Raw genomic sequence first — 72,089 nt, 5'->3', positions numbered from 1 at the left:
ATCTTCGACATACCATCAATTTTAAAATCATGACAATGTCGACCTACAACATGGTCTGCCATTTTTGTCCTTACAAAATGTTCGATGAGATGCACCCTTTGTGTAAAGAGAATTAGTCAGCATTTTTTTCTTACATTTACTGCTCTCTTTAGATGTAAAGTTGATTCTTTCGTTTCAAAATTATTTCTCCAACTAAATTTACTGTAAAAACATAGGTTCAAACTTTAAGTTTATACAGGGTGTCCCACAAAACAGGACATTAGTGAATAGTTTAAAATGTCTTCATCCATAAGTTGCTAAGTTGTTTGATACCAATTAAAGAATAATCCAAATAGCATAGGGCAGTCATAATATAGTAAAATTGATTTCAAAGTAAAATATGTTAGAGTAAAAGATATTTTTAACGAAATAAACGGAAATAATAATATCTTATACAGCATATGGAAGAATACATTCAACCCTATTCGTAGGACACCATATAAAAGAGTTTTAAAGTTGCAGTAGTCATTAAAGTCTCATCCTTTTCGGGCAACCTTGTACAAGAAGTACACATTTTCTGAAACCTTTCATAAAACTCAATTTTTTTAACACGAATATATATATTTGAATAAATAATATTTCAGGCCAATCACTGATACTAACACTAGATACATAACAATTTGTTTTATAATTTTGAAAATAATCCATAAATCAATTAAAATACAAGTTAGATATATGTTACACAGTGCAGGTACATTGATGGGTTGGAGAAATCCAATTGAATTTTGCGAAATTTCACCAGGCGGCCATTTTTAATTGGTTTGGTATGGAAATTTCTAAACCAGTTTTCTTATTTTTTTTTCTAATTAAAGGCTAATTTTCAAATCTTGGTCGACGTAGTGTTTAAGGGATAAGGACAATCAGTTACTAAGAGTTTTTTAATCTTTAAATGGACTGTAAAGGAAAAATGAAAGGGGTATAGGATGAAACCTGAGAATCTCAGGAGTTGAATGATACATATAAGACATAAGACATAAGACTACCAATCTAAAGACCATATCCTACAAAACCCGAGAATCTCAGGTTTGTGCCTGTTATAATTTTTTTATTTGCATTTTTAATAGATATAATTGATAATATTATCACATAATACATATAGTTCGTACAGTCCATATTACGTCACCAGAACTTCAGCCAATGACAGTGCAGTATTGTTGTCACGTGATACAGAGGGAAAACACGTTACCACGTTACACTGCACAACAGACAATACTGACAATATGAAATATTATTATCAATTATATGTATTAAAAATGCAAACTAGAAATTAAAAACTATACCAGGAGCAAACCTGAGATTCTCAGGCTCCTGTGGTATATAATCGTTTTCAGATTGGTTGTTTATTTTCTGAATGTGATGTTTAAACCTACTACTTTTATACAAAATTGCATATATATATATATGAATTTTTGTATCAATTTCTCGAGACAGGAACATCAGATAGATGTCTTATATGTATCGTTCCACGTTGATATTTTCAGGTTTCATCCTATACCCCCCTTTCATTTTTCCTTTACAGACCCTTTGAATTGGGTAAAATAGACGTTTAACAATATGACTGTAGTTTACAAAAACCAGTATTACAAATACAATATAAAGTTTTCTACCGAATCTCTAATTTTAAGAAATCTTCTTAAACATTTCTTTTAACCCCTTTGGATCATAGAAATAAACCATCCTAAAATAACCAAACACCTGACATTTCCTGTATGTAAAAAGATTTCTCTAATTTTGAGAACGGTTTAATTTTACTTCAGCAAAAGTGATGGATTGAATGTTTTACCAGTCCTGTATACAGTTGAGATCAATGCCCTAAGTTGGATAATTTCCGCGGATTTGTTTGAACACTGATAGAAGACGAATTTCACAAGCAAGGTTGGTCGCGCCAATGTTTAATGACCGACTGCTGTTGATGAATGACCCCAAGGTTGGCTTTGGAGGCTGACCGCTCAATATGCGCTGGCTGAAAATTTACGGAAATTGTTACAGGATGAAGGATCGGGCAGGTTTCCTCCTTGTACAGGTTCATGTACGGATGGATTACGGAGATATCAACGCTCATTGGTACATAATACGAACCATTTGAATTTAAAGCAAAGATTGGAATGCTTTGGGAAGGAAGGGCTTTTGCAGGTTCAGCAGTAAATGTTGACATATGACTAGTTGAGGAAGGATGAGCAAGGAGCTCCGGGTCTGGTTTAACCTGAACATGATAGGATCTTTGCTCAGGGTGGGAGCTTGAGTAGGATTTAGCCTTGGTTTCTGCGAAAGCTCGATCTTCTTGTCTCTTTTGCAACCGCTCCCTGCACTCCCTCTCGGCTTGGTTGAAGTTATGAAGCAACGTTGATTTATGTTTATATGACTGCCTGTAACCTCCATTTTGTGACTCAGATTCCCTTCCCTTCCTTGACAGATCATTGGGCTGTTCCCAGTCCATAGAATCCTAGAAAGAAAAAGAAATTATATTTTACTACATAATATAACAACATAAAAATAAACTTTCTGTTAAAGATCTGAGTTTTTGTCACAAAACTCTAATTTTTCTAATCCCTATGTATTTGCAACCTGAATGTGTATCCATTTGATATTTTAAACTTAGATTATTTGATCCAACAAACTCATTGTTTGAAATATCTAAGGTCTACAATATTGGAATGCTCAGATATAGGGATTAAAAATCTGAATTTGTGGCAAAAGCTCAATTCCTTTGTTTAATAATTGGTTTTTCTTCTTACCATGGTCATTTTGGGGCATTCTGTATCAATGATTCCACTTCCAGTGCGTAGTCTGGTATCCATTTGCTCCGGTAGGGACTTATACTCCGGCTCAATGCCACAAATTCCTCTCTGACTCCTGATCTCCTCTTCTACAGTTCTTCTGCGCTCTTCTAATCCTTGTCCTGATATTAAACTCCTTTCCTCACTTCTTTGATGAAAGAAGTTTCTTTGATTATCCTTCTTCATAATACTATTCTCAGATTCGCTCATCCTTCTAGCTTTCATCTCTTCGCCGCCATTTTTATTTTGATACCCACGTGCCGCGTCGCCATGTTCGTTTTGGTAGCCCCGGCCGCCATGTTCGTTTTTATACAGCTGATTTATTTTCTCCTCGCTGGAATTCATGCTGAGGTTTACAACCTCATCGGGTTTGTTAGAACTATATCCAGACTCTTCAGAGTTCTCAGAATTTTCTAGATCTTCATCTTTTTGAACCTCTAAAATTAATAATTCATTAACTCAAGTCCTGTTTCGTAGTTGAGAAAATTATATGCTTGAGAGATATTAAGATCATTAAAATATTTTACCTCTCGCATTAGATGAGGGGAGATTTGTTCCGCTCCAGGTTTGGTTGGAGCTATTGTGGAGTTCAGATGTGCTCGCTCGTCCCAGATTTTCGTAGTGTTTCTGGAGATGTGTGAGCATTCGGACACAGAATCCGTCCTCGGAGTACAACCCTTCCTTCTCCACGAGGAAGTGCATTATCTCCGTCAAACACTCTTGATATCCAACCCTAGAACAAAGAATGTTATTAAAAAATCTACGAAAATCTGATAAAAATTAAAGTACTAAATAATGTAGTATCCCCGGATGGAAGAAAAAACACGCACATTGATCATCAGGCAAAGCTCTGCAAATTTCTATCTCAAAACTAGTGTATATTTGAAAATGAATACTACATTTCAAATATTTAAAAAGAAAACGTGCTAGATTTAATATCGCTAGAAGTCAGAACTTTTTTTGGAGTATTGATCTCGATATCTTATTGCGAGCACTTTATAATAATTTGGGAATAAATGCTTTAACCCTTTATCAAAGTTATCCCTGCAGAATATGAACACCACAGGATATTGAAGAAGAAATATATTGCATAAGATAAAGATCAAAGCTTGATCACGTGATTCACGTGATTAGTTTCTGACTTCAGTTAAGTTCCTAGTTGAAAGTTCAAAAAGAAATCTGAATTAACGAAAAACGTGCAATACCGTACTAAATATTGCATTCCTCTCGCATATTTTTTAACGAAACCAACGAAATCTCGTTGGAGGGCTTCGACATGGAACCGGACCCTGCCCCCTTGCCCCTCCGCTCTTAAAGAAAACATCACGTTTGAACTTACCTAAAAGATTCGAGGCTGGAAGATTTGTTTACAACTCCGGTCTCCGGCTCTGTTGCCACTGTCGAATTTTCTAAAAAAATAAGTTAATTTTATCATATTAAAAGGAATTATAAACAAAAACATTCATGTAAAGGTAAATTCATAATTTGAATGCTAATTTCTATGATCCTATCCGCAAACAGGCAGCGTAAATTTGAATAATTATTTGTAAAAGAAATATTGAAAATGTGGAAAATATTGTCTAAGTTGAAAAGTGTCTAATTCTAGCAAAATATCTTAATTTTTCTGCATCGCAAGAAACATTTATAGAAAAATCATAGGGAATAGAATCATCTTCCAAATTTGAACCGGACATGCCGCAATTGTCACTCCTTTAATTTCGTTTTCTGGAGAACACTTTCTACCTTGATTCGGGCAAATATGGTTTTGAAGATGCTTCATGTGTTTGATCGCCAGCTCAATGATTTCCGTCTTCTCGATCCTTCCCCGCCCCTTCTTAGAGTATGTGGAGGGGATCAATCGACTCAAATCAGCTGAAAAAAAACTGTTTTATTCTTGTTCATCAGTTTTATTTTCATTCATGACTGTTAAAATTATCTATGACATGGCATTATATTATTATTATTATTATCATTATAATTAATATCATTATCATTAATATCATTATCATTAATATCATTATCATTAATATCATTATCATAAATATCATTATTATTAATATCATTATCATTAATATCATTATCATTAATATCATTATCATTAATATTATCATTATCACTATTATCATTATCATTAATATCATTATCATTAATATCATTATAATTAATATCATTATCATTATCATTATCATTAATATATCATTATCATTAATATATCATTATCATTAATATTATCATTATCATTATCATTATCATTATCATTATCATTATCATTATCATTATCATTATCATTATCGATCATTATCATTATTATTGTTATCACCTAAGCAACTATTCATGCGATCTCTTCTCCTTTTTTCTATTATTTTGTGTGAAAGCGGATCCTAAAATATAAAATTTATGAAAACATTTAAATATATGATGTTGCTGTGATATTATTTTTGCAGTACGGGGTGCAGGAAATTTTGAATAAACCTGCTTTACTAATAAACAAACAAAGTTGAAAAAAAGAATTTGTCTCAATTAATCAGTTTTCAAATTGCACTAAAAATCTTTTTTTTTTAAAGAATTGACCAAACGTGCTCAAATATGCACAATTTCACATCTATGGGTTTCAAACGTGTAAAAATGGATTTATTTGGATAAGTTGCCTACGCTCTATATTCACGTGCACTAGAACGTGTTCTGACAGTATTCTCTCTCTCTCTCTCTCTCTCTGTCTGTCTCTCTCTCTCAACTGTCCGTTTTATTTAAGTTTCAACTTCATGAAAAATTTACTTCAACGAATTTAACGGGGAAAATGAAGCCTAATATATGAAATTTAATTAATAATTTTAAGGTTTTTATTTTTTTTTGAACTAATTGTGACAAAAGAAGGCAATATTTATTTTAATAGAACCTATATCTCTTTCACACTCCATAAAGCTTTTTTTACTTTTTTTAACATTACAAATAAATCTATAATTTTTATCTCTAAAAGTTGTTAGTTCATCGTCGAAAAATCCACCAGTAATTCATATTAAATATAGTGTAAACAATAAATATGTAACTTTCCTTATCCTTTCCTTTCCTTTTCCTTTTATTTCTATTTTTATATTTTTTTAGAATTGGGGGGAAATATTCCCACAACCTCTACTTTTAGAAGTTTTTAAATATTTTCTCCTGGAACACTTTATTTTGTGTGTTTTTGTTACATTTCATTAATAAATAATTTTTTTACTTTTACTTTTAAGGAACTCGGAAGAAAAAAATAGTTAAAAACTTTTGACTAGATCAAATAGTTTAATAGATTCAAATCAGTTAAACCTTTTCTATCTCCGCGGAAAGATTGGATTAAATCAGGAGTCACTAAAAAATCGGGGGATAAGGGGCACCATATTTTTGTACCACGAACTTGCTTTTGTTTTTAATAGAAAACAGACTTTCTAAATATTAGGATTCTTCAGTCTATAAAATCTGTTCAGCAATTTTATCAAATAATGTGCTTGCTGAGTAATTATTATTTTTCATTGTGAAATTACTCCTTAACTAATAAATATTTTCATAGAACGAAAACATGTGAGAACAAATTTTATAGCTGACATCAATGCACACGAGATCATTTATCAATTCTGCACACGCACATGATATAAAGGTTGCTGAAAAAGAATGCTCTAATGAACAACAGCTGAAGAAAGCCATCATTGCAGCATGGAGAGATTGACAATGATAAGGCTCTATGTAGACATTTGTGGCATCTCTGCCCCACCGACTACAAGGTGATATAGACAAAGAAGGCCGTCAAATCCAGAAGGAAGACTACTAAAAGTTTCCAAATACTCAAATATATATGTAACCACTAAAATATATCCAATAAAACTGTTTGAATCATAATGCAAAAAACCATTAGAGAAGAATTTGTATTATGTGTGGTTTTTTTAGGTTCACCCTTTAGAAAGACCTCTTGTGCAGAAACATGTTGTGCAGTTATACCAATGAATGAAGGTTAGTTACAAAAATGAGAATGAAATTTTTGCACATTTTCAACAAAAGTAGAAATTTATATTTGTCATTATAAAATAGGGATGATGATAAAAATTTTCTTGATCTAATAAAACTCATTATTTATGTTTAAAAAAATGTTTTTTTTTTCTAATAAACCTCATTTTGTAGTGTTCATAAAATTGTTTTAGTTTACTGATGTTTTTGTTGTTGTTAAAGTAATCGAAAGGAATTGAGTTTTTGCCACAAACTCTAATTTTTTAACACCTAATCTTTGCAATCTGATGTTGTAGACATTAGATATTTCAAACTATGAATTCGGTCGGATCAAATAATTGAGTGATTGAAATACGACAGATTTACACTTTCAGAGTCTAAAACTAAAGAATGCGCGAATTTTAAGTTCGAGGTTAAAAGTTCTGTAAAATAATGACTAACTACTTAAATATTAAACTTTCTTAATTTTAAATTTGAATTTCCCGGGAAAAATCTGAACCAATCAGAGAAAAGGATTTACGGAGAATATTACGTAACCATCGCTAATCAGCTGTTATTACGTAACCGAAAACAAAACATATTTCGAGTTACAACCGTTTTTTGGGTTTACATGCAAAAATTAATTTATCTAAAACGTGAATTTTCTTTAACAAGGTTTTCACTTTTAAATCGTAAAGTTGAAAGCCACTTTCTCAGCTGAATGATGATTGAATAATAGACAAATAGGGAAAATGCAGGATTTCAAGATTTTAACCCTGTGTTTAAATTTTAACTCGTCGATTTCGGTGAGGTTAAATATTTAACCACAGGGTTAAATATTTAACCTCACGGTCAAAGTTCAGGTTTAAATTAAGTCAGAAGTGGCATTTAACCATGAACTTAAAATTTAAGTCAAAACTTGGTTCCTTTAAAGAATTAAAGAACGTTTTTTTGAAGATAAAAGTTTATGATTTTTACAATTAAAATTCTTCATATAAACATGTGTTCACGTGAAAAATCAGTTCTATTTACTGCGTCAACGTGAACATATTTTATATATTATTCTGGATTTAGATGAAAATGTTGGGAACGTATTTTTAATTTTCCTCAAAATTTACTATAGATCTTCAATAATATTTTCTGTTAAAAACAAAAAAGATTTGTTTGGCTTCGGTATCATGAAAAGGTTTAAGTACGCCATTTTGAGTGTACTCGGAGAAATGTAATTACCCATGATATCACGACCCCCCCCCCTGTACGGTAACCTAAACGTTCAAGTTTTATTTTTTCACTTTCAAACTGATTTTCGATCCTTAAATTATAGTAAATTTTCCCATTAAAGAATATTATTTTTAAGTGTTTACCTCGTGATTGGTTCTTTTTCTTTTTAGATCCGGTTTCTCAGTTTCCTGATCGCTACAGCTGGGGAAGGATCTCATTGTGGTTTCCATTCGAGCCTAAATATCAGGGGTTAGAACGTATTTTAGAATATCTAGGTATGAGATGGATATTTGAGATAGGACGGGTTCAAGGAGTTATCCGGATATCAGGAAATGATTAGATACCAAGAAGCAAGGACGGAAATAAGGGTTAAGTACGGATATCAGGGATATAGCGGATAGCGGATTGGTACAAAAAAGTAAGACGGCAATCATGAGAGGAGAGGGCTAGAAGAGTCAGGACGGATATCATGGATAAACTGGGAGTTTGGAGGACAGGGATTTAGGACGTATGTAGGACGGATATCATATGTAGAGCGGATATCAGATATAGGGCGGATATCTGATGTAGGGCGGATATAAGATATTGGGCGGATATCTGATGTAGGACCAATATCAAATATAGGGCGGGTATCTGATGTAGGACGGATATCAGATATAGGGGGGATATCTGGGTTAAGGCCGGGATATTCAAGAATAAAAGTACAATAATTAAAAAATGTGTAAATAATATGCTTTTATAAATGCAAAAATAATAGTATTACTTTATCAATTCTCAAGATCCAGATCTGCCGAATCCGATCCGGATCTGAATTTATAAAAAGCTTATCTTTTATTTTCCTGGATCCGGATCTGGAACCGGATCCAGGAAAATGTTAAAATGCTTACAAAATAATGAGCCAACACAAATGTTTGTGTTAAAAATAATTGAAATTTCTCAATGTAATTTGATTGTTAAATCTTGATCCGGATCCCATGTTGAATATAGATCTATATGTTGAATATAGATCTATATGTTGAATATAGATCCTGTGAATTAATTTCACCTAATTCATAAAAAAAATACTTTTCTAACCTGACGTTGATTTTGTTTTTGTAGAAAGCACGCCAGGTCGTCAGGGATATTACTCCTTCTATTATTGTTGGATATTTGGTCGGAGATGTTCATTCGTCGACCCTGGCGAGAAATACATTTTTTAAATGATTTTAAAGTTTTAAAGATATTTTCTTTAAATCATGAAAAAATGATAAGTTTTAGTTTTGGTTTATATCTTTAAATCATGAAAAAATGAAAAGTTTTAGTTTTGGTTCATATCTTTAAATTATGAAAAAATGAAAAATTCTGGTTTTGGTTCATATCTTTAAATCATTAAAAAAATGAAAAGTTTTAGTTTTGGTTCATATCTTTAAATTATGAAAAAATGAAAAATTCTGGTATGAAAAATGTAAAATTCTGGTTTTGGTTTCATATCTTTAAATTATGAAAAAATGAAAAATAAATTTAAAAAAGGTTTAGGTTGATATCTATATATTAAACATTTTTTTAAATCTTTAAAGTATGGAAAAATATTCACCTGGTCTGAAGAGTTTACAGATAATCTTGGCGCGGAGTTTGAGCCTGAATTATCCTGTAGGTCAGGTGGGCCGGCGCAACCCATGGCGTACATGTGCGCCACACTATTGGCTGACAGGTATGGGGACCTTTCCGCTCGTGGCAAGCTGGGTTGATCGCAAGGGTCTGACTAAAAATTCGCAAAAATAAGATAATTGGCTTATTTTAGTAATCCATTATTAAAAAAAAAACATGTTATGTTCATATAGTGATGGTTTTAATGAATTACTAAGAATTATGGAAAAATAAAAAAAAACTATTTTAATCAAAATAACATTTTTTACTCACCATTGTTCAGTTCCTCTTATCTGTAACAGAAGTTGTTCCTTTTATGAACTTGAAGATTTCTAAAGTGTCAACAATTAAAAATAACTAAAAAATAGTACAAATATAGATGCAAGTTACATTTCAACCAAAATCTATTGACTTCGAAAGACGATAATTAATAAAAATGTCGTCTTTCGGTCAAGATTTAAATAATCCACATCATTAAAGCTCTTTAGTGCAAAGAATATTTTTTTTATTATTAAAGGGACAGTAAAGGAAAAATTAAAAGGGGTATAGGCTGAAAGCTAATCACTTTAGCTCTTGATCGACCAATGCAAGTTATATCTGATGTTCCTGTCTCGAGAAATTAATACAAAAATAATGTCAAATTTATACGAAAATTCATATATAGACAATTTTGTATAGAAATAGAGGTTTAAACAGATCATATTCAGCAAATAAGCAACCAATCTGAAAACAAAGATATCCTGGAGAAACCTAATTGTTTTCTCCACTTATTATTTATAATTCTTATTTCATTTTTAAAAGATATAATTGATAATATTAATTATATGTCCGTATTACGTCACAAGAACTCCCACCAATGGGAGTGCAGTATACTGGTCACGTGATGCAGACAGAGACACTTGACCACTATACTGCATTAACCTCCATTAATTTTTCCTTTAGAGTCCCTTTAAATACAGTTAGATGGGATGCAATTTCTTTAAATCGAGATAAAGGTCAAATCCAAGAAATTGTTATATTTCAGGATTCAGAGGAAGAGTTAACCCAGAATGATTTTCATTGATACCAACATAATTAGTCATTTTGATGTTGAACTACTTCATGGAAATGAAATATAAAGAGTTTTGCCATTGTTTTATGGTCAGAGAGGTCATGAAATTATCAACGATTTTGCTCCCTTACTGAAATATCTTAACAAACTCTTAGAGATTTTTCATCAAAAAAAATAATTTTAATTGCTTAAACCATGAATTTCAGAAGTTGTATTTTAGTATTAATAAATATAGGGTTACCACAGAATATATGAGACATAAGAGATAACAAGTAAAGATTTTATTTCTTTTTTTTATTCAAATATCATATTGGATCATAAAGCTATAAATAGGGATTTTAAGAAATTAACAGAAAATTGAAAAAGATTGAATCCATTAAATCAATAAAATTAATTCTCAGCGCATTTTCTAACACATTCCACTAAGATCCATGTTTTTGTATAAATATATATGTCAAAAAACGTTTAGTTTGCCTTAATTTCTAAAACTATTTGGGTAACAATTAAATAAAAAATTCTTCATGTTTTTAGCAATTCTTCAATTAGATTTTTAACATTACATTTTATGTATTTCTTACATAAAAACAGCCATAATAAAGCACTAGGCAGTGACACATATGAATTTAATCTATCACTATTCACTGTACATAGAATGTACATAAGATACTGATTCACGGTGATATAGTCACGATTGCATGCAATAATTTGTACGTACACAATTCAGGTCAAAGACTACGTTTTATGTACTCACTGTAACGCGGTACATGTACAGAAGGAAGTAAGACACAGTACATTTATTTCACAAATATAAAGATCGTCTTTCTTGTTTTTTTTAAAGATTAAAACTTTAGATATAATTAAATGCAAAAATGATCTTTTATTTTTGTGACTTAGGGGGTATTTAATTTTTACTCCCCATACATTAACAACTTACTTTAGAACGTAGACTAGGGTACTTAACAAAAACTTACTTTAAGAAGTACAGGAAAAGCTGTGACTTTACTTTAAGAGCTCGAAACTCTGTTTTACAGTGCACTTACTTTAGGTTGTACAGGTTTTGTACAAAAAAACACTTACTTTAAGAAGTACAGGGCCTACTGTACTATTAAAAACTTACTGCTGAAAGTACAGGATGCAAGAGTACAAGAAGCGAACAATTTGAACTGCTGAAATCGGAAGTCAATAAAGTTTAAGATAAATAAAGAAATCGAAAAATACTTTGTTTTACGGTAAAACAACTTCTAATATCATGAGTTCTTTGATTATTTTCATAAAAACAATGTTTAATTGCTAGGCTTGGAAAAAAATGTAAATAAGTACACTTTCATGAATCAATTAATTTAGTTGTTTTTAATAGTTACTTGACGGGGGATGGAGATCGAGGGAGAAAACCTGAAAAATTGAATTTGACACTAATTAAACAAATTAACAGAGCTAAGGACAGCCCTGTAATCTGATTGTGTACTAAATGTAGTCGGTACACCACGATTAAGTAGGAAATCCGGCTAAAGCCACTTTACAGTACACACTCTACAGTACACACAATGTTTATCAACAATACTGATGTCAGTATCGAAACGATTATCACCGTGATCGGAGTTACTCACGTCTCTACTCTGTATGGAGTATTGAGCTGAACTAATATTATAGACTGAGATCCGAGTAGAAGTATTGTTCTCTACTAGAGAGGACTAGGAGGAGGAGTGTAGTCCCGTGTATCTAGAGAAAAAGCCTCGTGAGCCCCGTGTCTCCAGCAGTACACGTGACCAGATATATACTTGTGCACAATGAAGGAACGTGAGTTGGACGGAATACAGCAGACTGCAGGAGGCACATTTTACAGCACACGCTGAGTTATGTAACACAACCCCGCGATATCTGTAAAGTTGCCACATTTTAGAAATAGTATGAAACGTAAATATGCATTAATGAATTCGTTGTGTTTTCAGAGTTTCTTTCCAATATAAATTGTCCGACTCAAATTTGAAATGTTAAAAAAAAAGAATCTTATATTGTCATAAGATTATAATAATGATGAATATAATTACAATAATAATCAGTTTTTCCAATTACAATATCCTTGAAGCTAAATTTCATAATGAAAGGAATAATATAGATAAACTGTTTTGAGGGGTTCCCGCTGCTAGTAAAAATAATATACTTTTATAATTTTGATATCATTAATAATATCAATTAAATTATAATAATTGCAATAATACTTATTGATCATAAGAACATTGATAATAATAATGATAATAATAATAACAATGATAATTAATAAGATTTGATGTAGGTTTGAACGTTATAAAACTAATATGTTTATTTGTATAATTTTGTTTGTAGAAAAAATAAATGATAATGATAATTTAGATTTACCTAAGAAGACTTAAGGAAAATACAACATTTTTGGGATAACATTTTATTGAGATTCAATACTTACAAATATATATATATACACAATGTGAAAAGGTATCAATTGATTTTTCCACTCACTCCTTGAAACCCGTGGAGGAGGAGGGGGGGGGGGGGATCTAAATAATTCACCCCTAAAGCTGCTTGACTTGATTTATGATGATAATTAAACAATCTTAAATATTACACATTTGCTTATCCAGCTTGATGCCTTGTGTAATAGAATAAGAAGTCACGTGTTTATAAAACTTGCCTAAGGAAAAGGACATTCAATTCCTGACGCTCAAAAGTGTGTACGTTGCTTGCAACATTGTAACACTAAAAGAATATCTAAGTTGCTGAAAATGTGGTTTTGCCAAAACAGTTTTGATATTACGTCTAGATTGAAAAGTTCAGACAATAGACTCTAAGGAATTAAATCGTTGTCAAAAACAAGAAAATAGCTCAATTTCTTTTTCTAAACTTTAAAACCAGGATTGTTTTATTTTCCTTGATTTTTCTTTTAAATAGTAAAATATATTCTTATTTTTGTTCAATGATCAATCCAATTTGATTTTACATTTATCCATTGATCAATCCAATGTGATCTTATATATGTCCATTGATCAGTCCAATGTGATTTTACATTTATTCATTGATCAGTCCAATGTGATTTTACATTTATCCATTGATCAGTCCAATGTGATATTATATTTGCCCATTGATCAGTCCAATGTGATATTATATTTGCCCATTGATCAGTCCAATGTGATCTTATATTTGTCCATTGATCAGTTCAATGTGATTTTACATTTATCCATTGATCAGTCCAATGTGATTTTACATTTATCCATTGATCAGTCCAATGTGATATTATATTTCCCCATTGATCAGTCCAATGTGATCTTATATTTGTCCATTGATCAGTCCAATGGGATCTTATATTTGTCCATTGATCAGTCCAATGTGATCTTATATTTGTCCATTGATCAATCCAATCTGATCTTATATTTGTCCATTGATCAATCCAATGTGAGCTTATATTTGTCCATTAGTCATTCCAATGTGATCTTATATTTGTCCAATGATCAATCCAATGTGATTTTACATTTATCCATTGATCAGTCCAATGTGATCTTATATATGTCCATTGATCAGTCCAATGTGATCTTATATTTGTCCATTGATCAATCCAATGTGATCTTATATTTGTCCTTTAGTCAGTCCAATCTGATCTTATATTTGTCCATTGATCAATCCAATGTGAGCTTATATTTGTCCATTATTCCAATGTGATCTTATTGATCATTCCAATATGATGTCATACTTATCCATTGATCATTCTTATGTGATCTTATTTTTGTCCATTGAATCAGTCGAATAGGATTTAATTTTTGTCCCTTGATCATTCTAATTTGATCTTAAATTCGTCCATTGGTTATTCCGATGTAATCTCATCTTTATACGTTGATCATTCCAATGTTCTCTTTTATATGTCCATTAATCAGTCCAATATAATCTTATATTTATCCATTGATCAATCAAGTGTAAACTCATAATTGTTCATTGATCAGTCAGTAAAATGTAATCTTATATTTGTCCATTGATCAGTCAGTCAGATGTAATCTTATATTTGTTCATTGATCAGTCAGTCAGATGTGTCCATTGATCAGTCAGTAAAATGTAATCTTATATTTGTCCATTGATCTGTCAGTCAGATGTAGTCTTATATTTGTTCATTGATCAGTCAGTCAGATGTAGTCTCATATTTGTCCATTGATCAGTCAGTAAAATGTAATCTTATATTTGTCCATTGATCTGTCAGTCAGATGTAGTCTCATATTTGTCCATTGATTAGTCATTCAAATGTAATCTAATATTTGTCCATTGATCAGTCCTTCAAATGTAGTCTAATATTTGTCCATTGATTAATCCAATGTACTCTTATATTTGTCCATTGCTCAGTCCAATGTGATCTCTAAATGTCCTTTGATCAATCCAATGTTACAGAATTAGAAAGGTTTGATAGATTTTCATCGTTATTGTTTTATGACTAGTAAATTGTTAAGATTTCACAACTATTTTTTTTCAACTTCAAAGCATGTAATAATATAAAGAATAACGATTCTAGGTATTAATGTCAGAATTATTGTTGAAATCAAGATCAAAATATAAGATTCTGGAAACTCAAGATAAAATATGAGAGTGAGTTATAAGCTGAAGGGTTTTGTTCTGAGTTGTTAAATTGGTCAGTCTCTGTTTAGTGTATACTGAAGAGTTTTGTTCTGAGTTGTTAAATTGGTCAGTGTCTTTATAGTGTATACTGAATAATCCAGAGATAATTTCAAGGACACGAGGATTGGGAGTTTTAAACTATAGAAATTCGAAGCGTTTTTCGGAGTTCCTTCCCCTATATCTAATTTAGTATGTATGTCTGTCGGAGAGATCGGACAGGTAAGAAAAAACATTTCAGTTTTGAATATATACATATATTTCGACATGTTTCATGCCATTCTTAATTCTTATAGATGTATTGACGTATATTAAGAAAAATAAATGTCGCCATTTTAAAAAAACATCCTGATCATCAAATTAAATGTATTTACAATTTACAATAGTTGGAAAACCCAATATTTATTTGGGTTTGAAAAGTTACAAAGATTAAAATGCAGAATCTTTAAAGTAGTGGAACCACATTAAAAATGCGTACAATTTGGTATGATAATTATTAGAATAATTTTTTTTGATAATTTGATAATTTAATCCTAGATTACTTGTTCTAACAGAATTCATGGTTTGAAACATCTGAGGTCTACGACATTGGGTTGCAAAGATATGGGTTAGAAAATCAGAGTTCCTTTAGTTTTAAGCACCCTTGTTTTCAGCTGTTCCCAGTTCTATTATCATGGGCTAAAATAACGTGTCCAGAATATTGTGAGTGTATAATTCATGAATTTACAACTAGAAATATAGTCGCAGTAACAGTAACATGGAGAAAGGTTGCAAAGAACTTATTTATCAGAAATTCAGAGCCGGAAATTTAAATATCGTTGAACGTAACTTCTCAGTTTGCTTTTTGTGACTTTGTGAAGAGTTTGATTAAAGAAATGAAAAATAAGAGACTCTAAAACTAGACTAAATATTTCCGAAACTAGGTTTCATAACAATACCCTGTCTTAAGTTGCGGGCTCAGGAGTCATTGAATTTTGTATAAACATAAAAATGTTTGATTAGCTTGAAACACGTGTAAAACTAAACCGGAGGAAAGGAGGAAAAGGGGCGAAGTCAGTATTTACAACGTAGAGAGTTTGTAAGAATTAGTTGAAAAATATATTAAAATATCATGAAAAAAGCAAATTAAAATCAGATTAAACATTAAATTTGGATAAAGTCACATTATTGGAACACATTTTTTACAATTCTTTCTTAAATTCTGATTTTATTTACATCAATCTATACTGAAGGAAATCCAGAATCTGGAAACATTTTTTTGTTAGTTAAAGGGACTGTAAACCTAATTTCAAGTGATGGATTCACCAGGGTACTCTTAAAGCTTTGTCCGACCATTAATTAGATATCCACGTTTGTGATTTTGAAAATTGATTTTTTCATTTTTGACCCCGCAGCTTCTAGCTATAGTTTCGACCCCGCTGTTTCTCTACCTATAGTTTTCACCCCGCAGCTTCTCTAGCTATAGTTTCGACCCCGCTGTTTCTCTACCTATAGTTTTGACCCCGCAGATTCTCTAGCTATAGTTTTGACCCCGCAACTTCTCTAGCTATAGTTTTGACCCCGCAGCTTCTCTAGCTATAGTTTTGACCCCGCAGCTTCTCTAGCTATAGTTTTGACCCCGCAGCTTCTCTAGCTATAGTTTAGACCCCGCAGCTTCTCTAGCTATAGTTTTGACCCCGCAGCTTCTCTTGCTATAGATTTGACCCCACAGCTTCTCTAGCTATAGTTTAGACCCCGCAACTTCTCTAGCTATAGTTTTGACCCTGCAGCTTCTCTTGCTATAGTTTAGACCCCGCTGTTTCTCTTGCTATAGTTTTGACCCCGCAGCTTCTCTTGCTATAGTTTAGACACCGCAGCTTCTCTAACTATAGTTTTGACCCCGCAGCTTCTCTTGCTATAGTTTAGACCCCGCAGCTTCTCTAGCTATAGTTTAGACCCCGCAGCTTCGCTAGCTATAGTTTAGACCCCGCAGCTTCTCTAGCTATAGTTTTGACCCCGCAGCTTCTTAAAAAAATGTTTCTTAAGGATTACAGAAGGGCTTTGTGAAAACAACTTTAAGCTATCTAAGCTCTCTTGCTGATGTAGTGTTACATATATTTTTACTAAATGTTTTGTTATAATTGTTATACTGCAGTAAAATATATGATTTGATTTGATTCGGTTACATTATTCAATTCATTTTTGTTCTTCTAAATAACTCTTCAATAAGAGGAGTTATAGTTGTAAACGTGTAAGACTTCAATTTTACATTCAATTTTTTTTGTCCTACGGGAAAATATATATATATACTACACTCTAAATTAAAAAGTCGTTATTAAGCGATAAAAAGTCGCCTAATCGGGTGAAAAAGTTGGATGGCACCCGATTAGGCGACGAAAAATCGTTTAACATAAATCGCTTATTTTAAAACAAAATCGTTTTGTTTCAACAAAAAAATCGCTTATATTACAGAAGAAGATGGTGACTGCCAAATAAGCGACACAAAATCGTTTATTTTCAACAAAAAATCGCTTATTTTTAGCACAAAAAACGCTTATTTTTAACGAAATCGCTTATTTAAAAAAATCGTTTTAATTCAACCAAAAGATCTTTTATATTAAAAAAAAACTTGTTTATTTTCAACAAAAAATCGTTTTTATTTAACCAAAAATCTCTTATATTAAAAAAATTGCTTATTTTCAACAAAAAATCATTTTAATTTAAACAAAAAACTCTTTTCAACCCAAAATTGTTTAAATTTAACAAAAAAAATAAGTTGTTTAAACAAAATGTTGATTTTTTCCCGTGTACACTCTACAGTACATAAAGAATTGTACAGTATGTGGTTTAATTTCTCAAACTTTTTAGTTTAAAAGTTATTGAAAAATTTGAAAGTTATATAATATAGTCAACACAAAAATCGTTTACAGTACAGGGTGTCCCAAAAAACATGGGAATTCAGTGACGAATTGGATATCATCCTTGTTATGAATTAGCATTGTAATGCCTAATTTCAAAAGCCATAATATTATTATGTCTGCTAGAGTTTATTTCATTAAAAGGGTAAAAGACTGTAAAGATGTGTCTATAATGTCTCCGCTAGATGAACAGTGAAGACGGACAAGTTTACTCTGTTTGTATACTGCAATTTTCTTGTTTTACGAAGTACAACGGTATGCAGTCAAAACATAAACAAACAAAATGTGAACATAGCAGACTAAACTCTTACAGACTACAGCTTTCTCAGTACGTATCACTTTACTAAATCTAAGAATTATTTAAAAAGACGATATCGAATTCGTCACTGAATTCCCATGTTTATTGGGACACCCTGTACATTAAGAATTGTGTAGTATGTTGTTTAATTTCTCAAACTTTTTAGTTTAAAAGTTATTGAAAAATTTGAAAGTTATAGAATATTTTCAATCTTTTTAGTTTAGTTAATACATATTGCATTAGTTAGCTCAACCTTATTATTGATACAGATATCTTTAATACACTCTTTAAATTCGTTCTTACCCTGAATCCCTATATCTTTGCAAGCTAAGGATGAAACCTTTGACATCTCAGACTTAGATTTATTGATCTAACAGAATTCATTGTGTGAAATATCTTAAGTCTACGACATGGGATTGCAAAAATATAGGGTTTAGAAAATCAGAGTTTGTGATAGAACCTCGGTTCCATTTTTAAGTGTCCTTATAACTTGTCAGAATAAAAAGGAAAAACAAATCCTGGGGCTTTTATTACAAATGTTATCATCAGTGCTTAGGTTCCGGATCCGTTGGATCCGCAAGATTTTGTCTTCCTGGATCTGGATCCAGATCTGCAAAAATGTGTGGATCCACGGATCCGGATCCAAGGGGTAAAATATCAACCAAAAACTGCAAAAAAACTTATTTACTCCTTAAACCCAAATCTGAATTATTGAAAAAAGAGATTATAAAAATTTCCTGATTTCTGAATGGGTCATCAAGTTTTAGCATAAAAATAAGCGAACAAATAAGGCAAAAACTTAGAAATTCTGCTTTAGAAAAAAAATTCATTAAGTCTTAAAGAAATGACTGGGATCCTGATCCATTTTTTTCTAGTGCGGATCCAGGATCCAGATCCGGATCACCATGAAAATTAAATGGATCCTAAACACTGCCTGAAATCCCACTAAAAAAAATATGCTATGATAACCAGTGCTTTGGATTCAATTAATTTTAATGCGGATCTGGATCCTGGATCTGCACTGAAAAAAAAATGGATCCAGGTCATTTCTTTAAGATTTACTGAATTTTTTTAGCAAAAAATAATTTTAAAATTTTTTGTCTTATTTTTTTCGCTTATTTTTATCATAAAACTAGCCTGTCCTAGCCGCAGTGTTCGGCCCAGAAATTGTCTTAACATAACCTAAATCAAATCAAATCAATCCTAACCTAACTTAACCCTAAAATAATAAAAAATAAATAATAATAATTTTGCTGAAATCATGTACAAAATATCACATAGCGGCAACAATGCTTTTGTTTCCGGATCTTCGCAATTAGAAATGAACAGGTTAACTAACTAAATGTAAAATGAGAGACGGTAATGAGCAAGAATGCTAACCATCAGCTGATTCATAAACTGGTTTGAGTTTTTGACTACCTGCCTAAAAATATACGATTTTAAATCGCTTCTTAGGCGACTTTCATTCGTCTAAAATTAAGTTATTTCTAATTCAAAAATAACGATTTTAAATCGTTTAAAATGCAACTAAAAATCGTTTAATTAACGATTTTTTGTCCTTAATTTCGAATTTGAGTTTATAGACGATTTAAAGATGCAAATTAGGCAACTTTTAGTCGTCTATTATAAAGTTTTATTTATTTCACAAATAACGATTTAAAATCGTTTAAAATGCAACTACAAAATCGTTTATTAAGCAACTTTTTGTCCTTAATTTCACTATTTTGAGATTTAATTAAGAGTGTAATTCCACAACCAAAACAATTAACCTTTATATAGGATCTATAGTGTATTTTTCAGTATTATCTATGACGTAAACAGTCTTTATTTGTTTTCCATCAAGTAGTTTTTTTGTGGAAAAAGAATGTTTGAAAAATACTGTTTGTTCTATGATAAACAAGAAATAAAAGATATTTAGTAATTGTCTATAAACGAACCAGAGGTAAATTTAAAATAGCGCGTAAGACTGATTGTGATAACCACTGTGACAACTTTTGAATTCTAGGATAAAGTGCATGATTCTTCAGTTTTAGTTATCTCTTCCATCTGTTCTGATATCGAAGATTAGTTTTGTTGCAAGAAATTATCGTAAACTGTGGATTTATTAAATATTCACACTAGCTCCTGCTTAATGATTAAGGAATGGAGGCACTTTGTAAATAATTAATATAATAATTGTTAAAAGTAAGGTCAATATTTCCATTCATACCCACAATATTTGTACAGTGCGTTGGTGAAGAATTCTCGATCGGTACATGGTAAAAATGACAAACTGGTACATGAAACCTTCAGTGGGTTTAAAAAGTATAACACTGTAGATTACAAACTATTACAATTGATTATGTGGCAGTAAAAGTTGGATGGCTGCCAAAGAAGCTAAAAAATCGCTTATATTGAACATAAAAATCGCTTATTTGGTAGACATTCAACTTCAGAGAGAAGGTCAGTAAAATTCAAGTCATTTTTAAATTCGAGTGTAAGTGTTTTTCCAGATAGTATTGGGTATTAATGAACTTAAATATAAAAATCACAGACAACAATGGCATTTTGATTTGAAGTACATTTTCTATTTTAAGCTTTACCATGACAGAAACTCTGTAATAGTTATAGATATTACTGTAAAGTTTATTTCAATATTATACGGTATTTCATTCATGTTCGATCACTTGGGACGAGTTACATCATCTTATATGTAGGTTTTCACTTAGAAAATTCTGTAAGGTCTCTGGAAAGTCCTAAAAGTCCTTAATCACCTTGGGTACTTGTAAAATTTTAATAAACAAAAGTTAGCAAATTTTACATTTTTTTTTCTTGCGGCATTTCCCTGTCATGATAGGCAGGGTACTATAAAAAATTTTAATAAACAAAAGTTAGCAAATTTTACATTTTCTTTTCTTGCGGCATACCCTGTCATGATAGGCAGGGTACTATAAAAAATCTGGCTGCGCCATCAAAGTTAAATCTGATCCGGCATAGGATAGGGTCGGGCCAGTACTTGACCTGAGCCGGCATAGGATAGGGTCGGGCCGGTAATTGACCTGAGCCGGCATAGGATAAGGTCGGGCCGGTAATTGACCTGAGCCGGCATAGGATAGGGTAGGGCCGGTAATTGACCTGAGCCGGCATAGGATAGGGTTGGGCCGGTACTTGACCTGAGCCGGCATAGGATAAGGTCGGGCCGGTACTTGACCTAAGCCGGCATAGGATACCCAGATAGCCAAATTGCGCAAAAAGAGCGCAATTTAAACGTCACTTTTCGCATTTTTACGTAAATTTTACGTATAGATTTTAGTTCTTTTTACGTCATGAAAGACGTAAAATCGCACACTTAGCTACGCAAATTTATTGGTTTTAGTATGCATAAAATTTACATAATAATATTATACAAATTTACGTCGAAAATGCGCATTATTATTTTCTCAATAAACATATTGGCTCTCTTTGACCAAAAATTATGTTAAATCTAAGCAAATTTGATGCATGCAGATATGCCATCCATCCCTGCTGTTGAATGAATGGATGCAGTACTGCAAAACTTTATAATATGCTATATATGATATAATAACTTATTTTTGTTTTGATTCTATATTTTCTATAGATTTTATAAAATCTATAGATTCTATAAATTCTATAGATTTTATTGCAATACACGTCACTTCTCGTGGACATTTTAGCTCTCACATGTTTCATATATATATTATTAAATGTATAAAACAATATAAAATGATTTTCTCATTTCCTATTAGGTCACTTACAACGCAAATGGGGCTCTTTTTATAAATAGAATAATATAAACTGAATGAAAACTATATTAAGGAGTATTGAATTTTAAATATTTAGATACATAGAATTGTACATTTTCTGCGAATTTAGTCAATTTAGTCATTTTAACATATTTGATAAGGTAAAGCTACAGTTTTACAAGGTAAAGGTAAAGTTACAGTTTTACAAGGTAAAGGTAAAGTTACAGTTTTACAAGGTAAAGGTAAAGTTACAGTATTACAAGGTAAAGGTAATGTTACAGTATTACAAGGTAAAGGTAAAGTTACAGTTTTACAAGGTAAAGGTAAAGTTACAGTTTTACAAGGTAAAGGTAAAGTTACAGTATTACAAGGTAAAGGTAAAGTTACAGTTTTACAAGGTAAAGGTAAAGTTACAGTTTTACAAGGTAAAGGTAAAGTTACAGTTTTACAAGGTAAAGGTAAAGTTACAGTTTTACAAGGTAAAGGTAAAGTTACAGTTTTACAAGGTAAAGGTAAAGTTACAGTTTTACAAGGTAAAGGTAAAGTTACAGTTTTACAAGGTAAAGGTAAAGTTACAGTTTTACAAGGTAAAGGTAAAGTTACAGTTTAAAATAATTACCACAAAAATGTTAATCCTCAATCGGTTCAGTCATTTTAATGTTTTTGATTACCGTGCAAAGAAATCAAAAATTGACAATATTCAATAATATTATCTTTATATTATATTATGTTATCATAATTACAGAAGATTCAAATATAAAAAGTCTTTTCTTGAAATTTGCACATTGGAACCCATAGAACCATTATAAAACTGTGGAATTGTCAGGCAAAATGTGTATTTAATGTTGTTGTAAGATAAATAATTTTACCAGCTCCAAGTTGAACATCAACTTATGAGATGTACTACAACATGTGCGGTATTCTATGTTTATCGAACCATTCAAAATCATAAGTTTAACAATCGTCTTCCTATTCCACAGTTTATGAGTATCACAACATAGAAAACTAAAATAATTTTTAGGTATAGCTACAATATCAATTATAGAGTTAAAAAGTATACAATTAAGAAGCAAAGTTTACAAATGATAATGTTCACAGATTCATAAACGTTCAAAATGTAGTCAAAAAGTAGTTAGTATACATTTTTTAAGTATCATCAAGTCCTTTATCCTTAATCCATCTATAACGGAGATCTTTATTTTCCTACTTGAAATTTGATAAGTTAAAGGGAGTGACCGGCAATGTATTGTAGTTGAACTGAGATTAAAGTATTGAGGAGAAAATTCTTAGGATTCATTTGAGACATATAAAACGTTTTAATGATGCATAATTACTGAGTTTGAGCGCAAAGTCGACGTTCAAAATTATCCATTTGCGTGGTTACGTTTAGAGAATAATTTTTTTAATTATTAAATAACGACGACAAAAAATATAAAAAAAAATCTACAGTAAACTAATTAGATGTTCAGGAACATATTTCTCAATTGAAATTTTTTCAATAAATCAAGAATCAATTATTTCTTTTTAGTCTCAAAATCATCCCTCAAAAATAGACAATTTATGAGGATTTTAAAGATTGAATTTGCGCTCTTGCTAAACAAATATGCACCTTAAAAAGGTCTTTTGGGTCTTGAATAATTCCTAAAAAATGCCTCCACAATACAACAGTCTCAGTTTAACTTCCATACATTGCCGTTCACTCCCTTTCAGACCAAATTTGTGTGTAGAACGCAACACGTGTTTATTTCCAGAGCCATAATTAAGAAAACTGAAAAGGACTGTAATTTTTTTGGTGAAACGTTTTATAAATCTCTGTGATTATCATTAAATCCACAAAAATGTGCCCCTGATCGGTTCAGCCATTTTGACGTTTATTGCATACAAACGAAAAGACAGACAAGCAAAGTATACATATATAAATCATAATCATATTCATGAATTCTATTTAGAGAACATATTTCCATTTTAGATATTTAATCCTCCAATGTGACTTTATCTACGTAATAACTATTGAATTAAGAATAATAAACTGAAAAATAGAAAATAATTATATCCGGCCTCCGGATGACAACCATGTTTGACGCACATACATGTCAATCTCAGCCAGGCTTATTAAAAATTAAGAAGTATCAGAAATTATAATAGGATATGAATTAAGGAGCAAAAAATATATACTTTGATTCATCATTTTTCTTTATTTTGATTTGATTTCATCACCATGATCAAACTTTAATCATTCCTGGTATTCTTTTGTTAAATCTTTTTCTACCATGCATAGTGATCCAATGGTTGCAAGATTTCACGCACATTTTTGAAGAATTTTTCTTCTTAAAAACTTAAATTTAGAGGGCCCCGTCAAATGTTTTTTTTCTAGGTTTAAAAGTGTTAGATTCAAATAATTCCTGTATGTATTCCTGCTGTAGAAATGCACAAGTCACTTAAATGCTGAGAAACCACTATTGAAAATCCTAAAAATTGATATCTAGGTCATACTTGATCAGACAACACTTATAAGGGTACCGCTGTGAATCAAGCATTGTCATCTTTGCATGGAGGGTCAGCTGAAATCACGCTGGGAAACTTTGTATGCCGGGTCCAAGATCACTAGGAGAGTAGTGATGGGCATAATTTTAACTAGGAGTAGTGATGGGCATAATTTTAACTAGGAGTAGTGATGGGCATTTAAATAGAAGTAGTGATGGGCATTATCTTAACTAGGAGTAGTGATGGCCATTTTTTGATTTAGGAGTAGTGATGGGCTTTTTTTGAACTAGGAGTAGTAATGGGCATTATATTAACTAGGAGTAGTGATGGGCATTATTTGAACTAGGAGTAGTGATGGGTATTAATATAACTAGAAGCAGTTATGGGCCTTATTTTAACAAGGATTAGTGATGGGCATTATTTTAACTAGGAGTGATGATAGGCATTGTTTGAACTAGGAGTAGTGATTGGAATTATTTTAACAAGGAGTAGTGATAGACATATTTTTAACTAGGAGTAGTGATGGGCATTCTTTGAACTAGGAGTAGTGATGGACATACTAGGAGTAAGGGAGAAACGAAAAAATTTATTCAAACAAACAAAAATTTCTCTTTAAAGAAATTTAGTCTTAGCCACAAACTCAAACTTTCTAATCCCTATATCATTGCAATCTGATGGTGATATTTCAAATTTTTGATCTATCAGAATTCATAGTTTGAAATATCTAAGCAGTATACGAACATGGGCTGCAAAAATATTGGGATTAGAAAATATTGGTTTGGACAAAGACTTGGTACTCCCAACCAAACGAAATGTTTCATGACACAAATCAAAATCAAAATTTATCAGTATTGTGTATTTATAATGACATACTAGGTCAGTCACAATAACGTACTTTGGCCACTAGATATTCCATTTTAGATTCTCATCTCATAGTTAGTTAGAGGACGCACACAGTTGGAGGCGTCATCTGGTCGAACATTGTAATATTGAGAAGAAACGTACTCAGATCTTCCAATGCCGCGTATAATTGAACACATGCTGAATGCAGCTGAATAAACACGTGGTTATATAACCGGTTTCCACCAGACCAATTCCGTTCCTGAAACCAGGAAGTACTGTAGGATATGATCTAATATATTCTATATGGAAAATTTATTCTTTTGTGTAATTTAAAAAGGGTAATCATCCCTGCATTAAAAAGTTCTTTTTTAATACTTAAAAATTAGCATTTTATAAGATACCCTACAATCATTTGATGTTTGAAATTCCCTAGATACAGTCTATATTGTTCAGACAAAAACGTTGCATTAAAGGGACTAATGTCGTAATTTCAAGTGAACCTCTTCTCTTCTTAAAGAGATACATACCAAATACACAATGGTGCCCTTGAGCAAAAGTTGTTAATCGTTTTGTTTTGGTTTTGACCGGGTTTACTGACTCTTGAATGGTTCCACAAAAGCAAAGAAGTTCTACAAATATTCTGAACATTTCACTTTTTATACTTTGCACAATTATTAAGACTGAGTGATATATCTTGTAAATGGTCTGCTTTTCCCAGATAAAGTTTAATAAAAGCCAACTTTAACAGAATACAGTTTTGAAATCTTGAAGTTAGAACCACAACAACTAGCAATCTTGAGTACAGTGACACAAACAATGCTAAAATGAAGATATTTTTTATTTAATTTTCCATCGTTAAATAAATTCCAAAGTTACTGTCCTCAGAAAACCCAAATTTGAAATTCATCAATTTAAAGATAAAGTCAAACATTTTGCTCTGATCAAGATTTTATGTCTTGTGAATCGAGTATGAACACGTGAACAGTCCCTTTAAATAGTCTAGAGCTTTGCAGCATTCTTCTACGTTTTGGAGTTTTTTTATCATTGATCTCGAATGAGATAGACCGAGGAAGGACAAAGCAAAATTATTTTACAAAAAATGCATTTTCATTCGATTTCATGCAGTTTGTGCAACTTATATCTCCGTTCAGGATGGCCGTGGCTGCGGGTGCAATTTGCTTTTTGGAGCAAATCTATTCTTTCAAAATTGTTTGTAAAAAATATAATGTTTACTCATAATTTAATATTGTTTTAGTCTCTGAACCCGGGCAATATCTTCTTTAAATTGGATTTTAACATAATTAGTTTTTGTACTCTTTGGAACTATTGGAACAATCCCATGATTGCTGGTTATACCGAGTTCCCAAACGAAATTTGAAGCAAATCGACAGAAAAGTTCCTGAATTATGATTAGACATAAAAAACAGACAGAAAAACCGGGATTACTACTTTATATGTATAAATAGGGTGGTGCATTAAAAAATCACATTCGCAAGTCCCTTTTGTAGAGAAACCACATTTGAAAAAAATCAGTTTTCAAAATCATAACCATTGACATCTAATTCATACTTGATATCAGAAAAAGTTGTTAAGGGTACCGCTGTGAATCGGAAATTGCCATCTTGCACACGTCACAGTTTTCTAGTTTGGTTCTGCAAATGTCACAGTTTTCTAGTTTGGTTCTGTAAATGTCACTGTTTTCTAGTTTGGTTGTGTAAACGTCATAATTTTCTAATTAGGTTATATGTAAACGTCACAGTTGTCTAGTTTGGTTATGCAAATGTCACAGTTTTCTAGTTCGGTTGTGCAAATGTCACAGTTGTCTAGTTTGGTCATCCAAATGTCACAGTTTTCTAGTTTGGTTCTGTAAACGTCACAAACGTCTAGTTTGATTAAACAAACCTCACAGTTTTCTAGTTCGGTTATGCAGATGTTACAGTTTTTTATTTCGGTTATGCAAATGTAACAGTCTTCTAGTTGGGTTATGCAAATAAAACAGTTTTCTAGTTCGGTTATGAAATGTAACAGTTTTCTTGTTCGGTTATGCAAATGTAACAGTTTTCTAGTTCGGTTATGTAAATGTAACAGTTTTCTAGTTCGGTTATGCAAATGTAACAGTTGTCTAGTTTGGTTAAACAACCTAGTTTGGTTCTGCAAATGTAACAGTTTTATATTTCGGTTATGCAGATGTAACAGTTTCCTAGTTCGGTTATGAAAATGTAACAGTTTTCTAGTTCGGTTATGCAAATGTATAAACAGTTTTCTATTTCGGTTATGCAGATGTAACAGTTTTTTAGTTCTGTTCTGCAAATGTAACAGTTTTCTAGTTCGGTTATGCCAACGTCACAGTTTTCTAGTTTGTTTATGCAAATGAAAACAATTAGTTTAGTCGAACTCAGAAAGATATATCTTTAATTAAACAAATGCATATAAATTAAAAATACTTTAAGGAGGAGAGAAGGTGACTCTGAAGATCTAATTTCATAATTATTGCAACATGCCTCATACATTTCTAATATAAATTGTACTTAAAGAATTCTTTTTTAAACTTTACAACGTTTAACAAGTTTAAAGAAACGATGAATATATATATTGATGCTGGAACATTCTTATTTATCTTATCAAGAAAATTGGCCGTTTTAACTGAACAGGATGCTCCCAATTAGTTTAATAAATCGTTTATCCGTCATCAAGTCAGTTTTTTCGGTTCTTTGATAAAAAATAGATTAAACTCAGAAATAAGTGGTTCCAGCAATCCAGGAAAAGATTATGACGAAGACTACTTCCGGGTTTCAATATACACAACTACTCAAAACATGCTTTTAATAAAATTGTGAATTTGTAATTGTTAATGATTTTCTTGATAGTTTCATTCTCATTCCAACCATATGTACCGGTTATGTTATTTATTATTATAAAGCTATATGATGATAAAATGTATCCAGAATTTAAATGTACAACAATTAACTAGAACTAACTCGTAATAACTTATACATTGCCTAACTTTTGGTTTGCTTCATCAAATAACTAGAAATAACCAGTAATAACTTATACATTGCCTAACTTTTGGGTTGCTTCATCACCAACCTTTGTGAATAAACAATTGGATAAGTAAGTAAAGTTTATTTTTTTCATAGTCTATGAGTAGTAAAAAAGATATTAGAAATATTTGAAAATAAGTACTTAGACAGATGTCTGAATAAGCTGAACTAAAGAAAGTATAAAACTAGAAGTTCAGATCTAATACCGTAAAAAGGTAATATTTCTAGAATCTTTTCTAGACTCATATTTTATATATATATAGTATATACGCGAATTAAAGCGCAATTAGGGCCAGAAAAAAAATTTGCACAAATATCAAATTTATTATGAGAAAACCTTGTTATAAAAATCAAATTTTTGGCGGTTCAAGAAAAAATTTAGCTTTCTTGAGAGTCCAGAAGCTTTGATGCTGATCAGCTGCCATGAATATATACAGAATAGGGTCGTCTTCCACCTCCTCGTGGTTATCCAGGACCAGCCTACAATATCAGCTGTTTTAACGGGAAATATTTTGGTGTTTTGCGCAAATATAACTTTCTAAATGACCATTCAATATTCACCTAGAAAGTTTATATCCGTTTAACAATGGTCACTGAGAAAAGATTATGGAGATATTTCTTCAAGTTTATATTTACAAATCAGTTTTGATGCGCAAACTACGCAAACCAACGAGGATGATTAAAATGGCAACTCCACAAAAGATACTTGCGCATTTTTTGCTTTAAAAAACAATGGAGAAATTCACAAAAAAACCTTTCCAGTCAGAAATGCGAAGTTATCTTCTGCATTTTTGATCAGATTAAGGTGTTAAAGGTACCCTTGTAAATCCGACACTGCTAACTTTGCAGAAAGGAATTACACTTACGCTTACAGTCCCTTGAAATGGAAGATCAGTAGATTGTTATACCTTGTATGAAGAGGAATTTTCACCACCCTGGCTCCAACAGCTCTGGATATCTCCATAGGGGTGAGTTTAACCCTGTTAACCTGGAACCAGAGTTGGAGGCCGCTATTAGCTCCAACCAACTCACAATTTTCTATTCGTCCACCATACAGGTACAATCTCTCAGCATAGCAACCCTAGAATAACAAAATTTAATCCAATTTTTTTAACGATAATAGTTTTAAACGATCAAAGTGATCTCAGGTTGCATATTAACACCTAAACGATAAATGAAAAATAAATTTTATAAAGGAGCTCAACACTTACCACAAACTCTAATTTTTAAATCCCTAAAGCTTTACAACCTCTACATCAAACTGAAGTAAATTTCACGTAAAATTAAAACCTTATGCTTTAAACATAACTTCTCTTGTTGAAGAGCTATATTGAGAAAAACAATTTGGTTTTTAATTTATTGTACGTAAACGTAAACGGGCAAATTTGCTTTCCTATTCTTGCTCGTAAAATTCAAACTAGAGGAGATTCGAAGTCACAAAGTCTTTCCAGTATTGTCGCATAAATTTGACTTTCTGTCAAGTCCAGTGTGCCTCATGTTGTTAACTTTGGCAATTTGATTTAACAAAATTCATTATTGGAATTATCAAAAGTCTACGATATAAGGTTGCAAAGATATTGGCTATCGGGATTATAAAATTAGAGTGTCCGACGAGTTCTTTTTATGCTTATTTTGAGATGGATTTGGAATGTGTATACATTACATACAAGGCAGCCTAGGAAAGAGTTATTTGGAAAAAAATTGAGGCTTTACTTTTTACCGGTAAAATAAAAAAATAATTTAACTTAGAGACAATAATTCAAAAAAAGTTAATGTTTTTAATTTTGTTGGGAACCCAAATTTGTCTGGAAATCGAAACTTTTCTTATATATAAGTCAATCAAGTCAACATAGAACCTATCTAAGAACCATGGTTCTACCGGTATACACAATCAAAATTAAGGCAAACATGTTAAGTTGTTCATGAGTTATGATCGGACATACAAAAAACAGACAAAAAGAGATTACTACTTTATCAGCTTTGGAACCCGTGATTCCCTGGAAACTAAACTTTCTCTATTAAACCATGCTAAGAACATATACGTTGTTTGTACAGCACCAAAGTTCACCAATCAAAATTGGAGGAAAATCGGTCAAATGGTTTACGAGTTATGATCGGAAATACAAACGAAGAAACAGAGATTACTACTTCATATATATGTAGATATTCACCTGGTAAATTTGGTCCAACTCCTTCCCTTCCTCCATTATTTCAAGCTGAAGAGTCAACTTTTCAGCATCTTTCCCTTCAATAAACAAGATTTCATTTTTATTTTTAGATAAAATTGTTAATAATATTAATATTAACGATAAATATAATAATTAAAAATGTTTCCCTTGATTTCGTTAAAATATGTTTTTCCTTCTATTATCTAGAAAAAAATTATTTTCTATTCGTGTTATTTTTAGACATGGTTAAGTACATTTTGATTTTTTTTTTGATCATAAAAAGACAGTTTTCGGATCTGTCAGTGGTTCGTTTTTTTACTTGTTAAGTGAAAAGGAGGATGGTGACACTCTGTAAATAATTTTTAGATATTTTTTTCATTTAGAAACTAAAATTAGAACGTATACTGCAGTTAAAACTCCATTAAAACTTATTTGTATCTTCTTTATAGAAATATAAATAGATACAAACTTTTATTAGTTTAAAGAAATGAGATTAGAACTCAAGTTTGGATAAATAGTGTGTTTAAATTCAATGTGACGACTGACGTATTATGAATGCTAAGAAACTGGTTTATTTTAAGTAAACAAACCATCATAATCAATGATTTCAAACTGTGCTTAAAATACATTTTATACAATAAAATTTATACACAAACCCCTACCCCTACCTTAGTTCTAATAACATTGGTTTAGAATATGTTTTAAATATTGAACTTTAATTTTGAACTTTGAACTCACGTTAGTTTAACGTATGTTTGAAGTATTTTAATGTACTTAAAAATGATAGGTTTCTTCGTGTAAGCTTTACTTAAAAATAAACCTAATTAAACTCTGTTAATGTTAAGACATAAACATCGTGTATAGTAAAATCCTAAAATGTGTTAAAATGTTTTAATTTGAAGCTGATTTTTAATATATATATATATATATATATATAACTCGGCTTTCAGGGCGCTTCACGTCTATTTTCTATTTCAATAGTAAACTTTTTCTCATTGTATACATTGTAAAGCAAAAACAAAAAAGTTCGCGGATTTTATAAAACAAATCTCGTTTTTCAAAATTTAATGGAAACCGAATTTTGTTTGAGGCAAATTTTTTTAAATTTTGATCTTCCATAAACCTTCCCTAGGGTCATGTGAGGTCCCAAAAAAATGTAGACCGGATCTGTTCAGCTGTTTTGACGTTTATTGGATAGAAAAAACAAACAAGCAGGGGCAGATACAGGATATGAACCAGTGGGGGGGGGGGGCTAGATATTTTAGGTAGAAAAAATCTGGAAGTAGGAACAAATAATTTGTTTGACCTGGAAAACTCAAAAAAGGTCAAAATTAACGACTAAAGACTAAAAATTATTTTTAATGTATCACACATAATACTTTATGTATGTATTGTGACTGCAAAATGCAATTTCAAATAGATGGGACCAAATGTGCGCGCGCGCTTTTTGTTTTAAAATACGACCTTTTTCACGTTTTCACATGTTTTACACCGTTCAATGAATTTAAAATTGCATGGACGCGATTAAACAAGAAATTCCTGAAAAGTTTGCGTTCTAGAACCTCAAATCCCCGCGCGCGCGTGCAGTTAATAAAAAATATAAATAAATATGTTATATTCAAGTTACAGGTAAATTGGGACACGGATTTCATTTCAAAATAGACTTTGGGGCATTTTGAACGGCGCGCTAGTAGCCAGATGTTCTATTAATATGGGTCATTTTACTATAAGTTTTCATGCCATATAACAATTTATGGGTAATTGGGCACAAGGATTTTATTTCTTGAGTTAAAAAATCTTTTGGCCACTCTAATCAGTTACAAATAAAATCATACAATAAGTAAATAAAAGAATTTTAGTTCAAAATAAAAAATAAAAATAAATATCCTCTCTTCTTCCAATCTACGATAATTTAGTTTTCTTGGGCCGCTTGAAAAAAAGGCATTTAAAACACCATTGTCCAAAATTAAGACAAGCCTCTTTGGGTGCATCGCCATTCTTCCGAGGTCATAGATGACGTGTTCCAGGTCAAAAGCCTTCAGAGTAATGATTTTGTGAAAATCCAGAAGGGTACACCCCCCGCCCTAATTTCACTCAGGGAGGGATAATGGACCGCCCCCCCCCCTCTGGAACCACCTTCTGTAAATTATTTTTGTGGGCCACCCTGTATATTATTCAGTGACCAATTAGTACTGCTTAGAAACTGGTTTATTATAAGTTAAATTAAAAATGATTTCACAAATCACAAGCCTACCCTACCAAAGAAAGAAAAATGAGTTTTTGCCACAATCTAAATTTGTTTAACCCATATACCCTTTCAACCAGATGTCGTAAACTTTTGATATTGGAAACTATAAATTTTGAGATATAATAAAGTCTAAGTTTGAAAAATAAAAGGTTTACACCATCAGGTGGCAAAAATATAGAGATTAGAAAATTCGCTTGAGTTTGTGGCAAAAACCAAGTTCGATTTCGATCTCTTTGTTGTAGTAAAATTAGTATATATATATTGTGTAAATATTATTCAACGTTTTGCCTGTAAAGGAACTAGAGTTCTCTCAAATTTAATTTGAGGAGCAATCAGTTCCGTTTCATTTCCGAAATTAGCTTAAATGCCTGGAAAAATTTAATAAACAAATAAAATAATTTTTTTATATAATTTTTAAAAACCTGTTTCTATGAGAAGAGAATAGAGAAATGTCCTGGGATCAGGTAATCTGAAATTTGTTCATAAAATTATAAAAACGTTCTGAAAAAATTGTTTTATATTTTTTCATAGAAACCCTGGATGCAACGCTTATGTGCAATTTTTTTGTTGATGTCGGGATTTCGATCTTTTTTGTAAAGAATCTAGTCAGCAAGAGGAAAAGTTTAACATTCTTAATGTGAAGTGAAATTAAGACTCAAATGCTGCGGCATGGAAGACTTCACGCACGGTTGTGGCTTATGGTTGCCGGAAGACCAAAAAGCTAATATGTCGCATGGAAGGGGAAATTTTGTGGCTTGTGGCCGCCTGCCTTCCCCCGTTCTTTCAAGTGAACCCCCAAACAAAGAGTTGCATATATTCGATTGACAACGCGAGCTACCTTTACAACCAAAGTCCGATTAAGTTTGTTGGATTGGAGAAAATGTACCTGGACAATGGTACAACATGAAGTTCTTGAAGGGTATCAAGTTTTTCTAGATGTTCGACAACATCGTCAAATCTTCCAATCCAATCCTGCAGTTTATACTCCCAGTTCAAAAAGAAATATCTAAAAATAGATGGAGATTAATCAAACTAAAAAAATAAAATTATAAAATATAAGAAATATGGAAATATTAAAATTAGAAAAAATCAAAAATATTAAAATTATGAAATACCAGAACCTTTAAGATATATTAAAAAGAATATTAAGACTATAAGACTAAAACTAACCTCCAAGCTCTCGGTGTTTTATTATCTCTGATATTTTGTATATACTGAACTATATTAGATGAAGGCCAGAACCCCTCTAGAAGGGTCAACCTAATCCTGTTTATATCCTCTGCAACCACACATCCCAGAGCACCTGCAACATAATTTTTACAGTCTGTTTCCTTTGATTCCCTGAAACTGTAAACTTATATCTGTCTGTGACAAATCATTAAATAAACCAAGGATTTAATGCAAGGAAAGTTATTTCAGAGGTGTACGCATCTTTTGTACTGCAGTGTACTGTCTCTGGGCGCTAATGTAAACACTGATAAAGACTGATGTCGAAGCCTGAAATGGGATCCATCTTTCACATAACTAATCAATGAAATATTCTGGTTATAGAAAACTATTATGTGAATTTTCAAAATGATCAAGATGCAATGCGTTTAACCTCCTCGGATACTAAACGAACACTGAGGCATCTATTCTTGTTTACAAATTCCGCCCAGAGAGAACTGGTTTCAATATGTACGCAGAGTATACGCAACTGCAATTAACTTTCCTTGCATTACATTCTTGAAATAAACCACATTCAAGGCAGAATATTTAATTTAAACTTGGAATCCACATATTTGAAGAGTTTCAAGTCGTCTTTGATATCTCATTCTTTGTGGGTAACCTATTACTCCACGTCAAGCATGAACTATGTAGATTTCCAGGGCAAAAAAATATCAAAAATATCAAATGCCAACAGATCAAAATTGATAAGAAGCTGTTCAAGGTCATCATTTTTATAAAAAAGAATTATACCGGTGATTTAAATTTTGTTTGAAAATTTATTGGCAAGTGAGATAGAGGGGGGGGGGGGGGTTAAAGTATATATAAATATATATATTTACACCCAACCTATAAAATAAAAGACAATATCTTCAACATTTTAGACCAAGCAGGTACCATTGTGAATCAGGCAAATCCCTTTATAATTGGGGGTTACTTTAAATTACAATAAAAGTCTCTTTAAACCTGAAACATAGCGTACAGTGCAAGGAGAAACAATGATTAAACTATTATTTCAGATTGGAAATATTTTAATTTCTCTCTGATGATTTTTTTACTGAGAATTCAAACTAATTATTTCCGAATACTACTTTTCAATTATTAATTTTTTTCAAATTTTTTTTGAAGGTTTCACCGAGGAACAACAAAATTACCTAATTTATCAATTTGGAACTTGACAACTTTCCATCTAAGAGGAGCTTCTGCAGGAATACTCTTGATGGTTTTGATTCTTTCAACTACAGCTAGAACTGTCTCTAGGTTCTCAAGTACTCCTGCCTTCCAAGTGTCCAGCCCGGAATTGCTGTATTTTGCTATAACCTTGATCATCTCTTTGGACCTCACCATCTCCTAAACAATCACCAACCGCTACAAAATTAGGCATGGAAGTCCAAAGTAGTTACGCGCATGCCGCGTTAAATTACAAGACAGAGAGTGAGTCTGTTCTAGCCGCTGCGCTCGGCCCCGAACATGTCCTAGCCACAGCGCTCGGCCCCCTCGACTGTCCTAAACACTTGGCCTAGAAAATGTCTATTTCTTTTAATTCAACGTTGCAAGCTCGCGTACTCTTTAAGGTAACTGCCCAAAAATTAAACTTATATTAAACTTATTAAACTTATAGTAATTTGCAACTGTAAAATGTAAATATTTAGATCTGTTATCTGGTAATTTGAATCCATTTGTTTCTTTAACTGATTTGTATTTAAACTTTTAGCACATACCTACAGGGTGTCCCAGGAATGTCATCTTTAATCTTTAAAATAACTTGCGGCATTTTATTTGTAAAATTAAGTGAAATTCTTATGACAAATAACCCTAGTTCTGGCATATACAATTTGTGGTCTCCTTTTTTTGCTTTCAATATTTCTGGACATATTAAAATTCTTGTTCACAGATCGACTATTTTGGTTTAATTTAATAAATTGTGATATTTGACGCGCAAAAAAGGCAGGCCATAGTTTTGAAATGCAAGGACTAGGAGAATTTGTTATTATTGTTTCAAGAATCATATATGTAAAATTGCGTTTACAAACTTCAAAGACGACCTTCCAAGTCATCATGATACTATCAAGTTTTTTGGACACCCTAGATTATACACTTTAATTCATATATAAACCTGTATATTGTTTCTGGACACCCTAGATTATACACTTTAATTCATTTATAAACCTGTATATTGTTTGCTGCAGGACAAAGCATGAGAGATTGTGAAGGAATTCTTGTAAAATTCTCTAACGCTGAAATCTGTAAAGAATTAATCTAATCCGAATTATTTTGAAACTAGCTTTAACCCAGCTTCACATTGAGATCAAATTTTCCGTGTACAAGACAACCCACCCACTCAACTTGGAATTTTTAAACCAGGTTTAGAACATTCACGTAGTTTTACCGAGTTCCCTAATCAAAATTTGAGGCTAAATCTCAAACTCTTGAAGATGCAAACTTTTGATATTTGGGCTTTTTAGTCTACTAAACATAATTTTCGAAAATGAGGCGTAATTTTGAAGGTTAAAACGGCCTTTTAGAGAAATATTATATTGACGACCCCCCCCCCCCTACTATATGAGCACTTTTTAACACAATACTACGATGTTTGAGAGGCTAAAAAGCCTAAACACACTTTTTTCAGAGACACTCTGTATAGATATGACAACTTTCCTGTGGCCAGTTAAGTCGTCGTCATATATATCAATACACTGAAGACGACTTTTGATTTCCATTTTGATTTCTACCAAGCTTATAAACAGGAAGGATGCACATAAACATGCTCTTTCTAACTGTAAACTTGTAATTTGAATAAAAACGTGATAGTAATCAAAACTGAAATAAAAAAGTCGCTTTCATTGTATTAATATAAACGCCAATTACTTTTTATAATTAACTTATACTATACTTATACTACAGGGTGTCCCAAGAAACATGACAATAGCAAGACGACTTGAAAGTCGTCTTTGGTATTTGAATTTATTTGTGACATTTAGTCTTTTATTTACTTTAACATGTATGATTCTTGAAACAATTATCACATAATTCTCCTAGCCCTGGCATTTCCAAAAAGTGGTCTGCGTTTTTTGTGCTTTCAATATTACTGGAGATAAAAAGAGTTTGGTTCAGATTTCAATTTTGTTGAATAAAAGCAAAATTGTCGAAATCTGAACGAAATTCTTCATATCTCGGGCAATATTGAAAGCACAAAAAAGGCAGACCACATTTTGGAAATTGCAGGACAAGGTAAATTTTGTGATGATCATCTCTAGAAATTTACTTCTAAAATTAGGTTGACAAATAAACGCAACAAATTATATCAAAAATCAAGACGACATTCAAGTCGTCCTGCATACTGTCATGTTTCGTGGGACACCCTGTATATTAACAAATAGAAACTTTTAATTTTAAAATTGCAAATTTTCCGGAAAAAAAACATTATTGCTAAATTTCCAGAAAAATGTTTTGAGGAGAAAATAAAATTAATTATAAAAAATACTAAAATAAAATTTCATTCCACTCCACCCACCCTGCAGCTTCAGAAACCTCTCTCCAAATTAGGGCAACAGTTTCCCCACATATTACTTTTTTATTTTTATATTGAGTACCCTCCATTTAATTTATTTTCAAAGGTTTAAAGGCTAATATATACCGTTTTCATTATTTTCTGTTCCACGTCATCTTTCATCATCTTCCCACACTTGTAAGGGTTGTGAGGTCCAAAGAGAAAGTTGCCAAAGTACTCCTCAAGATACATGCTGATAACACTCTGGTCCACTTTGTTGATCATGTGATTCTTGTACAGAATTTCCTAAATTAATCGTTTTTGAGCAACATTTGAACTAATTGATAAATGAAATATGAATTATATTAGACTACAACTAATTTTCAGCAAAGTTAAGGGAATTTTACTTTACCAATGTTTAAAAGACCAATTTTGCCAACAAAAACATCCAGAGCATGGCTAGGAATCTTTTGTATCAAAAGTTGGTCAAGGGAAACTGTCGTTTAGTAAACAAATTTTGAGATGAAAGTGTGCAAGGTTTTTTATAAAAACTTTACAGAACGGGATTTTTTTACATAATTGTCCCAAGGGACAATTAATAACTTAACATGCTGTTGAGGGATTATGGGTCTGTATTGATGGACTAAAGGAGGCGAAATATTTTACCTGAATCCAAAATCTGAGCTGTTCATATTGAATGGTTTTTGGAGAGTCCTCAGAGGTTTGAAAATATCTTTCAATAAAGGTGTGCGCCATTTGAACCAAGTAGTTAGGAAAGCTTGGAACATTAGTCCAAGACAGGGCAGAAAACTTTTGTCTGCATATGAAAATTTTTTGAAGATAGGAGAGTGTAAGAAAAAGCACGCTTTGACAAAAGTTGAGACTGGAAATTGATTTGTGAGCAACATTGTAGTGGAAGTTGGTATTGTGGAACCGAATGTCACTGTAGGGTTCACAGTTGAGTATAATTGATTTCTGAAGAAGTGTGAAAGATGGAAAGTCTTTTTGACACCATGTCATCCAAACCCTGAAGTCGTCATGAACATCATCCTTGTCCTTAGAATTAATCTGCTTCTCTAGAATTGGCAAGAAGAAAGGTACCAAGTCAACATTTTGAAAAATCAGCCATTGTCCTCGAATGAAAGCAGTTTCCAAGAGGGCCATAGCCAGGGTTATGTTATCTTTAGATAGTGCTAGGTACTTAACTTTACTGCTAGCAATGCCTTGCAGATCTGCCAGTTTAGTCAAATTGTCGCAAGGATCTTGAACGGTGGATTCAAGAAGAAATACAATAGGATTGTATGGAGAGCTGTATTGATGAACATCAGATACAAATATAGTTTCTGACTTTAGATAAGTGTCTGAAATGGTTTTGTCCACAAAATGAATCATTGCTGAGTTGACTTTAGCAGGTTCAAGAATTACGCTGATCATTAGATAATAAAACTTCTCTTTCATAATTTCAGTTTCCCTGTCAATTAGTATTTTTAATTCATTTTTCTCCAGCTGGACAAACTTCTCCAGTTGATAGTGTTGCAACAGTGCTCTAGATGTTTCAGTTGATTTATTTTCATTTTCCATTTGATCAAGTTTTGTAAGAATATCAACCAACATACATATATCAGACTCTTTTATGTCTTTATTGATTTTCATCAATCCTATTGACATGAAAGTTGCAAACAGCACTCTTCCCTTTTCTGGTATTTGCAAAGAATACTTTTTGAAGATATCATACATAACATCATCGTCCCCATTATTATCATCAATATAAATTGCAGTATGAACAAAGATGTAAAAGGATGGAACAGGGCACAGCTTGAATTTACTGAGCATAAACAGGCCAATGACAACAGGTGTGGAATCTCTTGGAAGCTCTTCCACAGTATTGTTTATATTCTGTTCAACAGTAGTTATGTCTTCATTGATTGCACTATTCTCAACAATAAACTGCTTCAAATCTTCAATAACTTTCATTATTTCCTCATTCACAATTTTATCCTGCTTATTCATTAGTTCATAAAACATAAGCTTTCCATGCACAATTTTGTTTTCAATGTCCTTTCTCCTGTTTTGTAGTTCTAATAAAGTTTCCTTGTTCTTCCTTTGACAGTGATTATTGAATTCATCAATCATGAAGTAGATTACCTCATTAGGATTTAAAGAGCAATTTAGAAAATATAAATTTGAAATAGCTTGATATGGTAAAACTGGTTTTAGGATCTTCGTGAGCAAAAACACTAAAACTTTGTTGGATTCTGCAAAATTCAATAAGCTGTCTAGCTCTTGATGGAGCAACTTATTCATATTCTTTGAATTTTCAAAGTAGACATCTTCAACAAGAATTATTCCGTTCTTGTTTTGCTTGGCACCTGAAAGAAGATGATGAAGATCATCTTTGCTAATAAGTTTCATAACCTGCACACTGTTCTCACTTTTTATCAAGAGCTTTATGACATCATTTGGATCATAGCAAAAAATTACCCTTTTCTGTGTAAGTGACTTCAATTGATTGCAAAAGTTAAAATCAGAAGGGCGTAAAAATACTTGCAAGGGGGAAAGCAGCTCTTGATTTTCAGAAGGAGGATTAAACTCATTAACTATGTCTTTAACAGTCTGGAGTATAAGTGATCGCTTTTCAGATTCAAATCTGCCTAGATATATACTAACCGTTTTTTCCATAATCATGTTTGCCAGCATTTCTTTGTCACTTATGCTTGTCTTTTGCAATTCATTTTCATATTCTTCTTTCAAGAACTTGCTTTCTTCCAAAAATTTATTTTCAATTTTTAAACCTTGATCTACTAGCACTGTTGCTGTTTCCAATTCCAGGCATGATTCTTTCAATTTCTGAAGATCCAGTTCTTTCTCAGCTATTTCATTTTCTAACCTTCGTAAAGACTTTTTTACAGTTACTAAATGTTTTTCAGATTCATCTACTGAAATTTGAACTCTCTTAATCTCTTGGCTTAATTTATCCCTTTCAAACTTGGTTTTGAATGAACTTAGCGCACCTGTAACATAGCTCCAAAACATGCCTGAAATTGGAGAAAACTTTACCAACTCTCCTTTTGAGGTTTTGATTTCTGCTAACTTTTTGTTGATCAAAAACTCTTGCTTGTGCTTACAAGAATCAGGATCAAATTCTTCCATTACCTTTTGCCAGTTTTGACTTAAAAATCTGTCCTTAAATGGTTTCCATCCTGCAAAGTCAATACGGAACAAAATCATTATTATGTTAGCAATTTTTTCTATATCTTCATGAACAAGCATTGGTTTTGAATAAAGAAATATTTGGTTGGAACTAATGTCTTTGATGCTTTCCTTAGCTTTTTCAAATGCATCAAATGACTGGGATCTGATCAAATCATATTTCTGTGTAAGGACTTCCTTGTTAACTTTAAGACTCTGGTTAAGAATCACTTCTTCTTCAAGATCATTGGTCAGTTTCTTTTTATCATCCTCAAGACCTTTTAATGTCTTTTTCAAACTTTTCATAGATTCTTTTAACTTTTCTATGGTTTTTTCGTTTTCCCCAAGTTTTGATATGTTTAATGCTACTTGATCATGCCGCTTTTTCATCCAATTTAAAACTGCCTTTAACTCGTCATTGTGCCTTCTAGCATTTTCAATAGTGTCTTCAAAGAACTTTTGAATGCTATTGTTTAAGTCTGACAGATCTTTCAATGTGATAAAGACAGGAAAGGATTGACCATCAAGCTGTCTACTGTACTCAGTCATTTTCAAGTGAATTTCAACTAAAACCTTCTGAATAGCACTCTCAAGAGGACTATCTTGGAGTGCTAAACCTAAAGAATGTTTACTCCAATGTGAAATTCCAAGGATACGAGTATAGGAAAGTAACCACTGTTGCCATGGAATCAGAGATGTAGATTTAGTAGAAATTAGAAAAGCTATTTTTTTTCTTGAAACCTTTGGAAGGTATTCTAACCAATCCTCTATTCTATCTTCTGTTACATAACAATCTTTGACAATGAGAATGTGTTTTTCAGAAATCTCTAGTAAGCTTGCCATTTCTTCAATTCTTCTCAAATATGTAAATGAATAATTTGCAGTCTTGCAAGCAGACTCCAAAACTGCTGCTACTCCATATCCATGCTCACCAAACAGGGAAATAAGATTTTCTTTGTTGTTATCCAGAAACCTTGATATCTCATGGAATATTTTTTTTTGTTCTTCAGTCCACACAATATCATAAGCAATGCATTTGTCACTCAAATGAATGTCAAATTGACCATCAAAAGGTATTGAACATTTTTCAAACCCTAACTGAAGCCATTGTATAATATCTCTCTTCTTCTCTTGATTGACTTCAGGATACACAAGACTTTCTGATAAGAGATGTCCATACTCTGTAATAATATCCCCATCATGTAAAGAGAGCTTCTGAAGTTTCAGCAAAACATTTACAAGAATATCAGTTGTTAGATTCATACTCAAAACTGAAAAATGATTTTCTGCTGTAGACATTAGAGTTATAGAGACTGAAGCTACTTGTTCAATCTTTGATTTGAGCTCTTCTCCATGAAGATATATCAGATTTTCTTTGAAAACATCCACTATATCTTCAAAGATATCTTCAATAAATATGCAAACAAACTTATTAAAAGACCTTGATAATTTGAATTTTAGAGACACCGGAGATACCTTGCATAGTACATTTACATCAGAGATCCTGCAGATATCTTCTGCAAAAACAAAAGTCTTCATTTCTGCAATGTCACCTAGAAGAGCAATAGGTTTTCCATAAGCCCTATCCGTTGGATTTAGAAGATCAGACGCTGCAACCAAGATTTCACGATGGTTTTTAGGAACCAGTATGTTTTGTCCCCGTCGAAGAAAATGTTTTTCAACAGCATCACTTACTGCTTTAGAACTGCTTAGGGTATGAAATTGAATTGGGATAATCAAATTATCCTTGTTTTCATATTCTTCATAAATAGTTTCATAAACATGGTGAGCAAACTTATTCCCAATGATCAAAATAGGCTTTTGATTAGCCAAAATAATTTTGCAAATGTGCCTGATAGTATTTAGAAATTTAGAGAAGTTTGCTGATGGTGTTGTCACTTCAGGCAATGTTTCTCTAATTCCAACTTCTCCAAATGTGCTTTTATTGTTTAAAACACAAGTTTTAATACAGTTGATGACATCATTTTTTTGCTGCTTTGCTTCACATGAAGTAAATGCAAACTGAAAAGCATAAATAAGAATTTCAGTTGTAGTTGATGTCTTCTGAGCTTTTATTAGACACTCAAAAATATCAAGAGCTTCTTGGAGTTTTTTTAGCAAGCACCGATTTAGAAAACTATCCATGGAAGAGACAATTTCCACTCTTAAGCTTTCTAATAGTTTACAACATTGCTCTTTGATCACCGTTTCATCTTCTAAAAGACTTTTCAGGATACTTATTCTCTTGTTGATCACAGCCCAAGAAATATTTTTAGCATCCTCTTTTATTTGAAGGATTAAAGATCTAGATTTTAAAGATTCACAAATTTCAGAGATATCTGTTGTCTCTACTAATACCTTCATGTCTCCTTTGGATATGAATTGAATTCCATTACCATTGTAATATTCTTGTTTGTCCAATATTGTTGATAATGGCAGAGCAATTTGTTCATTGCAAGCCCCATCCAGGTGAATTAATAGACTATCACACTGAACTGAAAAGAATTTAGCAATAATTCCTGGATTATCTTTGCTGCCAAGTATGTATTCAGTGTCATAAGATGATGGATTGAAGTATATCTTTCTAGTTTTCTTGGAAAGAAGCTTCTCAACGGCATCAACAACTTTTGTTTTTCCTGTAAATGCCGGTCCATGAAGAATTACAGAGTTTGAATATTTAAGCATATCTAAAAGTTTCAACACTGTTTCTTTCTGATAGTCAGTTAAATCATGACATACTTTGTTGAAATTTTCAATACCATCATTTGACACTTTTAAAGAAACTTCTTTTTCAATCTTGAAATGCTTTTGTAGAATATTGCTTGCAATAGCAAACTTTTCCTCTGTCAAAAGGTTTTTGTAATATTCTAGCATGATAAGATATAGCATATTGTTTTCTGATATGTCAATCATTTGTTTTAGTTTGTCAACTAACTTTGCTGTTATTATCTTGAAAGCACTAAACTGACATGCAGTGCCGAGATTTAAGACACTTCCTACCACATTACTGGCACTGATCAAGTGCTTTGACATGGTTACTGGATATTTAAGACCATTTATTCTCATAATTGTGCTGAAAAGTTTTTCCATGTTTGGTAATTCAACTGAAACTCTTCGGAACATAGTTCGCAGTGAAAGAGGCAGTGGCTGTAGTTGATAAGACCCCCTTAGATTATTTTCTGTACAGATGAATGCAACTCTTGGAGACATCTTAGTTAGTTTTCCATTTAGGGCAAACTCTCTGAGGTATAGAGTCTGTGCAGTCTTAATTGCTTGGAAGTGTGAAGAAATCTCAGACATAACAGAGAATTTCAAAAGATTGACATTGTCTATGATCCCCCATAAATTACTCTCACATATACCTCTCATAAATCTGATTAATGATTCAACAGTAAAGTTCTGATTGCTTGAGATTGCTTTCCAGCCTTTGCCCAATTTTTTCCCTAGATCTTCAATAATTGCTGTTTTTCCTGTCATGGGAGCTCCAGACAAACAAGGAATATTGTGGTTTCTGATAGTTTCATTTATAAGAAACCAAATCCTCTCGGACTCTAGATTATTTATTGAGAGATTAGTAACACCCATGAATTCATAACCATAATCAAGTTCAAAAAAACCTTGCTTTACCTCCAATGTGTAATTTTCTTCACTCCAGTAGTATTTCATAATTTTCTCCCAGTTAAAGTCCTTTTCTGAAGACAGGGATAGATTGAGAAAACTGTCAATTAAATCTCTTTTGGCTATAATCATAGTCATGTAAAAACAGTTCTTAACTTGTTCCGTTCCAGATAAATTCTTATGATCTTGCAACATTTCCAACTGTTGACAACTTTTGAAGTAAAGTTTTTTCCACTCTTCAAGAATACTCAAAGGATTTCCATTGTCATTGTTATTGAAAGCATTCTCAAACTGATCAGTCCAAACTTTTTCATAAATAGCTATTGCCAATATGTTTGGAAACTTCATTAATGAAGTAATGAATTCAGTGCTGTTAAAGCTACAGTCCTGTAGGGCAAGGCGAACCATTAGCTTCATACTAACCTTTGCTTCCTCAACCAAAGTTGAAAGCCAAACTTCCACTGGATGGTTGTCAACATTTACACTTTTTATCAGAGGGAGATCTTCATCATCTTGAGTTAAAAGGGCTTCTACAATTCCTAAATCATTTGGTTTGATATTGCTCAAGTTTTGAAAGAGATTACTGATTATTTCCTGAACCTCCAACTCTCTTATATTTCCTCCAAGAACTGTAATCAGCTCATCGTCTGAAAGAAAGAAGAATCTAGGAAACTCTTTTCTTTTAAGATCAAATGCACTAACCAAATCCTTTTGAAATTCCTCTAATTCATTTTTTATCATTTGGATGGTAGACAAGAATCCATTTGAAAGACAGATATCTTTGACTGTTGGTTTCTTTGCAGTTTCAACCATAATACGAACAAATCTTTTGCTTATATCTTCAAATGAGTTTGGATCTGTTAAAGAATCCCGGAACCCTTTCACAGCTAAAGCTTTTGAAATTTTGATCCAGCATTCTTGAACTTGAATCCACTCCTGAACTACCCTTTCTATAGTGGTCAAATTTGTTTTCCAGAATGCAATTTCTTTTGAGAAATGAGCAGAATAAACTGATTTTATCATTTGATCCAATTGACCTTGATGCAGTATTAAATCGTCAAGAATTCCAGTAACATCTCCTAAGATATAGAATTGATCTCCATCTTTCAGCCAGCATTCACGATGAAGAGAAAACTTTGCACTTTCCCACAATTCTTTGAACTCTTGAATTTCAGATTCAATTTTTCTCTCATGAGAAGCTTGATTGATAACTCTATCAATGTCACACTCAAGATTTTGAAAGTTAAAGTTCCAAAAGTGTGAGATGCTGAAGTTGATATCTTCTTCAATGTGTACGTTTGTAACTCGTGATATTTCTTTCCAATGTCGTGATCTTAATTTTGACTCCTTCAATTTTTTCAAAATTTCAAACAAATGAAGTGCTTGATTTACCCGTTTCTCAATTTCAATTAGTGGTGGTTGATCAGGGAAAGATTCCTGAAGCTTTACTAAATCATTAGAACTCTTGAGAATATCCTTTTTCACAAAATCCAAATCAAGTTTCTTCCACTTAAGTTTTTTCCACTTGTCTTCAAGTTTAGAAAACTTTTTGTACAAAACATATATCTCATCAAGTGTTTCAATGTCAGTCCTGAAAGACTGCAAGACTTCAAAGTTGGTGAGTGGCAGGACATATAGCTTCTCTTGTTCATTTAACTCTTCAGCTTTAAAGCAAGCTTCTTTAAAGTCAACTTGATACTTTGTTAAAAGGAGCAAACCTTGGTCCAGATTGGAACCAACACTAGTCGGTCCAGATTGTTTGAAATTTGAGTAAAGATTATTAACAACACTCTTAAATTTTCTGATCTTCATTTTGGTTATTTCTGTGTACTTCTGCTTCATGGGCGTAACTCTGAAATGAACTTCTTTTGACTTATGAAATATTTTATTCCACAGGTGGGGCAAATTTTGTGCAGCTTTAATTTGAGTCTCCTCTATTTGGATACCATACATTTGCAGTGTCCGATATTTTTCCTCTATTTCCTTATAACTCATTTCAACTGATAAGGACATCTTCCAAATTGAGGAAATAGCACGGAGAACATTTTCCAGCTCTTCCCCATTCTTGGGGTAGATCAATTTATTCATAAGGTTATCCAAACTGGATTGAAGTTTAGTCAATTCCTCCTTTGCTGTTTGTTCTAGAAGTGTACCCAAACAGTTTGACCACTCCTTAGTTTCATTTAGAAGAGTAATTTTAATCGGCTTTAATGACAGTTGGATGCATTTAAAGTTGGATATAAATTCACGCTCTTGAATTTGGCGTTCAAGTAAGGAATAGAACAACAACTTTGCATCAAAATCAACACAGCTTGGGGTTCTCTCAAGAAATTTGATGCATGTGTTATTTTTGTCAAATTTCCACAAGTTTTTAAAACTTCTCCAAGAGGACAGATATATCTTAACATTTTCAAGAGAACTAACTATGCTTTGCTGAACCTTTTCTACTCTTTCAATGATGTCAGGAATTCTTATAATATCATCAAAAAATGATGGGTGAATAGGTCTGATTTTACCTTTAACTCTTGCTTCAGTTACAGGAATACATGTTCCATGACCCCAACGAATGAACATTTGAGTTCCATCTAAAAGGCATTTTATAAATGTGATAATACCTTTTAAAATAACTTGCTCAGATGGTTCCAATGCCACATTCTTGTTTAATAGCACCACCTCAACATTAAATAAAGGCTCTTTGGATTCCATTAAATCTAAAAAATCTTCTAAGTTGACCTTTAGCATGTGTTTTAAAGTTTCATAAATTACTCCTTCCCAGTAGGAAAAGTAGTTTTTCATCCTTGGATGCTTCTTTGTTCTTGAACTTACAAGAACTTCTTCAACTTTCATTAACAGGGGACAGATATCCTCATAGAACCCAATTAACTTCTTCATGGTATCTTTTTGTACAGTTAAGATTGTTGAGTGAAACTCCTCAAACCTCTTTAAGCTCTTGGTGTCACAATTTTGGAATTGGCAAAACATCCTGGCAGACATAATATTGTTAATGTTTTCTTCAATCTTCCCTTTAATTGCCAGGATTTGACGAATGGTAGATTCAGTTCTACAAATTATAATCTCACTTTGAGATATGTAGTCTGAAATCCCCAATGAATTCCATGTTAGTCTAATCAGTCCTGGATTCAGTCCTTTCTCCATATTCTTTAGATTTTCCAGTATTAGTTCTTTGTCTGCTCCATCTACTGAATCTATAACTTGATGATAGTGAGATAACATTTGTGTTAGTTGCTCTGATATGTCATTAAGCTTAGCTTCCTGCAATGACATGTTCTTGGCTACCTCTGGCACCTTATATCCTAATTTTTCCATATTAATAACCTCTGCAAAAGTGTCTGAAAGGTCAGAAGTAAAATCGACTGAAAATCTACTAATACTTTCATTGTCATTCTCCCTTCTTATTAGATTTCTGCTTAAGTTTTTATCAAGAATTTCATTCACTCTGCTACTCCAGTTGGAATATTTTTTCAGCTCATATGCTTTCAAAGTTTCTAGCACCATGTCCAGGTTTTCCTTTGTAGGTAGCCAACTTGGGCATTCAAGAACTTCCTTAAGCTCTGATAATTCCTGAAATGTAGATTTCAGAGCTTGGCTTATTTCTTTTGACCAAAATATAGAACCAGATATTGGCGGCAGATTATTGGCTATTGGAGGACTATCTGCATTAGATTCAAATAATCTCTTAGCTTCTTCAATTTCATTTTTGAATTTAGATATTATGGAGTTGACTTTCTTCATGTACTTTGCTCGGATAACAGTCCTCAAAGGTAACTGCTTGAGCTTGCTTAGTTTCTTGGCTGCCAAATCAGATTTGATAATGTAATCAAATGTCTCTTCAATAATCTTTCCTGATTCTGCTTCTAGAAAGAGTACTTCTCTTTGAAACCAAGACATTAGTGTTCCCCAATGATGATTGGTCTTGATATCAAAGGGCACAAATTTTATTGAAAATAGACATTCCGTTAAGGATTTAACTTTGTCTATAGCCGTTTGTAAATGATTTGGTCTTAACGTAATCTCTTGAAGTTCAGGAAGAAAGCTGTTCTTCAACTCAATGAGGACTTGACAAACAATCAAGATATCTTTGCAAATAATAGTGATATGATCAGTGTCACAGAACAAATCATTAATTTCAAATTCCCATCTTGCCTCCTTCCTTGACTCTTCTATGTCCATTCTTACCTTCAGGAAACTTTTTCTCCATGTTTCAAGTATCTTAACACAGAGCTCTACAGTAACTTTAAGGTTATCTGGATAAACTAGCTCAGAAAGCTTAATAGTCTCAATTATTCGTTGATTAATAAGTTTTGATATCATCAGGATGATGCCATGAATTTTCTTATCAGTTGCAAAAAACTTTGAGAGAAGCCAAATGTTCCTGAGGGAAACAGCAACCCCTGGTAACAGTCCTATGAGTTCATGGAAATTGTTTGTTGTTCTAATGAATTCTAGCGAATCTTCAATAGTTCCTAAGAACTTCACATGATCCTTAGCCTCTACTAAAAGTGAATTTGTCTCATTCATCTCTATCTTCAATTCCTTTACTTCAATAATATTTGCTTCATCCAGTATTGCCAATGATCTTTCAAATGCGGGAAAAGTAAAATCTTCAATAAGTTTAATCAAATCATTTTGTCTTCCCCTCCAGAACTCAATCTGAACCTTGGGGTACTCTAATGGTCCAACAGTTTTCAGTATCTCAATCTTGGGTAGGTGATTCAATGCATCATTTATAGTTTTGGTCCAACCAATACAAGATTCCCTTAAAGTCTGCACTATCATCTCATTTTTGACCAGAAGTTCTGGTTCGAAGGGAATCTGGAAAAGCTCTGGTATATTTGGAACTGGTAATCTGTTGGCTGATGTGTGACAAATTGAGATTTTTCTGATTAAATTGAGAAGATCTTGTTCATACTTATTCCCTCTCTTGTTGAGGTGAGCAGCAAGTATAACAGCAGGGTCCTGATCCACGAGAAGAACATTCATGTACTTGTACATCTAAAAAAAACCTTTCATTTTAAATCATGATAGATTTTTTGTTAAAATTAATTAATCCATTCAAGATTTTATCTGTTAAAAAGAATACAGGTGTGATTTTAAGAATTAACCCTTCATATGTCAATTTAAAGAAATGTTTGATTCACAATGATACCCATAAAACCTTTGTCTGATTTATAATAATTGAGATATTTTTTTCCCTTTAAATCGTTTCATTTCTTTTTTTAAAAAAAATTTATTAAAACTTCCAACATTTTAAAACTTTATTCTTTTTAAATATACTCATGTGAAAATTTGCAAGATTTTCATCCTAAAAAGGTGAACCTTTTTGGTTAAATAAAATTGAATGTAGATTGAAAATTGCTAAAAATTTTGTCTTTAAGTTTACTTAAAAGTTGAAATTCAAAATTTTATATAAATCAAAATAGAAGCTTTTTTCAAAAAAAAAATATCAATTAAAAAGTATTTTAATTGCGGAAGACAATCTTTTATTGAATTCAATTATCTTATAGAAAAAACCTATCAATTGTTTCAAATCACAATTAAATTTATCGTTGCTTTTTCGTCCTTACTGAAGAATATGACGGCTTTTGTAAGTTGTATTAAAATCTGTTAATAACTTAGTTTTTCATGTTAAGACCGGGAGGGGGGGGGGGGTATGCAAGGTTTGAAGGGGGTTAATCCATAAAATCTATCCCTTTTAAGAGTAAATGCCGATGCCATCCTTTAATTACCTCCATTCTGCCATCTTTCTTAGTAGCAGGGAGAGGAATCTTGACAGGCTGAAGTTTGTAGATCAGAATTAAATCTATCTTGTGTGGATGCAAACCTGAAACATGAAACAGAATAATAATTCAATATAGAACATTAGTGTTTAGTAAAGGATTTTAGGGCGCTTCTTGCCCATCTTCTCTTTCAACTTTTAATTGTGGCTCTTATCTGTTTATCATCTCATATTTGTACAATATAAAACACTAACAAAAAAGTTCATAGATTTAATAATATTTTTTTTTTGTAATTTTTCAAAAATTTTTAAGATTACGTAGTTCCGTTAGAACTAAGAATTTTACCAAATTAATGTTTGACCGATTCTAAAATCTAATTATCATTTTTCAATTTGCAAAATAATCATGGACCATCCTAAGAATCCTTTTAACATATTCTGAAAAATATTTTCAAGATCTCATTCACTAAACTGATCAATGAACCTTTTATTAATAAATGAATGATACACTTTATATTAAGAGAACACAAAGAAAACCTATATTTGAAGGGCATGAAAGAGACTGTAGGCATAATTTCAAGTGACCTTACGTTTGTAGAGTGGCATGTCCGATTCACATCATTCCCCTCACAGGCTAAAATCGACGAGAAATTTGCTAATTACTTCTTGAAATCCAAAGCTAACAAATACAACAAGTGCGTTATAGTGCTAAAATGTAAAGGGCTTTAGAAACGATAAATGAGTTTGGCGGTAAAATCTAAGCCCAAGGCAATGTGACACTTAAAAGGCAACTCTGTCTTGAAAATTGATGAGACTGTTTATAAGCAGACTGAATCTGACCCTTTGACTGATAAAGAATCGTGGGCTGTCCTTTTCATTTATCAAAAGAAATGCTTTGATTGCAAGATATTGTAAAAATAAGAAATATTTATATTTGCTTTCTTTAGTAGTTTCAGAAAATAAAAATTTACATCGAATTCTAAAAGCTTCGTCGACCGTCGTATACAGAGTATTCTGGATTGAGTAATATAAGTAGCTGCGTTTAGTTCACCCTGATTGCTATCGTACAATCCAGTTTTACGGTAATTTAAACATTATTATAAAAATAAATACACAGAGTTCTCTAACTTTTTTGATCAGTCAAAAGTTTAAGGGTACCGTTATAAATATCTGGTATTTCTCACTTTGCATAAAGGGGTCTATCAAAATTATGCTTACAGTTCCTTTAAAAGTGGAAGTTTTGTTTTATTCTGATACGAACATAGCGTATTATTTGAATAAGAACGGAAAGAAACCGTTAGAAACGTTGATTAAGAAAATGCAACCCAACCTTTACCATCATACACGTACAAAAGGTAGAATTACAAAAGGTAGAATTACAAAAGGTAGAATTACAAATGGTAGAATTACAAAAGGTAGAATTACAAAAGGTAGAATGACAAAAGGTAGAATGACAAAAGGTATACTGTTAGAAATGCCATTTTGCAAATTTTCAATATGATTATATTTCAGGCCAATATAACCAGTATATAGAAGACATTCATTGATATATCGTTTAAATTTTGAAATATAAAAGCGGGTTTTTCTAACAGTGTAGAACAATAAAAAAGTAGAACGTTCAAAAGGTAGAATTACAAAAGGTAGAACGTTCAAAAGGTAGAATTTTTTTATTATTGAGAAGGAAGAAAATTTTCTAATTTTTAAAAGAAAATCCGCGAATTTTAAAAAAAAAATTCACAAAACTGCAATTCTCGGTTGAATTCAGCATGGAGAGGTTGGTCAACTATGGGGTGAAGCAAAAGAAGAAAAGAACATTGATTGACGACCAGAAATATGAATATAATTTTGAGAAAATTAAGAATGGAACAGAGTTCAGCCAGTGGTGCAAACAGCACTGAGAACGCTCGCAAACAAAAACAGAGAGATATGCACCAACTAACAGCCTTGCACACGTGCATCTGCACCACAAAATCTATATTAAAATAAGAAAATCTTCATTTCTTCAATATTCTTCAAGTTTGCGATAATGGAAATCCTACAAGTGCAATTTGGTTGGAATTGATGAGATTTTAGATCTGCAAGCTTTTAATCCTAGAGGGGTGCGAGAGCATTTGTGTAGGGGGGGGGGCACATTTTGCCCGCGTCAGCGCGCAAAAAAATTGTGCCCCCCCCCTTAAATACCTATTTTTTGGAAAAATATTGATACCTTTATTACTTATTAAACTATTCGATCGTATGTGTGTATACTACTACTAGTTGTGTATATTACAATGTGTTAATAAATTATTTATGTAATTATCTTAAGTGGACTCATCAGACACTTCCTCTTGATACTGTGGTGTAAGCTTCTATGGGTGAAAAATAGAGATGGAAGCGTTTCTTTAAAAATATCTATATTTTCAAAGGATCGTTACATATAGTATTATAAATAATGATATCAGATACATATTTACGTTGAAGGAAGAATAGAAGCTTTTTTAATGAAACTTTTTTAGTCAAGGTGGAATAGTGAGATTTTTTATTATACGATGTAATCATACTTGCATGGAATACATGATTAATTTTAAGTCAATTTTGTAGAGAAACCACAAATAAAGATAATCAGTTTTCAAAATGAGAAACATGGATACTTAATGCAATACTTGATCAGAGAAAGCTTTGAAGGGTATTGTTGTGAATCAGAATATAATTTATTTCTTTTCTTAATCTTTTAGTTTGAGTGAATGCAATGTAGAATGTAGATTGCCTTAGGAAGGGAAATGCGATCAGATGTAATATTAAAAGAGCCCCCCCCCACATGGGTGCCCCCCTCGTACGCCCCTGTCTAATCCTGATTATATTTTTGGCAGAGGTAACATACTGATTTATATAGACAGGAGAAGCAAAGATGCAAATCCCAGTCACACGACATAGTAAGATGAAAATTACATTATTTATACATTTATTTATATCTCTATAACATTGAATATTATCTTTTTTTATCGGTAACAAACATTATTCTTTATATTCTTTATTTATCGTAAACTTAGAGTAAATCTTCTTCTATCTATATAATAAAGCTCTTCGCTCATATATATATGTCAGCTATAGCTGGCCAAACGGCTGGACTGAATGGGCTGATTTTTTTACGGAACCCATATGTACCCATTTTTCAAAATTCGATTTCAGCACTTCAGTTGGTATAAAATTTTCTTTTATTTAGTAAATACATTTTTGGTCGTTAAAGGGACTAGCAACGTAATTTCAATGGACACCCCATTTAAAGAGTTTATGATGAACGACGGCGTCATTAAAAACCTTTCACCAACCTTTTACTAAATATCTAAAGATTTTAAAAATATGCTTTTTAATAGTGTTTATCTCTAAAAACGTCTTATTTAGTTCAAAACATTGCAAATATTTGCTTATGTATGGTTTCAGCAGAGAAAAAAAAACATATTTTTGGTGAATTTTCTTCAAGATTTTATTTCTAAAAACCTGGGAATTGAAAAAATCTACCTGTTGGTATTTCTGTAGACAAATGAATCTTCACCAAAGTTACCAATTCAGTTCTGAAACATTTATGGACAAATAAACAAATAAAGAATACAGGATACACTTGATATACTGGATATGGAACACAGTATACAGTTGATATACTGGATACAGAATACAGAATACAGTTGAAAAACTGGACATAGAATACAGGATACTGTTGATATACTGGATATAGAATACAGGATATAGTTGATACAGGGGTATAGTTGATATAATGGATATAGAACACATGATACAGTTGATACAGGGATACAGTTGATATGCAGTAAATGCCCTACTCCATAAGGGTTTCTCAAACCCGTATCTATCCAGGTACAATTCAATTTCACTTTACTGTCAATGTCAAAACCGGACACGACCTCGTAAACTATCAATGCCAAACCAATGGACACGATCTCGTCAGCTATCAAGTCAACACAGACACAAGGTCGTAAACTATCAATGCCAAACCAATAGGATACTGTAATAATTATAGTGATAAACCCCACATTTTGTAGATCTGAACATACCCATATATATTACATTATAACATTAACTATGTTCATTAATTTCTGAACAAACCTATCGGTCCATCTTATTAACATGTACTTTAAAACCCATCATTAATTTAAATATAGATCAAGTGGATATGAATCTTTGCTTTATTACGTTTAGGCACATATTATTTCCTGTATAGAGAGCATCCAGTTCGAGAGCGAGTTGTATCTGAACGATACATACTAAAGTATACATATAGTGTCGTATCTGGATTGATACAGACTGAAGACATTGAGTTAGAGAGCTAGTTGTATCTGAACGATACATACTAAAGTATACATATAGTGTCGTTTCTGGATTGATACAGACTGAAGACATTGAGTTAGAGAGCTAGTTGTATCTGAACGATACATACTAAAGTATACATATAGTGTCGTATCTGGATTGATACAGACTGAAGACATTGAGTTCGAGAGCTAGTTGTATCTGAACGTTACATACTAAAGAATACATATAGTGTCGTATCTGGATTGATACAGACTGAAGACATTGAGTTAGAGAGCTAGTTGTATCTGAACGTTACATACTAAAGAATACATATAGTGTCGTATCTGGATTGATACAGACTGAAGACATTGAGTTCGAGAGTTAGTTGTATCTGAACGATACATACTAAAGTATTATTGGAGAATATAGTTCGAGAGTGGGTTGTATCTGGATTGATACAGACTTAAAATAACTATTGGAGTGAGGCATGTGTTACAAAACAATATACAGAATTTAAGGATAACAGATCTGGGGTTTACAGAAAAATCGATAATAAAGCACAGGAATATCATTAGAAATTATAGATTCAGGAAAATACAAAATAGCATTATTGATCAATCAAATCAAGAATTAGAAAGTATAGAAATATTAGGAATAAGGGACGCAACCTGGAGCCCCCCCCCCCCCTCCCACACAAACTATAAAACGTTGTGACATTAAAATGTTACATCTAAAATATTTCAGAGTAACAAAATTGAAACTTTAAAACAATTTTCACGCCAATATTAATGATGCACAAAATATACATTCATGCAGACACATGTATAGATAAATATATATATAAAGTAGTAATCTTTTTTTGTATGTCCGATTATAGCTCATGAACCCCTGTACCGATTTGCCTCAAATTTTGATTTGTGAACTGGGAAGAACCACGGGAATGTTCTTTGCTCGGTTCTGAGATTCTAAGTTGAGTGGGAAAAATAGCTAAAATCATAATTTACGAACAAGCGCGGGTAAACGGTGGGAGTAACTAAAAAGTACCCTGGGCAACGCGGGGTTCTCAAGATAGTTTATTTTTATAAAGCAATAATCTCTGTTTGTCTGTCTGTTTTCTCGGATGTCCGATCATAGCACAAGAACCCATGGACCGATTTGACTCAAATTTTGTTTGGGGAACTATAGAGAAACACAGAAATGTTCTTAGCTTGGTTTTCAAATTCTAAGTTGAGTTGGTCAAATTCTATAAGAAAGACTCCCAGCAAAGCTGGGTTCCACCGCTAGTATGTATATAAAGTAATAATCTTTGTTTGTTTATTTGAATGTTCAAGCAAAAATCAAGAACCACTTGACCGATTTGCCTTTCATTTTGATTTGAGAACTCGGTAGAACCACGGGAGTGTTGTTTTAGCTTGGTTGAACAATTTTAAATTGACTTTTATAGCAAAAGGTTAGGTTCCCAAGCTAGAACAATATATAAATATATTCTAACCTTGGTGGTTGTGGAGTGTCTGCATCACTTGTATTGTCCTCCAAATCATCATCAATTTGAACTTCAACTAGACTACTGGATCGGACCAGATATATCACCTAATACAAGGAAACTGATTTGAACTTCAACTAGACTACTGGATCGGACCAGATATATCACCTAATACAAGGAAACTGATTTGAACTTCAACTAGACTACTGGATCGGGCCAGATATATCACCTAATACAAGGAAACTGATTTGAACTTCAACTAGACTACTGGATCGGACCAGATATATCACCTAACAGAAGGAAACTGATTTGAACTTCAACTAGACTACTGGATCGGACCAGATATATCACCTAATACAAGGAAATTGATTTGAACTTCAACTAGACTACTGGATCGGACCAGATATATCACCTAATACAAGGAAACTGATTTGAACTTCAATTAGACAACTGGATCGGGCCAGATATATCACCTAATACAAGGAATCTGATTTAAACTTCAACTAGACTACTGGATCGGACCAGATATATCACCTAATACAAGGAAACTGATTTGAACTTCAACTAAACTGCTGGATCGGGTCAGATATATCACCTAATACAAGGAAACTGATTTGAACTTCAACTAGACTACTGGATCGGGCCAGATATATAACCTAATACCAACGAGGTGTTAGTATATAGAGTGATGATGTACGCTAATCCTTTACTAATTGTACAGGCCATGAACTCCACTTTCAAAGGTCAATCTGTATATTACAGTACTCGGGGGTGATTTATGAAAATATTTAAATTGAGAATTTGTTTTCCATGAAACTATTAAAATCCACAACTCCTTTATCGTGTGCAGGATTCCATTTTCACAGGGAGACATACTATTACAGTTTTTTACAGAGCAATATTTTATCGTTAATAAACTGTTCTAAGAAAACTGAGTAAAATTCAAGATATAAAAGAATACTGCATATTTAATATTTTTACTGTATGAATAGGCCATAATCATATTTAATATTTCAGTTTGTTTAATTCTAGGATATAATTTACAAAAACAAAAAATTGAAAAACTTGAAACTTTTTAATTTGAGGATTAATTTATTTTTAGAAATAATTGCTTCATGGAACAGATCACATTTCCATTGTAACCAGCACCAGCACTTGTTTTTAAACAATTCTTTAACAAGAGCAACACCAGCAAAAATTCCGTGACGTCAAACAAAAAGTTTCAGGAGTCAAAAACGTGAGTTTTTATAAATAATTTGTCACCGTTGGACCCCGCTTCATGAAATATTGATCAAATTCTATTTTGATTAAGCTTATACAGGGTTACCCACAAACAATGAGACTTATGACGACCGAAAACCTTTTCAACGTGATAATCTTGAATTGGTCTTCTGTCGTGAATAAAGTTTTCAAATGATTAACTGAACGCCGAATGCCGAATGAACGATTTGTGCAAATAAAGAAACAAGTTTGCAGTTGCAGGAAATCTTAAATATGAAAAATGTATACATGTAATTTGAAAAAAAGTAAGAATTATTTTTCACCTTCTCCCTAGTCTCACAGTCAAAGAACTCCTTGAGCACCTTCTTGTTCTTCCCGGATTCCTCGACAATGAAGTCCACCCAGGACTTGTCCGACACACCCGGCCAGAGCATCCGGATCCGGCTCTCCAGGAACCATAGCCGGAGATCTTCCATGATCTATCCGGTTCAACTGTGGCCAATCGATCGGATGTCCATCACTAAAATAAAAAGTTTAGAATTGCTGGAAAACTACAAAAAATAATATTACATGGCCCTCCCTTGAAATTAATCAATCCTGATCAATCCTGAGCAATCAGGATAATTTTTTCTAATACTAAAGGGACCGTTCACTTATTTGGATAATTTGAGGGTAAACTAAATAGCCTATTAGCTATTCATTATTATTAGTCTTACTTTTCAAAGGACAACAGTTGAAAATCCGTTTTATGATTCAGAATTCCAGCGCTAAGGTATATGATACTTTTGCATTTAAACTATTTAATGCTTTTTGTCATAGTCATGGATTTTTTATAGTTTTAAATATTAAATTTAATTCTTGTATCTCTAGTTAATTGTAGATATCTTTTTTTTTAAACATTATTTTTAAATTGTCTATTTTCAAAATATAACTTATTTTTAACATTTGACAGCTTGCTACGGTTTAACTGAGAGAGAAAGTCGTCTTTGTATAAGCGTGTTAATCTTTTAAATCATGTTTAAACACAAAAAAACGTCAATTTCTTGTTTATTCTAAAATCAAAAGTTTTTATATTTTATCATATAATGGCTGACACATGATGTCATTGAAACATGATAATTTTAGATTTTATTGGGCTGTTGTTACTGAAAAAACGTTTGAATAATGTCTATGCAAATGTATGATATCTTTCCGCTGGAATTCTAAACGATAAATCGGCTTTTTCTCCGGTCATAGATATATTTTAAAAGTAAGACTATTATCAATGAATAGTTAATAGGATAATTAGTTACCATGAAATTATACCCAAAGAAGTGAACGGTCCCTTTAAAGAGATGATTTAAAAAAAAACTAAATATCATGCTGTACAGTTTCCAGCATCTAAAGATTTCTAATCCTATGTTGGTTCAGTAAATTGTTTAATTTGTAAAACGTATTGTATAAAATTATATAAAAACCAACCTATGGGCATAACGCGGGGGCAAATATGATTGAAGCCCCCCCCCCCTTCCATCTTATTTATAGATTCTTATAGTCCCACGTCCTAGAAAATAATGTGTCCAATGTCCACATGTTTTTTTCAGAAAGTTATTAAAAAATCTATTTCTGCGTAGGGGTCCGCTGATCCCAGTATTTATCTCAAAACATTTATTTAAAAGCAACGTGAACCTACGAGAACATCAGTTTCTCAGTTCTTAGAGGATATTAAAGAGGGGTGTATAGAGAGAAGAAGGAGAGTTTTTCTACCGACTACCATGCATCGAAAACACGGGGAAAACCACGTGAAGTCACGTGCTACTCCTCAGAGTCCCTGTCACGTTATTTTCCAATTGTGCATGGCCTTCTTTAATCGATGAATACATTCTTTCTAACAGCCTCTTTTCACGTAGTTCAAGATAAACAGTATTTTAGAAAAAGAATTTTTCTAATCATTCACGAAAAGAATTTTTGTGGGATAAAAAAGCTTAATACGGTGTAGGCGGCTGGAACCGCTGAATCCTCGGTAAAATAAATTATGAAGGTTTGAAAAATAAAAAATGCATGGAAAGACTTTAAAGTTAACTCACTTTTTGTAAAACATTTGGAAAAAGACAAAGAAGTTTATGTTCTGAAAAGTGAAATATTTTGATCTGCAGGTGGGTTAAGCATCAGAATTATTTTTTTCATGAATTATAAAATTGTTTTTCTTTTTGGCAAATAGCCTAACAATTTTTCTGTAACTTTTTTCAAATATTTCACACAAAATATGAATCAAATTTGTAGGAATCCTATTATTTTCATCAAACTTTTAGGATTTTTTTTTTAATATTCTAAATATTGTCTTTTTTTCAAACTCATTCTTTAATGATTCAACTAGTTCAAAATCATCTCAAAACAACTCCATTAGTTCAAACTCATCTTTTCAAAAACACAGTAAATCTTGAGAATCATATTTCTCAAACTTTTCAAAAATAAAAAAAAACTCTTTAAATATAACGATATAATGATTTGATTTGTCTTTAGACCATAAAACTATTCATTAACTGGTCTGCTAAATGATTGCCAATGAAAAAAATAAGGGGAAGCTGGAATGTAAGATAAAAGATCGTACAATCGGCTCTAAAGTGTCATTCTTTAATTAGTCTTGAGTAAAGTTGATAATCAGAAAAACTTGTTAAAAAATCAAATTGCCCATTAAATCTTATAATGCAAGTAAACCTGGTTGAATTTTGACCATTTACTTCATTGCCTCGTAGCATGAATCCACAAATGTAACTTTTAAAAAATGAAGCCACGATTGAAAATAATATGTCATTCGGGCATTCCTTAAATGTTAAGTCTCTTGAAAAACACATCATCAGTTCTTTTAATGATTGTCAGCAAGTGTTGAATTTAAAATCTGTACAATTTTAAAAACTTACCGTAATGAGTATTAATTTTATTACAAAATTTAGTTTTTCAGGTTTTATAGTTAATGCTTGAATTAAATATTTTTGCCTTCTACTGAAAATATGTTGACTACTTTCTGTTTGTTCTAAAAAAACGCTTATTTTTTGCATTTTAATATTTGAAAGAGGAGGAATAAGAACACATCGCTCCCCTCATTTTTAGGCCTTAAAGGGACTGCAAACGTAATTTCAAGTGTGTCCTTGCATGCATAGAGTTTAGGGCATGTCCAATTTACAATGGTACTATTGAAACCTAATGATCAAGAATGAGAGTTTCATGTTTTCTTTGCTGAAAATTGATCAATTCCATTTGTCGTTTCTCTGTGAAAGTAACTTACGGATATTTCCAACATCAGCGAAGGAAATTATCCGAATCAGACACTTTTAAAAATAGAGAAAAATTCCTTATTGGAGCTCAAAAAAAGGTTTAAATAGTAAAGTTGTGAATCTTCTGTGATCTTATCTTTAATCATATCTACTCTGTAAAAAGAGGTATTTAGTAGAATTTGCTTTTTTTATACGTTAGCGTAAAATAAAAACTAGAGGTCTACAAGGTCACAAAGTGGTACCGATAATTTCTCTTAAACTTGACCTTTTCCTTAGGTCAATATTGGAATGGGAGAATCACTTGAATTATTGCGTGTTTACCGATCTCGCTTACATGAGTCATATTCCCAATTTAACACGTGATGAACATAATATATTTGCTATTTAGTCATACGGAGGACAGAGAAAAGTCCTGTCTGAACACACTTTTTAGATATTGTATCAATAATTTGCCAAATATAGATAATTTGATAAATTTATTAAATAAGTAATTTCTAACTCAAATATTTTATCAAGAATTTTAATTCTGAATTAAATCTATATCTATAGCATCCATATTGTGGTTAATGATATGGTTTTTTTTGTGGTATTGCAATTTGCTATTTGGTGCGTCCATGTTTGAAGGGGGGGGGGCAAAGCGGCGGCCACCCCAAAAATCTGTGGGGGGGGGCAACACTCTTGGATAGTTGAACTTGAGACTGTACGTGATCGTGTCAAACTAAAAAAGATTAACATCAACTTTTAATGGGAGACACATGAAATTACGTTTACAGTCCATTTAAAAGTTAGTTTTTACAGCCTTAAAAGAAGTAAAGAAGATGCGAAGTTTACTGATTTAGGGCTATGTATGTAATAAATATTGTGTAATACTATATCTGTAAACCTGAATTACATTGTACATTATTAATTATTTATGTAATAAATACGTACATAAAACTCATATCATGATTTATACTAAACTGCTCTGTAAATAACTACATAACATGATTAGCTTAATTACATTGTATATATGTATATCGACGTAAAACTTGTAATTACGTCGATTAACGTTAACTTTTAACATAGAAACCTCAAATATATTTAGTTGGAATAGACTCCGCCTTTATTGTGGTGAGAGATTAATTTGTTCCTTGTTTTAACAACCGAGTTGACGAGATCGTGTCTGGTTTGACATTGATGACTGAAGAGATCGTGCCCAGTGGTTTGGCACTGATAGTTTACTAGCTTGTGTCTGTGTTGACATTAATAGCTGACAAGATTGTGCCCAGTGGTTTGGTATTGATAGTTTACCAGTTTGTGTCCATGTTGACATTGATAGCTGAAGAGATTGTGCCACTGTTTGGTATTGATAGTTTACTCGCTTGTGTCCATGTTGACATTGATAGCTGACAATTTTGTACCCATTGGTTTGGTATTGATCTCGGAANGTGCCCAGTGGTTTGGCATTGATAGTTTACTAGCTTGTGTCCGTGTTGACATTGATAGCTGAAGAGATTGTGCCCCTGTTTGGCATTGATAGTTTTCTCGCTTGTGTTCATGTTGACATTGATAGCTTAAGAGATTGTGCCTGTGCTTGGTATTGAAGTTCACGAGCTTGTGTCCATGTTGACATTAATAATGGAAGAGATCGTGCCTGTGTTTGGCAATGATAGTTTACTCGCTTGTGTCCGTGTTGACATTGATAGCGGAAGAGATTGTGCCCTTGTTTGGCATTGATAGTTTATTTGCTTGTGTCCATGTTGACATTGATAGCGGATGAGATCATGCCCATGTTTGGCATTGATAGTTTACGTTCTTGTGTCCGTGCTGACATTGATATTGGAAGAGATTGTGCCTGTGTTTGGCAATGATAGTTTACTCGCTTGTGTTTGTGTTGACATTGATAGAGGAAGAAATCGTGCCAATGTTTGGCATTGATAGTTTACGATCTTGTGTCCGTGCTGACATTGATAGCTGATGAGTTGTACCTGGATTGATACTTATCTGAGAGCAGTTTTAGGAGTAGGGAGTAGGGAAATGTACTTCTGTGATTTTGTGTTTGTTTATATTCATCCATAAACTATAATAGCCCCCCCCCCCTTATTGCTACTTTTTATTTTATAGTCAAGAATCAATATTCAATAGTCAATATGCAGTCTTATTTGTTGCCAACAGGGTCTACAATTTAAGGACTACATATATACACTACTAGCTGGAGGGCCAGGCGTTGCCCGTGGAATAATAAATGTGAAGAAATAATTTTTTCAATAAATGAATAAATTTGTTTCGCTACTTAGCGATTTCCCTAAAGACCTAATATATGTACCATGTGGTATTTCTCAAGACCGGATCGTAGGACTTCCTTCTCTCAACGCTCTTCATAACAAAAGGATGATAATAAGGTTCCGAACGTTTATTTCTCTGAGTCTTCAATCTAAATAAGTTTAATAAACCCACAGAAAAAGCTTTGAGTGATAAATCATACGAATACAGCAAATAATCCACTCAGGCATTAAAAAACTGTGGCAAGGAACCAACAAACACATAAAAAATATCAATCATACTATAATCAACCGATAAGCATATGTAAATATAAGAAATAATTACCACAGTGATCCCAGAATTCTGGACACGGTTAAACTTGCAAGACAAATAAACATATACTAATATAAAACTGTTCACTCCCACGCGAGAAATTTTGCGCCTGCGTAGTCAGTCTGTAAACAGCTTCTAAAACTAGTTTTTCACAATACATTCTGTACAGATCCGCAGGGAGAACTCAGAAACTCACAGGGGCATCACATAGACTTCATACATCAGAATTCTGGACACGGTTAAACTTGCAAGACAAATAAACATATACTAATATAAAACTGTTCACTCCCACGCGAGAAATCTTGCGCCTGCGTAGTCAGTCTGTAAACAGCTTCTAAAACTAGTTTTTCACAATACATTCTGTACAGATCCGCAGGGAGAACTCAGAAACTCACAGGGGCATCACATAGACTTCATACACGCAGCATGGCTCACGTAACAAAATTAAATAAAATTTTGAAAAAAAGAAATTTGATTTTTTTTAGCCTATAACACCCCCGGCTACCCATGAGTGTCCAAAAAAAAATTCAGCCCAATCGGTCAAGCCGTTTGGCCGGTTTTCAGTGACATATATGCGAATGTCTTGTTTTATTTTATAGATGTATCCAATTCCAACAATCTGTTATGGTCCTGTATGCTCATTAGTCATCACTCTCACTCCTCTTTAGTTTCTGATATGGTGAAAACCAGAAAAAAATGGAATAGGCTGACGAGGTACCAATACTTACGTGTATTTGATGTTGTTGAAGCAAATAGTTTTACTATAGATACTAATGCAATCATTAGTTTAGTGAAATGGCTCTGTTTACACTGCACAATTGTTATTGTCTCTTGCTCATTGGACTATTTACATTGAGTTATAATTTGGTTCTGAGTTTTGTGGTTATCAATTTATCATCTGTAAACATAATTTCGTGTATTCAAGTCCCCCCCCCTTCTTACTCTATAGGTAGGGTCTATTGCAAATCCATACTCCATAACAATTTACTCGAGACGTATCTATCCAGGTCTATCCATTAACATAATCAAACAGGACCGACTCTAAATGACACACAACACAAGCGTCCAATAACATACGACAAATCTCAGACTATATTTAACCAGGACAGCTCTAAATGCCACACAGGGACACACACATCCAATAGTATAAGACTCACTCTCAGGCTTTTACACAAGCAGTTCCTCAACTCGAATAATTCAACGAGGACCCAAGCTATCTTTCAAGCTATATATTCAATTCAATGCTAAATCAACTAGCAAAGATATATGCTTGTATGTTTCAATATGAGCCAAAGCTTTATGTAAGCTTAATATGCTTCTGATAACTTAATTAAAAGCGGATTCTCAATCAACTGATCTATATTTTGAAGTTCATATTTGAATTGGTTTTTTTAGATCTTAATTACAAGTTATGAACGGTTACTATCTATAATGCATTAAATCACATTTATGGGTATGACAAAGTTATATCTATCTATGAACATGGAATGTGTTAATCGTATTACAGGTTATTATGTGAACGAATGACGACGTATATTACATTAGGCCCAAGTTTTGCTACAGGTCAAGCAATTAGTATGGTTTACAGGATGTATTGGAATAATCAACAAAAAAGTGCGCAGTAAAAACTTGCTTTATTACCGTGATTTATTTGAAATTTTTTCTTAAACTCTAGAAAATATTTGCAATCAGTTTTAAAACTTTCAGGGTCAAAGCCTAAAATAGTTGATCAAATCTTTGACAAGAAAAAATTTTAAATGCATTTTTTTTATTAACAATCTATTGAAAAACTTAATATGAATGTATAAAAAAAGAAAAAAATAACAAAGATTTATTGAAAAGAATTTGTCGCATGTTTAATCATGGAATCACTTGGGGAAGTTCACGTTGACACGAAAATTTGTTTGAAAAGAAAATTCATTAACCTAACCTAAATATTAATATATATAACTCCATCAAACCCACATTGTGATTAGCTAACTACGTTATATATATATAACAACACATAACTTGTAATTACGCTGTTAAAACCTAATTTAAATCTAACACCTAGAAATATATTCAGTTAATATAGAGACTCCGCTTTGATTACTGCGAAAGAGTAATTTGGTTCTCGTTGAAGCATACAAGCTGAGATTGTGCCCATTGGTTTGGCATCAATAGCTGACGAGATTGTGCACGCTAGTTTGGCATTGATAGTTTACAAGCTTGTGTCAGGGTTCCGGTTTAGACATTGGCAGCAAAGTAAAACTGAGTTGTACCGGTTTTGCGGAACCCTTATGGAGTAGGGCATTTGTTACAGTGCGCTCTTGAAAGAAACTACGTCAAACTAAATTAAGTTTAAATCTATCATAACTCCCCTTTTCGTGGAGGAATTGAGAAGAAAGAACAGAAGTGCTTTGAATTTTTTTATTTGTAACTTTATAATTGTCGGCCCACTTCGCGCGCAATATTTCAATTATTTCCCACCCATGCAATCTGGAAAATACCATATGCCGCCTCTGATAAATATACACTTTTTCCAAAATATAGAAATCCTCTCATTTAAAAAGATCTTCTTGGATCATTTAATGTTAAATAAAAGTTTTCGTGTAAATACTAAATATTTTCTTTAGAAATAGAATCCAACTAAATAGATTTGAACTGTCTGTAATATGCAAAATTATAGTAAATTAAAACCGATACTTTTTAAAAAATTGCCTCTATAATCAGGCGCGTAGTGAAGGGGGGTCGGTACCCCTGTGCCCCCTAGAAATGCACCCCCCTAGAGCCGGAGGCAGGCTCTAATTTATTAAACAGTAAACTTACATATATATTCAGATTTTTTACTTTTCTTATCAATCGACAATGTCACAATTTGTCCATTTTATGATTATTTCTCAAATTCTTTCTGAATGGAATACTGTTCTAACCCGTTTTTTAATGGTTCAAAACAGCTGCATGTTTCCATAACTTCTTACCAAATTTTCTTATTTTAACCCATTGATTGAACAATCTTCATCAACAATATGTATAATGTAGATGCAAACATTACCCATTTATTGGTTAAGGAATATATAGGGAAATTTGAGAACATTTCCATCAACAATGTTTTGGGACATCTTTTCTCTCACAAAGCGCTACAAAATACAGAATAAGGTATCGTGAAAAAGCTTTAAATAATACTGTTTCCAGGTCTTTAACTACTAGATTTTATAATGGTATGATAGGTAATAGTCAGCCTTCAGGTAGATTAAGATTTAAAACTTTATTTTTTACTTAATACCGGTTTTTTAGGGGGTTATTTATGAATTTAGCAAAATACAATGGTTTTACAGTTTTTACTAGATCAGTAAAAGATAAAGATAATTTCAAATAATTTGCTTCCGCACTTCATTGCGCTTCGCACTTCTTATTTAAATGTTACTGTTACCTAGGCCATAAACCACCTCAGAATCGTGTGAAGTATCTCGATAAAATTTGGACCCGATCAATAAGTCGTTATACTCGATTACTATGTTTGTTTATTTTCTATTTCTATATAAATTAGAAATTACAAACCAACCAACCTGGAGTTCTTACACTGCGGCTTTTCTTTATAACTATAACAAAAACTGTATGTGTTTATAATACTGAAATTCCGAGGCAATAAAAGCTTGGTCAATAACACGTTGTTGTTAAATTTATTGATTTATTATGAAAATGTTAGATCAATACTTGCGCATTGGTTGGAATTAAAGAAAGTTTTCCAATATAATAATTAATTCATTCTGATGGTAATTAGTGATTTATCGATTAAAATATATTTAGTTTTTTTTAATTTGTACGTTACGTGGTAAATTTTCTATTTCTGCTAAGATTAGTTTAAATGTCGTCTTTCATGAAATATTAATTGAGACTTAAGAATGAAATAAATGATTCAAGGGGGCTGAACTGAACAAATGATCAATAATGGCGGAATTCGTTTTAAATCTATAAGAGGGGGGGGGGGGTTCGGGCCTTTAAGAATGGAGAGATGATGACTGAGGAGCTCAGGAGGAAGGCAGAGGCGGGGCTTGATCCTCCTCCCTGTACGACCATGAAAGCGGTGGCTAAGCGCCCGCCCCCCTACCGGCCCCTAATAATTTAAACCAGGTAATGCCTTGTAATGCCTTAAACTATATTTTACATGAAGAACAAATTCTTATTTATTAATTCCTATAGATAAAACAGTTTTATCCATTCCTTCCTCTCTAAATATGTCGTTAGTTTAAAGTACAGTGAAACCCTTAGAAAGAATTCATCAAATGTGGTATTCTTCACTTTCTGATAATGGAATGTTTTTTAATTAAATGATTATATGGAACTCTTTAAAACTGTTCCTGCATATTTATGGCTATTTATTTATTTTCGTAAATACTAAAATTTACGTAATATAGTATAAAACTCATTGAAAAATTGTCAACACGACATTGGATAAATTCTTCCGATGTATTAAGGGTTTCACTGTATTATTTTACGAAAGAAAGATATAAGTTGCATCTTTTTTAACGTGACATTTTTTTATTAAATTCCAATTCAATAAATCCAAGCTGAGGCAATGAGAGGCATGAGATCACATTTCTAACCTAATCTAGAAAATAATACAACTTTTTGGGCATGTCACTTTTTCAGTTTTCATTTTACAAATAGACTTGTTTTTTTTCAATATTTTTTTAAATTTTTTCTTTCTAGAACAATAACTGGGTTTAAAAACATTTTTTACAAAAAAAACTAAATTATAATATATTGTTCAGAAATCAGAATAGCCATTAATTTTTTTCATTTCTATTTTTACGATCGCAAATGAAATGAAATTAAATATTGTGGATTAAATAATTGTGTGAAAATCCAGCAATTTCTGTTTTTTTTTGTATATTTTATAATTTGGTTAGTAGCTAAACATAATTAAGCAATACATGTGTGCACTGTGCTGTGCAGTGAAAATATGTATCTGCGTTCATCATGAAAATATTTTAATCTTTGCAGTATCAGCCTTGCAAGGCCGTTGGGTATAGTAGAGGGCTGTGACGTAACTCAGCACTTGATCTATGAAAATAAGATCTACTGATAATTGAACATTTTGTAGATACAAAGATTGGAACTTCAGAATGAATGATTTTACAATACAATTTAAGAGATTCTTTTGTATCCTAAAAATGTCTCCAACATCTCAAAAGTACTGGAATGGATCTATACTGTCTCTGGTCTATATGATGACAGAAAAAAGGTTCTACTGTTTTTAGTATCTCAAGAATCCATAGAAAGGTTCTACTGTTTTTAGTATCTCAAGAGAGCAGAGAAAGGTTCTACTGTTTTCAGTATTTCAAGAGAGGAAAAGAAAGGTTCTACTGTTTTCAGTATTTCAAGAGAGGAAAAGAAAGGTTCTACTGTTTTTAGTATTTCGATACTGTTCGTAGTATCTCGAGAGAGGATCGAGAAAAAGTTTTACTGTTTCTAGTATCTCAACTCTAAACGGAAAAACAAACACAATAAACATACGAGGATTGCAAGGCTGTAATCCCCCTCTCTCTTGCTTAGATTTAGTAATCAAAGTAATTGTTAAGGATTTTCAGAGGTCAACAATTCGCGGATTAGTAGTAAGTGTCCTAGACTCCCTAGCATTTCGGATCTGTATCCAGATCCCAATGTGACAGAAAGCGTTATAGAAAGGTTCTACTGTTTCTAGTATTCCAAGAGAGAAGAGAAAGGTTCTACTATTGCTAGTATGTAAAGAGATCAGAGAGAGGTTCTCTTTTTTTAATATTCCAAAAAAGAGGAGAGAATGGTTCTACTTTTTTTTGTATCTCAAGAGAGGAGAGGGTAAGGTTCTAATTTTTCTAGTATCTCAAGAGAGCAGAGAAAGGTTCTCCTGTTTCTAGTATCTCAAGAGATGTCTTATATATGTATTGTTCAACGCCTGAGATGATCAGGTTTCATTCTATATCCCCTTTCATTTTTCCTTTACAGTCCCTTTAACCCTAATTAAATTTTCTATCAAAACCTTTTGAATCATTTGGTTTTTGCATCCAGTATACTAGGTCCCTCGACGTATCATCTCTAAATCATTTTGATTTCTGTATCCAGTATACTAGGTCCCTCGACGTATCATCTTTAAAACATTTTGTTTTCTGAATCCAGTATTAGGTCCCTTGACGTATCATCTTTAAATCATTTTGTTTTCTGCATCCAGTATTAGGTCCCTCGACGTATCATTTTTAAAACATTTTGTTTTCTGCATCCAGTATTAGGTCCCTTGACGTATCATCTTTAAAACAAACTATTCTTATCTATTTCTATTCTAAAACTCATGAAATTCGATATAAGTGAATTTGTTCACTGACTTAACATAAACTTAATGAAGCATATTTTTTTACACCAGATAGTCATTTTTCTGATGCATGTTTTTAATATTTATCGTTATATATAAATAGACTGAATTTGGGTTAAATCCTTCCGTTGCATTTTATAGTTATAGGGGCTTAGTTTATTTTACAAATGGGGGTCCGAGCAACATCTAATTCTTCGTCCTTCGACAATATTACTTTTCTTAAGTGTTCAGTCCTTGAAGAAAGGTGGCTGCTTTAGCCTAGCATAAAAGAAATTAAAATATTTGCAATTGAATTTCAGTTTTGAAATGCAGTTTTGAAATGCTGCGTAATGTTCCGAGTTCTACAATCGTTTTTGTAATGATTATATCAAAAACCATAGAATTTTTTCAGGGTGGTTTTATGGGAAATGTTTAAGGCAGAGGTTTAAAAAATATTTTATTATTTATTTTATATCGTGAAGAGATTTGAGTTTTACCTAAATAAAGTTTGAAATCAATAACATGGATTCGAGGATGAAGTCATTGCAATACTTCAGCCTAACAACAGTCTATGCCCTAACGTAACCAGATTAAAAAATGTATTATCTTCAAGGATTGGACAAAATAATATTGGTAGGACGAGGATTTCGAGGTAGCTCGGACGAGACACCGAAAAGAATGTGGCGAAGACGAAAAATTGTTGTGGCTGGGCTTCCCCCCTCTCCTGGTGTATAACTTCTCACATGACCTCACTTCAATATCCAAAATCCGGATTTTTAAAATCTACCTATGTAAACAGAAAAAACCTTGTTGATATTTTTACGAGCAAAAAAGTTTTGATTAAAATAACATTCATGGCGAATTGAAACATCTGAGAAATCTTTTTAAAAAATTATCTTTAACTCTTTGAGATTTGAGATTTATTATGAATTATTTTCGCCCCTATAAAAATATGTTAAAGTTCTAATAATATCTGGCTTGAAGACTAAAAGCTTGAGATGTCTGGAACAAGTCAGCAACAAATATTTAAAAAAGTTCAATGCTCGCAAGTCAGGACAATCTTAAACATGAAGAATTTCAGGGGTATTAATTTTTTCGACAAATTAAAAAAATTAAAAAAAATTTTCACGGGAAAGTTAATAATTTACTGTTCAATTCCACAAGTTCAAATTACTTTTTTCTAAACGTTTCCCAATTTTTGTTTGATGGATTCATTAAAGTTAAGATTAATATGGGCGGGGGGTAATCACTCTCGGTGCTTTAACCCTATCTCTGCTGGGGTACTTGAAAACCAGGATATGCTGGGGGGGGGGGTCAATTTGACCCCCCCTCTAAATCCCATGTTTGATGTCCAAATATGACAAATGATACATCATTGGAAAGCTCTTGTGCTCTACTTTTAGAATCTGCAAAAAAATTTGCAAATTTGCAAAAATTGAATTTTTTATCGCAAAATCCAGTTGTATAGTAAAAATGTTTGCAAAAAAAATTTGTCCTAAAAATGAAAAATTATACATTTTTGAAAATCCCTTGACCATGCTATTTCAAATATGCAAAAATTTTTGCAAAATTTTAAATAACCTGATTTTTAATCAAGAAAAACTAAAAATGTGCAAATTTCCTTTAACAGGTTGTTTTAAAAAAATTTACAATTTTTTTTCGCGAAACTTGTGCAATTCGTTTCCTTATGTCAAAGGCTTTCCAAAAAGCTAAATTTTATCAAAATCTGACAAGTGGAAGTGGGTCAAAACAAAGATTTAGTTTGTTACAGGAAAAAGCAGTCATTTAGGCAGTGTGCCTGAGGACTCAGGCAGTTAGTATTAAAGCCCGGTTTTAGGCCTAAAGGGAGGGCTTTGGGTATGTAGGAAAAGTCAAAAAATTTCAACAGCCTCAGACCAAAACTTTTTGAGTTATGTAAAAAAAAACTACAGGGGGGGTCAAATTGAATAGGGTTAATAGGAGGAGGAGTGATTTCTCAGGGAGTGCGAATTTAGAAAAGCTTCCGCGTGAATATTAGTCATGGACCTCTCCCTCTATACCACCCCGACAGTATTAAAAAGTTCAATTTGAAGTTTTACATAACATTTTAATAACCAAAGGACAAAAACAATGAAAAGCTCCGATTTTTTCGGTTTTCTTTTGTTCAATGTTTTTATTAAAAAATATGTGGCCTAAAAAAGTTACAGGATTAATCAGAACATTTATTTAGTTGATTTAAAATGCATGGACTGTGAAATTAATTTCATGCGACCTTTCATTTAAAGAGTAAAACTTCCGATTCACAATGGTATCTGTTAAACCTATATCTGACTAACAATAAGGAAGATATCTTAAAAAGTGATAAATTCTAAAAAACGTAGTAAAAATCCGTGAGAGAAATCACACAATTAAAATTAATTACTTTTTAGCTTGAAAATAAGAATATTTCAATCATTATTGACCAAGCAAAAATTAAAAGTTTTAAAAAATGCTGTCAAATAATCTAAGTTTGACATGTCAAAATTTTACACCATCACGTTCCAAAGATATAGGGATTGAAAAATTAGAATCCTGGCAAAAGTCAGATTCTTTCTTCACCTTTTTTTTACTTTTAATCTAAAACAAACAAACTAGCACACACTATGTGATTGTTCTTTATACAATACTAGTTTTGGAACCCAGCTTCATGCCTGCAGACTTTAGGACTTTAAGATTTTCCTGTAAAGACAACCCACTC

At 32.3% G+C, this 72,089-nt stretch overlaps 2 protein-coding genes across 5 annotated transcripts; both read right to left on the bottom strand.

Moving 5' to 3' along the window:
- Positions 1-579: 579 nt before the first annotated feature.
- LOC111697788 (uncharacterized) lies at positions 580-12,499 on the bottom strand. 4 transcript variants are annotated; one of them, XR_002764382.1, is made up of 12 exons: positions 11,247-12,499; positions 9,891-9,949; positions 9,565-9,732; positions 9,066-9,167; positions 8,135-8,227; positions 5,137-5,197; positions 4,560-4,688; positions 4,156-4,225; positions 3,344-3,549; positions 2,775-3,253; positions 1,561-2,482; positions 580-922 (listed from the first exon to the last, which is right to left on the bottom strand). XR_002764382.1 is itself a non-coding variant. In XM_023467912.1 (11 exons), the coding sequence occupies exons 2-11, from the start codon at positions 9,891-9,893 to the stop codon at positions 1,904-1,906; spliced, it is 1,890 nt and encodes a 629-aa protein (XP_023323680.1). In that variant the 5' UTR covers positions 9,894-9,949; positions 11,786-12,499; the 3' UTR covers positions 1,741-1,903. The 4 variants fall into 4 exon arrangements, 3 of the variants coding, with proteins under 3 accessions (XP_023323680.1, XP_023323682.1, XP_023323681.1); XM_023467912.1 differs by lacking the exon at positions 580-922 and having other exon boundaries at positions 1,741-2,482; positions 11,786-12,499; XM_023467914.1 differs by lacking the exon at positions 580-922 and having other exon boundaries at positions 1,741-2,482; positions 12,276-12,499.
- Positions 12,500-28,901: 16,402 nt separating this feature from the next.
- LOC111697797 (dynein heavy chain 10, axonemal) lies at positions 28,902-66,682 on the bottom strand. Its single transcript, XM_023467924.1, has 15 exons — positions 66,615-66,682; positions 57,562-57,758; positions 56,027-56,124; positions 53,752-53,804; positions 50,264-50,358; positions 38,376-49,529; positions 37,857-38,015; positions 36,389-36,463; positions 35,374-35,569; positions 34,184-34,316; positions 33,900-34,019; positions 33,436-33,482; positions 30,769-30,842; positions 29,506-29,678; positions 28,902-29,077 (listed from the first exon to the last, which is right to left on the bottom strand). The coding sequence occupies exons 2-15, from the start codon at positions 57,712-57,714 to the stop codon at positions 28,948-28,950; spliced, it is 12,660 nt and encodes a 4,219-aa protein (XP_023323692.1). The 5' UTR covers positions 57,715-57,758; positions 66,615-66,682; the 3' UTR covers positions 28,902-28,947.
- Between the last annotated feature and the right edge of the window lie 5,407 nt (positions 66,683-72,089).

The sequence above is a fragment of the Eurytemora carolleeae genome, unplaced genomic scaffold, assembly GCF_000591075.1.
Source record: "Eurytemora carolleeae unplaced genomic scaffold, Eaff_2.0 scaffold280, whole genome shotgun sequence".
Taxonomy (NCBI): domain Eukaryota; kingdom Metazoa; phylum Arthropoda; class Copepoda; order Calanoida; family Temoridae; genus Eurytemora; species Eurytemora carolleeae.
Note: the sequence above shows the minus strand (reverse complement) of the source record. Positions and strands in the feature narration are given on the sequence as shown.

Bases quoted from the DNA above. Each gene is read 5' to 3' on its own strand.
- LOC111697788 (XM_023467912.1), bottom strand. The intron at 4,689-5,136 runs GTGATAACAATA...GTTTTTTTTCAG, and splicing joins TCGCATGAATAGTTGCTTAG to CTGATTTGAGTCGATTGATC. The intron at 3,254-3,343 runs GTAAAATATTTT...TATTAATTTTAG, and splicing joins CCCCTCATCTAATGCGAGAG to AGGTTCAAAAAGATGAAGAT.
- LOC111697797 (XM_023467924.1), bottom strand. From the start codon at position 57,714: ATGGAAGATCTCCGGCTATGGTTCCTGGAGAGCCGGATCCGGATGCTC. The intron at 56,125-57,561 runs GTGAAAAATAAT...TCCTTGTATTAG, and splicing joins ACTGTGAGACTAGGGAGAAG to GTGATATATCTGGTCCGATC. The intron at 50,359-53,751 runs GTAGATTTTTTC...TTCATGTTTCAG, and splicing joins GTCTACAGAAATACCAACAG to GTTTGCATCCACACAAGATA.